The sequence below is a fragment of the Ursus maritimus genome, unplaced genomic scaffold (genome assembly GCF_017311325.1).
Source record: "Ursus maritimus isolate PB19 unplaced genomic scaffold, ASM1731132v1 scaffold_4, whole genome shotgun sequence".
NCBI classification, from domain to species: domain Eukaryota; kingdom Metazoa; phylum Chordata; class Mammalia; order Carnivora; family Ursidae; genus Ursus; species Ursus maritimus.
In genome coordinates this window covers 59925005-59997093 of record NW_024426552.1, presented here as the reverse complement: position 1 = coordinate 59997093, position 72089 = coordinate 59925005, and positions in this window count along the sequence as shown.

Below are 72089 nucleotides of genomic sequence, written 5' to 3'. Positions count from 1 at the left end.
TATCAGCACCAGGAAAAGAAAAACATTTTTTGTTCAAATGGATTTGCTCTTGCACGTCTGCTTTTGGCAAGTGTAATAATAAAGCACATTTGACTTAAGGAATATAAACATATGTATTGGGTCATGGTGGACTGGCTTTTTATCCAAGGCTGAGGGGACAAGTACAGAGGTGTGCTCAGGGTGCAAAAGTAGAGAGAAGGAATTTTAAAAGTACTAATTATTAGAAAAGCAGAAAGTTAGGAAGCATGGGAAATCTGCAGAGGGACAATGGAATCATTTTATCATTTTCGAGAAAGCAAGAAAGGAAGAAATTAACTGGTAAATTGTTATGTCTTGAAAGTGGAGAGAAGCCTCTTAAAGGGACTTTTTTTCAGGTCAGACAGGTCCTAGAAAATAGACTGAATAAATTGATTAAAAGGTTTGAGGGAAACTCTTGACACCAATTTGAAGCTTGAGGTGTACAGGCAAAGCAATCCAATTCATTCCTGCATTCACTGAAACATGTTTATTGAGAATTAAAACCACATAAGATAGTGTGCTAAGCATAACCCCTACTCTCCACAGATCAGAATTTAGTGAAGGCAAGAGAAATACCCTCAACTAGTAATGTTTTAAAATTACTGTGTTAGGACACACACACACACACACACACACACACACACACACACGAGTCAAGAGAATATTGATATTGCAAGGAAGAGATAAAGATGGTTGGGAAAGATCTAATGACAGAGGTAACATTAAACCGGCCTGGTAGGTATACTTTTACAGGGGAAAGGAAAGAGTCTAGTGCAACCTGCTGAGGACCAGGTGTGACCCTTTGGATACGTACAGGATCCACAGTGTTTATACTGCTTCCTTTCTGTCAGTAAACATGAAGTCATTCAAGACATTTTTGATAATCAGCAATGAATTAGGCCTTATGCAGGCTACTCAGGATACCAAGAAGATGCTGTCCCTGCTTTAAAGGGTTATGAGCATAGTTGGAGTAAGATAATAGACCAGTAAACAGATAAATTATGATACTGCCGGATATGACTGATAAATGCAGTCAGAGCATTAGGGAGTAAAACTCTGCCTAGAGGTGACATTTGAACAAGTCTTAAACTGATGATGGGAGAGTTTGGCAAGTGAAGGAAAATATTCTAGGGTGAGAGAACAGTATGTGGAAAGGCCTGGATTGTGCTTTGTAAACCACAGTAGCCTGTAGATCCCACATCCAACTGCCATCGTTGGTTCTCCTTGCATGGGCTTGATTCCAATATTGAAGGTCTCTGAGGAGAAATTGTACCTGTTTGCCCTGTCTTCTGTTGATTCCTTTTCCCCTAAATTAGAAAGTGGTACTCCATGGAGTGAACCTATGGTCAGAATCTTCATTTTTTGCGGAATTATATTCTACTGCACCCCTCATTAAACTATAATTTTACATCATTTAAGACAATAATTTTGAAGTCAACACAAGGCATCCTATGTCATGTACTCCATCTTTTTAGCTCTATATTGAAACTTTTTGCTTCCTTGCTTTGAGCTGTCATCCTGCATCTTATTGCATGGGTGTGTGTGTGAGTGTGTGTGTGTGTGTGTGTGTGTGAAACAGAGAGAGAGAAAGAGAGGGAGAGAGTCTGAATTATGTATTTTTAACCTCAAATAAACATTTGGTTATAGAAAATTTCAAACATATTAAAAAGTAGATAGAATGCTATAAAGAACACTACATTGTTATCAACAAATTTCAATAATTACCAATTCATGAGTAATTTTGTTTCATCTATATTCCCACCCCATCTCTCTTCTAATAATTTTGAAGTAAATCTTCATCATATCATTTCATCTGGAGATAGTTTAGTACATATCTCTAAAAGATAGCCATGTTTTATTTATTTATTTTTATTTTTATTTTTAGGAGGGGGCTGCAGAGGGGGATGGAAAGAGAGAGATAATCTTTAGCAGGCTCCATGCCGAGTGTGGAGTCCGTCACAGTGCTCGATTTCACAATCCTGAGATCATGACCTGAGCCAAAATCAAGAGTTGGACACTTAACCAACTGAGTCACCCAGGTACCCCTAAAAGATAGGAATGTTTTAAAACATAACCACAATACTACTGTCAATCTGTAAATTAGCAATAACTCCTTAATATGAAATATTCATTAGTATTCACATTCCTCTAATTGGTACGTAGGTAGTTAGATAGATAGATAATCACAGTTGGTTTGTCTGAATCAAGTTCCAGGTCATTTCAGCTTCTTTGTGCTTAGTTAATAACATTTCTTCATCTCTTTTAATCATCATCAGGGTCAGTAAATGATAGCTGGTGAACCAAGTACAGCTTACAACCTCCTTTTTTTTTTTTTTTTTAAGATTTTATTTATTTATTTGACAGAGACAGAGACAGCCAGCGAGAGAGGGAACACAAGCAGGGGGAGTGGGAGAGGAAGAAGCAGGCTCATAGCAGAGGAGCCTGATGTGGGACCTGATCCCATAACGCCGGGATCACGCCCTGAGCCGAAGGCAGACGCTTAACTGCTGTGCCACCCAGGCGCCCCACAACCTCCTTTTATATATAAAGGTTTATTGGCACACAACTATGCTCATTAGTTCACATGTTCTCTGCGGCTGATTTCATGATAAGACTTCAATGTTGAGTGGTTGTGACCAAGATTGTATTGCCCACAATGATCAAAGTACTCACGGTCCCCAGACAGGAAATTTGCTGGCTCCTAATCTGTGGTTTCCCCCCACCCAACTCATTTTCGTCTCACTTGAAATGAAAAATTATTGAGGATAAATATCATATATACTTTGAGTACCAAGCCTGGCTGTGGAAGGAATGTGCCCCACCCTTTAATAACAAAATTACATCCTACAAACTACATATTCTTTTGAAGGAATATAGAAGAGAAACAGAAATAAGAAGGAGACAGCTTGGCTCAGGTCTTCACAAAGTGGAAGTGACTTGCAAAGTTTACTCTCCCAGGTCCCCAACATTATTCGTACTAGGCTTTGTCAGTCTACTCAAAGGTGCTCAAGTCTTGGGGACTAACGCCCACGTCTCTAACTCAGCTTTTTATCAGCATAATAATTTATAACAACAGTGATAAGATTTAACATTTAATTTGGAATTCAAGTGTATTTCTAGCACTGCTCTAAATACTTTACATGTATTAATTAATTTAATTTGTTCACACACTGTTATTAACTCCATTTTATAAAAGTGGAAATTAAGGCGTAGAGAAGTTAATGGAAGTGCCAAGCTGACCAAAAATTCATGTCAGCTTGCCACTGTATTTCCTCTTCTGTTAGAAAATCTACATGGGTATTATCATCAGAAGGTTGCTTGCTGAGCATGGATCAAGAGCAAAGCAATTTAGGTAGATTTTCTTAATGGTGAAATACATCAAGATATACTGGTATAATCTGTACTCCATTCCATCAGTAGACATAAACGTGCCAACAAGAGATCCATATTTGCTCATCAAGGAACTCTCTGGCCTGGATAATGCTGAAGATACACTGACATCATTTCTTTGCCTTTTGGCTTCCTTTATGAACCTATGCTAACCATTCTTTTCTTTTCTTCAGGTTGGTTAAATAATGTGATTGAGTTTCACCTTTCATTTTCCAGTCCTGCTCCTGTAAGCTTTTGCCCAAGTCATCTTACTTAAACTTGGGCATTTCCAAATCTGCTTAGCTTCACGTTTTATAAACTCTCTCTGGCACTTCTACAGATGACTAATCTCTTCCAGTCTGTGTTGCTTCTTGCTAATTTCACTCTCAGTGGGTAAACCGATTTCCATATTCTTGGAAGCACTTTACATTACCTCTATCTACTTACTAAACTCTTGAGAGGATCAACTGTCAGAAGGATTTTTAAAGGTAGTTTATTTAATTTCTGAGTCCATAATAGTATACATGAGCACAGTCAGAATTGGCCTTTTACATCTACTCCAGAAAAAAGGGCAAGAGTTATTTTAAAAGTTCATAGATATTCTTAAGTCTGAGTGCCAAACTTCTAAGACAGGACAGATCAAGGATGCAGAAAGACAACTTGGTATGAAGCCTGACATGGAAATTTCTGCCTCCATGCTTGTCAGGTCTCCCTGTCTTCAGCAGGTGCAGCTAAAGTGTAAACTATAGGATCATTCTGGCACCACATGGCCACCCAGACTGTATTAGCAACTTTGTAGTCATTGTCACTTTCCTATTTTACTTCTCTGTGGATATGAAACGGGAATATATGAGAGAAATTTGAAAGGTAGGTTTAGGAACTCAGCTACATGGTAAGGTCAAATGAGTTTAGAATGATAATCAACCAGTGAGAAATTCAATGTAGTGGTTATTACCTAAGAAGCATTTTAGAAAGAATTAAGTTATATGCTGTAATGTGTAGCAAAATGACATCTTCTTCCACCTCAGTTGCTACCCCTGGGTCTAGTATCTTATTGTCTTGTGAAAGTCAAGTCTTGAGTGTCATGGAAAAGGGTCTATATTCCATGGTTAAGTCTATGTGGGACAAAGAGATAAGAAGAGTCAAAGGAAGCAAGACAAACAAGAGACTGAGAGAGCAGGACATGGGGTAGAGGGTTATAATCATGAGAAAAGAAGGTCCATGGATTCACAGGAATGTTGGAGAACATCAGTGGAACTTTCCATACATGATAGGATAGGTTCTGTGCCAATGTTATTTGGATTGAAAATTCAATCCTGGATTATCTGAACACTAAAATATGAAAATTAGGCAGTGGGTTTATAAAAGTTGGAGGGAGGACTGTTCCTTAGCTTATCCAAAAGAATATTCTGGCCCAAAATGGAGTCTTCTGATACCCTCCTGTATGTCCCGTGTTATCCTGTCTTTACATACTGGGATGGACTCATTCTACTTATGGGGCTTCTTTTAATGATGTGAAGAAAATTCTTAACCATTATGTCTTCAGATGCTGAAAGTTCAAGTGGAATTGTTTTCTATTGATTCTTATGGATGTTTACACTGTACAATATTCTGCAAAATGCTGATTGTCTGCATTACTTAACATCTTAGGAATAAATTGTTTTTGCTTACTTCTCCCTAAAGATTTCCAGCAACCTTCATTATTCCTTCTTATCCACATTTCTACCTTGCTACAAAAAAAAAAACAACTTAATTTCTTAATTGGAATGCAAAATAAATACAAATCCTTCCCTCCTCCCCTCTACCCCTTTCCCACAGAGTAGAAATATGGATGCCATGATACTTCCGGTGTTAAATCTTGAAGTGTCATTCTTCCATCAAGAGTGAAAGGTTTATAATTTCACACCAATTCTAAGGTTTTATTTTCATTTTGACTGCTGAGTATTTGGTGCTTTCGAGAACTGCTTTGTATAGGGAAGAAGATGATCACAGCTTTTACTTATTTCTAAAATGTTCTTACCCATTTATTGTATAGCTGTCAGATACTACAATAAGACTTCTATTTTTGCAGTTGCAACAGAAATGACCACTTCCTTTTAGTGAGACTTTAAACCACATCAAGTGGGTGGGATATGTGCCTTATTATGGGTAGGTTTGATAACACAATTACTCTGAAGGCACAACTACATGAGCAAAATGCTTGGATTTTTTGTATACCAGGATGAGGGACCAGGCTATATTGGCAGGACAGGGCAGGAAGCTCCATGGAGGTTTCTATATTGTGCTTTCTTCCAGGGGAGAGCTGGAGAAAAATAAACCGCTGCCTGTTGCCTTAACGACCAGCGTTGCTTGTGACCTTCATTGAATGTCTGCATTTTTTAGCAACATTGCTGAGTAGGAGGAAGGCATGGATTGGAGAAGCATATTCTTGGAGACTATTGTGCACAGCCTAAATAACCATCATAATGCATAAGTGTAAAAAAACACAAAGCCGCCTAATTGTAAGACTTGAGTTGAAAGAGAAATCTGGTGGTATCAACTGGGGCCTTTGGCTCTGGGGTTGTTGAAAAGGTTTTGTGTAGGAAGCACTGATTGGCATGATTATGGGTCCAGGAACCAAGCTGCCAGCTGTGGCTGTGGATGTGAAGTGCTTCTGCCATCTTACCTGGGCTCTCAGAGTGGGGATCAAATAGATGCTGGGGACTGGGAAATGCATTCAGTTTCATAGACCTTGTGGCACAATAGGAAAATACCTAGATCAAAAAATAAAACAGTGGCTGAAACATTGTCTAATTATAGATTCCTAGAGTCCTTCTGCTTCACCTCTCCAAGTCACACAGCACTGAAATGGTTGAGGGACAGGCGAGTTGTCTCTGTATACAAATGGACTTGGTCTGACCCTGGCCAGTGGCATTTAGCAAGACAGTTATCCTTTCATTCTTTACTCTCCCTCTCTTCCATTTGGCAGTGCTTTAGCCTCTGTCTGAATGACATGAAAGAATGTTTTCTAAGTTAAACCAGAGAAACCTGTGACTAGAAGTAATGGAAGTGAACATACTAGGCAGTATTCTCATATGGTTTTCCTCACCCATGCAGGGAACACTTGACATATTTCTTGGGAAATTGTGACAAAATTATTACAAAGATGACCCTACCTATATTACTCCCTCTGAGCTTAGGTGCTTGACTGTTTTAAGGCATCTTTTTAAAGAAACAATTCCAATACGCACAAAACTATTGTCTTCCTGCTTTGAAGGAGAATTCATAAAACATTGTAGCTTGCAGGCAGAAGTATTTCCATTTTTAGGAATAGATAAATAAGCACATGAGTGTATTCAGTTGAAAAGGGAATCTGAAATTGGTAGAAATAGGTGTGCAGTAGGAACAGGACACAGGAACCAAGCTTCGCATGAGGGGGGCAAATAAGTCACAAGCTTCCTTATGATCTGACTGAATCTGCCTTTCCTGTGAGCCCACCATGGGCCTGGAACTATTGGTCAGCTATAGAACTTAGAGGGGACAAACTTTGTTAGGAAACTGATTTTACTATTTCGATTCCTTTCAATAATCACTAACTTTGGTAATCCTTGGATCCTGGTGAAGAAGCTGGGGGTCAGTCATCATTGTTCAATGTGGAATCCTTCTTGTATTCATTTATTTAACAAATAACTGTGGTAGAAAGGAGATTACAAAATGGTTAAAAAGCAGACATGATTCCTATCCTCTTGGAGTTTAGAGTCTAGTCAAAGAGGTAGACATTAAACAAATGAGCACGTAAAATAAGTACATAATTATCAATTATATTAATTGTACAAAAATATACATTTGTATCAATTGCACAATAATATGGTTTTTATAAGATACCACAGGACAAATCCAACCATTCTTTAGAGCAAAAACTGGTTATGTGTAGCATTAACTGCTAGTTGTTTTTCGCTATCTAGTCTTCCCTTCTTTTGCAGTAATAGGGTTTTTCACTGGGTATGTGGCCACCCAGATAAAGAATACATTTCCAAGTCTTCCTTTCAGAAAAAGTATGGCCCAGTGACTTAGTTCTGGCTAACAGAATGTGAGTGGTAATGTTGTATTCAAGTTTTGGGCTGTTTCCATAAAAGCAAGAGACAATGTCCTCCCCTTCCTCTTCCTCCTGACTGAAATGTGTTTATAATGATGAGACATAAAGAACATTTTGGACCGTGGGATGGAAGCCACATTTTGATATTTGCAAACTGGCAAGACCCAACACCATCCAACCACCATACCATACCCAAATCATCTACCCGAACTTTTATGTGAGAAAGAAACAAACACTGTTGTATTTATCAGTGTATAACCTGTATCCATAATATTCCTCCTCTCTTAATGCACTGATACCAGTTTTCATTTGAAAAATATCTTCATTACAAGAAAACAAAGTGGCCATTTGGGGAGGCATTTTTCCTAGTGAAATTGCCTAGGATATTCTTACATTTCTAAATTTATATTTCTCACAAAAATTGCAACACTCTATAATGTGAATAAAACCCATATGATTTCATTTGCACAAAGTTCTAAAACAGGCAAAACAAATCTATGGTGTTAGGGGCCGTAATAAAGGAACTTAACCATTCAAAACAGCTTCATCTCCTAAAGATCTTGGAAAGCAGGGAGTCATATGGCTTTGGGAAAAGAGCTGAGAAATCGAGAGATGGAGGGTTAGATGCTAGAGAGCTGAGCTTAGGCATCACATAATCAGGTTGCTCAGGTTTGTGAGATGGGGAAAGAACTTTAAGTAATGGCACCCAAGGAGAAATCTCAGAAACCTCTACATTATATAAAAATGTTTCATCTCTTTTATTCCATTCTAGAGAGAATTAACTCACTGGTTATACTTAGAATCATTAACTCAATTTACTCTTCATAAAATTACATTCTCAAATAAATTCTAAGAATTTTCAAATTTTCATTTGAAAGGTATTTCTTATGCTCCAAATCAACTGCATAAATGCATAATTGTATTTTTACATTGATTATTTAAAAGGAAATGATATGTGAATAGAATAAGAATTTCTTGATGCATTTAGCAAACCAGTTTGAATGATACTCCAGATGACAAATAATGACACATTAAGTGTCACACATGCTATGTATATCCTTTCCATCTATAGTTCCCCAGAGTTTATTTGACTACTAATATCGTGAGAGAGATGGTGTCCACTAAGGAAAATAACCTGAGAATAGAATCTACCACATTTATCTACCCCATGTATTTATTGTTTAAAATATTTTATAAACTTCCATAAGAAAATAGATTAATGACATAAATTTCATTGCTGAGGTCTGAGCACCTTAGTCACACAGCCATTAGAAAGTCCTGTACCTACATCAGAGGAGACAGTAAACTTGAAGTTCCATTTATCAACTTAAGTGAATTTAATGTACTTTGTCTCATAGCCTTGCCATCTTTAATCAAGGATGGCCAAGTCCTTTTGTCATCTGCTCTCTTCCATACTTTTATTCTTGTTCTGACTATCTAATTCCTCTCTTTCTATTGCTGTCTATTCTGAATTCATTTTTCTATTCCTGTCAACCTTTTCCTCTTTGTAATCTGGAATGTTTAACCAGTGATAACTCAATTTTCAAACATTTTCAACACCTTCCCTTCACCACTTGCTCTAATTAAAGCCTGATTCACTCTCAAGGATATTGCTTACCCAAGAAACTCTATAGAAAGTAGAAAATGATCATTTTGCCAGTGAATTCAGATCATCCTTGATCATTGTTGTTTATTCTCAACCAATATTCTCTGATCTCAAAACAAAACAAAACAAAACAGATCTTCCTTCAGTTCTCATGCCATCTGTCTATTTTCTACCATTCTTGGTCTCTATCTTTCCAGCTCGTTTATTTCTCATTGCTCCACCTAAACCCTGTCACCATCCTGTGTTTTTTTTAAGGTTCCATGTGGCTAGTCAATGCAACATTTTAATTTCCTAATTCTTTGGCTTTTTTAACTCTTACAAGTTTCAACTCAACCTCATTGCAATTCTTCGTTCTCACACTAATAATGGATTCAGATTTGTCAATTCTTAAAATGTTCATTTCTTACATATTAAATTTTCAAAATTCCATTTCCTAACCACAAGTACAACCCTCAACTTTCTTATTTCCCTATTCCAACTATATTACCTTTGATCTCATTTTACCCTCTGGTCCTTTAACTTATCCATTTCCTCTATCGATCTCCTATTTTAGAGATCAAATGAGGAATTAAGAATCCCAGTGTAAGCATATTAAGACTGAGGATTCCTGGTAAAAATCCAAGTATAGATATACATAGACAGTTCAGAGCTCACAGGATAAATCTGGGTTGGAGTTATAATTTGGGAATATTCAGCATAGAGATGACATTTAAAGACATAAGTCTGGATGAGATCAGCAGGGAGAAGTGTTGATAGAAAAAATGGACTGGGAACGAATACTGAAATATTTTATATTTTTAAGTCTGATGGAGGAGAAGCCAGCCAAGATGTCTGAGAATAAAAGAACAATGAGTTAGAAAGACACCAGGGGGTTGTGTACCATCATGGAAGTCTAGAGAAGAGAGCATTTGAGGAGGGAGAATGTAATCTATTATATGGAATGCTGAATTTGATAGAATAAGAATTTATTCTTGGAATATGGAACATGGAAGTTATTAGAAGGAAAAAAAACGTTTGTTGGAATGTGATGTTGGAAACCAGATTAGAGTGCGCAAAAACAAAAAGGGTGCCTGGGTGGCTCAGTCAGTTAAGAGTCCACCTTCAGCTCAGGTCATGATCTCAGGGTCCTGGGATTGAGTCCGCACCAGGCTCCCTGATCAGCAGGGAATCTGCTTCTCCCTCTCCCTCTGTCCCTCCTTTTTTTTTTTTTTAATGATTTTTTATTATATTTTCTAATTCATCCCATTCCCCCACCCCCCTCCCCTCTGAAGTCCTCAGTTTGTTTCTCATAGTCCATAGTCTCTCATGTTTCATTCCCCCTTTTGATTACCCCCCCCTTTCTTTATCCCTTTCTTTCCCTACCGATCATCCTAGTTCTTATGTTCCATAGATGAGAGAAATCATAAGATAGTTGTCTTTCTCTGCTTGACTTATTTCACTTAGCATTATCTCCTCCAGTGCCGTCCATGTTGTAGCAAATGTTGAGAACTCGTTCTTTCTGATAGCTGAGTAATATTCCATTGTATATATGGACCACAACTTCTTAATCCAGTCATCTGTTGAAGGGCATCTCGGCTCCTTCCACGATTTAGCTATTGTGGACATTGCTGCTATGAACATTGGGGTGCATATGGCCCTTCTCTTCACTACGTCTGTATCTTTGGGGTAAATACCCAGTAGTGCAATGGCTGGATCATAGGGTAGCTCAATTTTTAACTTTTTAAGGGACCTCCACACTGTTTTCCAGAGTGGCTGTACCAACTTGCATTCCCACCAACAGTGTAGGAGGGATCCCCTTTCTCCGCATCCTCTCCAACAATTGTTGTTTCTTGCCTTGTCTATTTTTGCCATTCTAACTGGCGTAAGGTGGTATCTCAGTGTGGTTTTGATTTGAATTTCCTTGATGGCTAATGATTTTGAACATTTTTTCATGTGTCTGTTAGCCATTTGTATGTCTTCATTGGAAAAGTGTCTGTTCATATCTTCTGCCCATTTTTTGATTTGTTTATTTGTTTCTCGTGTATTGAGTTTGAGAAGTTCTTTGTAGATCTTGGATTCCAGTCCTTTATCTGTAGTGTCATTTGCAAATATATTCTCCCATTCCGTGGGCTGCCTCTTAGTTTTTCTGACTGTTTCCTTGGCTGTGCAGAAACTTTTAATCTTGATGAAGTCCCATAAATTCATTTTATCCCTCTGTCCCTCCTGATCCCCCTGCTTGTGCTGTCTTTCTCACTCTGTCAAATGAATAGATAAAATCTTAAGAAAAAAAAAAGATGAATAAAAGATGAGGAAGTTAGGGTATGAAGGAGAACAGAAAAATAGTAAGGGAGCCCAGGGAAATGAGTTAGAGGAGCTAGCTTCCTTCCTTCCTTCCTCCCTTCCTTCCTTCCTTCCTTCCTTCCTTCCTTCCTTCCTTCCTTCCTTCCTTCCTTCCTCTTCCCTCTCTCTGCACTCTCTTCCCTCTTTCATTCCCCCCCTTTCTCTCCTCCTTTCCTTTCCTTTCCTTTCCTTTCCTTTCCTTTCCTTTCCCTTCCTTCCTTCTTTTCTTTCTTTCTTTTTTTTTCTTTCTTTCTTTCTTTCTTTCTTTCTTTCTTTCTTTTTTTTCTTTTTTTCTTTCTTTCTTTCTTTCTTTCTTTCTTTCTTTCTTTCTTTCTTTCTTTCCTTCCTTCCTTCCTTCCTTCCTCCCTTCCTCTCTCCCTCCCTCCCTCTCTCCCTCCCTTCTCCTTACAAATGAGAGATACTGAGATTGTTATTCATGTTATTCAAACATGAGTAGGTTTGAATTTCATATGGAAATGATCTAGTGGTAAAGGAAGTGTTTACCAAGCAGTTAAGAAAGAAAAAATGAAGGAGCAAAGTCCTTGAGAAATTATTTGAAGATAGAACTTTGTCTAAAAGTGGAGAGATTTTCCCTTTTCTGGACGAAAGAATGTTTTTTTTAATGAATTAGGAAGGCTAAAGATGCAAGTTGGTTTTTCTAATTTGTTACCTCCAAAAGTTCATTTTATTAATGAAGTATAAGGCAGGTCATCAACTTAGAATGAGGAGGGGAATGGGAATGGGAAGTTTGAGGAAAGTTAAGAGTTATGAAATAACATATTCGGAGAGGGGGGGAAGCATATTTCTTGAAGAAAGTAATAGGATTTTGGCAGCGGTCAGGGTCCAAATGAGTTTATGGTCATGAATTAAAGTGAAGCCAGTCAGCCTGGTTGTATGTTCTTGCTTCTCCCCTCCCCCGCACCATTTAGCCGCTCCTGCACAGGCAAGGCAAAGGAGAGGTTGGTTTCAGCAAGGTAGGGCGTGGTGGGGAGGTAAATCAATGAGATGGAGAGGAAGAGAGAGAAGGGAGTTAAGGTCGATCATAATGAGGACCAATGGAATTCAAGACAGATTACTAGCCCAGACAAACATAAAACTCCTATTCCCAATTTAATTTTTATTTTCTTCTTTAGTCTACCACTGTGTTTTGTTTTGTTTACTGTTTCAGGACTTTCTCATGATGTTCAGACTTATTTCTTCAACACAACAGTCTTCCTAGGAGAAAGATACCACATCCTATTTTGCTTTTGTTCCATCATGAGAATAGGCATACTGTAGGTGCTCAATAAAGTGTACTGAATCAGTGAATAGAGCATGGGGGCCCAACTCATCAAAAGTTTTACATTAAAATTATTATCTCACTGCCAGAAACTTATCACAAGAAATATTTGTTTAGTGTGAGTATTTACAGATACAGTACGGTAATTTTAGTGGGATTTTAATTTAGGTTTCATGTAGTATTCCCAATCCATCTGTTAATTGCACTGATTACATCCTCTGGCTGATTACACTGAAAATTGCTATCCATGCCTCAGGTCAGGCAATGAGAAAGTTGTGGGTTGAGTTGTGAGGGAGGATAAATCGGTGTGAATTGAAGTAACAAGCAACTGAAAATAAAGGCAGGGGATGTTTGGAGAGAGTGTGCTGATTAGTAACCATGCTGAGCATTTCGCCTTCAACAAAATCTAACTCTGTGGGCTGATGGAAAACCTAAATTGCTGACTTACTGCAATAACACATTGTTTCTTGTAGTAAACTTGCCAACTCTCCAAATTTTATTTCATTTTATTCGAGTATAGGGAACACACCCCTAAGTCCATCCATGACGATTGTTTACTTACTGCAATAGCTGGTCACCAATTGTTTAAATTCCCCAAATGAGAGTCATTTAACTCTCTGATCTGACCTCCTTGGATGTCCAGGGAACTTGTCTGTATTTTGCAAAGCAGTGTAGTGTAGTCCAAGACATACGCGAGGTTAAGAGCAAGTCCTAGTTAGGCTTGAGTATTATCTTACTTGAGTATTTTCTTGAGTATTAATCTTATGTTTAGGGAAGGAGGAAATTGGAAGGAAGAGTGAGAAACTAATAGTCTAAGTGAGGATTCTTTTAGGTCTAGTGTGTTCTCCCAAATATAAGAGCCTTGCTTAAGGCCAGTAAATGAAACAGTCGAGAGGAAGAAAGAGAGAGGAATGTTTAAGCTAATCTGTATTTGGCTGATGAAATATGCTGAAAGTCTCTATCAACCTGCATTTATACCTGCTTTGGGCCTTTTTGTATTTGATATTTTGACTTGGATAACAAAATAGAGGGCCTGCTTATTAAATTTTCAAAAGTCTAATTTGTGAGGGATATCTCATATTCTGAATAACAAAATAAAACTTCAAGACTGTCAGCTTAAACAGTGAGCTAAAACTAACAAGCTGAAAATCAGCGGGAATAAATGTGAAGTCCCACACTTGGATTAAAACTTCCATTGCACAAGACAGGTTGGGGGAAATGTAACTTAATATCAGTTTATATAAAAACAGACATCAACTTTTGACGCAATTTATGATAAAGAGTAAAGTGATCTTACACTGAGTTCAGAGATGTATAACATCCAGATTTGGGGAGGTAAAAATTAAAACATACTCTGTACTAACTCAGTTACATCTGGAGTATATTTCAAAGGACCCATTGAAAACTGGATAGTAATCGGATGGTTAAAAAAAAAAATCTGTATACCCCCATATGAACTACCCACACTAAAAGCAGGATATTTCATGGGGGCATAAGAGCCCTCCTTTTATTTCAAGAGGTCTTGAGTAGAAGTGAAATTAAACTTGTCCAAAGACCAAAACCTTCTTCATCCATTAGACTTAACTTTTGGCTCCAGTTTAAGGAAGTTTTTTGGTTTGTTTGTTTTTTGTGTTTCCCCCCGTAATTAAAGTGTATTCGAGAATTAAATTTTTTTGAAACAGGGCTCACCCTGCTGGCATGGAGCCTGGAAGGCAGGCTGGTAGGATGAAGAGGAAGGGGACGCTGGCTTTGGGGGGTGGAGGGCGGGGAAGGGGGTGTGGCCTGAATGTGGGTGATCTTTAACCTCCCTGTGATTCCAGGAGAGGATATTGGATTTAGGAAGTTAAATCTGGATAGTGAAAGTGTGTTCCTTGGTATTAGCCATCCTGGCCGGTGTGATGCACACAGGAGCTGTTTGCTGTTCGATCAGCTGGTCCTTGTCTGATGGACAGGTGTTGTTCCCAGTGAAGCTGGCTCAGCTCTCTTTGTTTTGGTTACTTTGAAGCAGAGGGACTAATCCCCTCTGGAGATATTTGCTTGTTTTTGCTGTCAAAGCAATCACACTTTTCCCTTTGTATCTCTTGGCTTGTTTTTTTGAAGTTTAGCTTCACAGAAAAATAGGCCTCGTGTTTCCTTGGTGATTCACTGGGTCTGGATGGCCCCTCCTCCACCCCTCAGAACAGAGGCTGATGGGTTCTTCATCTGGGTGTGCGTCTTAGCCTCCAGGAAGAACGAACGATCACATTTTGGGGCAAAACTTAAAAATTCCTTGCAAAAATACCTCTCAGATGTCAAGACAGGCCGGAGCCACTTTTTTCCCCCTTTATCCTTCCTTCCTTCCTTCCTTCCTTCCTTCCTTCCTTCCTTCCTTCCTTCCTTCCTTTCTTTCTTTCTTTCTTTCTTTCTTTCTTTCTTCTTTCTACTTTTTTTTTTTTTTGAGGTGTCTTCTATATAAAAAAACGGAGAAAATGTTAAATACCATTTTATATGACAGGAATTAATGCTTTTATCAGAAAAAAATACAGCAACTCCACATTAACCCTATTTGGTAAAAGCATCAATGGTCTACATGTGAGGCTTTTGCCATTACAGTTATAGCGAATTGACCCTTCTGGCTATTTTTATACAGGACTCTTTTCCAAAATAGGATTATTGTCAGGGCGTGGACTTAGAAACATATTTATAAAAATTGAGCTTGAATTAAAAGAAGGAAAATGTTATAAAATCTTAATGTAAATAAAACTACAAATAAATGTGCCTGCTTTTTTCTTTTATTTATTTATTTATTTATTTATTTATTTATTTATTTATTTTAGAGCGAGAGCATGTGCATGAGGGTGGGGCAGAGGGAGAGTGAGAGAATCTTAAGCAGGCTCCATGTCCAGCGCGGAGCCCAACTCCGGGCTGGATCTCACAACCATGAGGTCATGATCTGAGCCAAAATCAGGAGTCTGATGCTTAACTGACTGAGCCACCCAGATGCCCCATGTGCCTGCTTTATTACCTGAATGCATTCTGTTAATACCATATGAAATGAAGAATTTCATTTCAAATATAAATTTTCTCTGAATGCACATGGCTAGTCTATAGCCATTTATTGCTGCTATGTCATACAGCTAGAATGAAAATGCCCTATAGAATCTTGCTATTCTAAATGTAGAACATGGACCAATAGCAGCAGCCTAATCTGTGAACTTATTAGAAATTCAACATCTCAGGCCCTAGTCTGGACTCATTGTATCAAAACCTGCACATTAACAAGTTTCCCAGGTGACTCATACATATGTTAAAGCTTGAGACATACTGCTCTAGAACTTATACGCTCAAAAACTTGCAGTCATCTAACATCTAACAGGCAGAGCCAGCTTTAAAGTGGGTGTCACTGTTTTAACGATAGCATCTCAGAAGGGTTGTCATGCCCAAACCATCCCTTGCTAAACTCTTCTTTGTTTTTAGGATAAATCCTATAGTTTTTAGAGTGAAGGCCAATGTTTCCCCACCCCCAACTTCCTTACACTCCCCTAGAGGGTTTTATATGTTCTAGATCAAGGGCATATGTTTGTGCAAATGTCCACAAATTTCAGGATGAAGAGAAAAATTTCTAAGAGCTCCTGGTTATACAAGGAAGATTCTCCTGAATCTTGGGGGACATCTTTTGTTCTCACTGGATTACTTACTTTGGGATTGATTCTTTTACTTCTTCCCAGTAGATATTATGGTAGAGATACTTTGGGGTTTCCTAATGGGTAAGAAATGTGTCCTTCTTTCCAGCAATAACTTAGAAAAAGCTAATAGGAAATCATTGTGTGGACCAGGGAAAGGAAGCCTGACACAGAGAATATAGTTCAGACTCTTGTCTTTGCAGAAGTGTCTTCACTACTTGTACACAATCCAGACCAGTTCATCAATGGGAATTTGGACCCAAAGCTCTAGTTAGGAACAATAATGTTCATACCTGGATTATTCTCTAAGTAGATCTCCATCAGAAATCTCACATATGGTAGGTGGCTGAAAGGATTCACAACCTGGAACCAATCAACAAAACACAAACGGCATCTCTTAACACATTTGAACTGCATCTCTTTAAAACACTTGATTCACTTTATGCAACTAATATTCTTGGAAGGCGTGGGCTATCATATTAAGTGGATCTCAGTAGTTTGCATTAATGAATGATCTGAGGGCTACAGCTGACGGAATGGGGGAGTCAAGTCATGATGGAGCCCATCACCCAAGGGAAGAGAGTAACCAAACAGGAATCATTTTCACACCGAGTCATCAATAGCATTAAAAGATTACTTACACAGTTTTCCTCAGGTAATACTTCATAACCAAGCTATTCCAGCAAAGAACAGCAAGAGAACAGGTAGGATGAGGACTGTTGCTGTCAACATAACTCTAGATACTTTTTCTAGATCGTGAGTGAGCATAGTCTACATTGTACTGGAAATCTGGAATATCTCCCGATTATCAACTCAGGGTTATGCATGTTTTGCATGTGAATTTCCTGTTTGCCTCAACACCTATGAAGAAGGAAACTTCAGCTTTTTCTTATTTAAGATTAATTAGCAATGGCGTAAGTTCAGTCTGTTAATTTAATAAGATGATGCATGTGGAAGCACTTGGTAAACTGAACAAGACAGCACAGATATTATATGTGTACATGCAAACAGATGGCCATTGTCTCACTGCAGGTCAACCCTGATTGCAACCTGAAAGCATGAGATGCAGCTCGTTCTCTTTAGACTTCACTTTGTTATTTATCAGAATCTGCAACTGATGAGCAAGCACCCCCTCTTAGGAAATCTCTCCCATTTCTTCAGTTCTGTTCTTTTGCTCTGCTTATTCTGTAGACCATCCTAAAAAGTTCCCTCTCCTCTCTTGGTGTTTACATTTCTTCAAACACTTGTAGACAGTTATCATACGGCACCTCAGTTGTTGCTTTGCCAAGCTATACAGATTTTGTCCTTTCATCTTTCCTCATAAGTCAGTGCCTCCATCTCTTTAATCATTTTTCTTGCTGTTCTCTGAATCCCATCCAATTTGCTGATATCTTTTGGGCACGGAGGTGCCAAGAACGGAGTGTATGGTGTGATTAAGGAGCCGTGTCCATCACTTCTCAGCCAGATGGGACGGTTGTTACTTCAGAGGACATGTTGAATGTATATCAGGGCTTGAGATAAAGGGAAAGGAAACAGTAAATCCTGAAAAAGTAATTCTACAATACGTTGTACCTAGGGAAAATAAAATAAGCATTTAATTAAAAGATGTGTTTCTCGTTTTGTGACTAGCAGATGCTGTTTGGGTGAGAAAGGCAGAAAATGGCATCATTTAATAAGTTAAGGAAATACTGTATCATAATGTCATAAATTAGACCTTTTCTCACATTTAGGGGAAAGAATGGTAAACTATGAACAATATTATCTTGAGAAATGCCTTTCGTTATTTTACTCGATATGAAAGCAGAAGGGAAATTTGAATCAAGTCATTTAAAATATTTAATACACTTGTACCATGCTAATGCAGATAATACCCGATTAATAAAATGTGCCCCACAAAAGAGATGAATTCTGTAAATTTATATAGAGTTTCCATTAAAGGTTTTAGGTATGTTTTAAGATTTAGGTTTAGTTTTACTTGCAGGATGAATGAGAAATGAAAGTACGAATATTTGTTCTCTGGAAGGCCCATAGTTAATACTCAACAGCCAGTATTTTCTAGTGTATTAGACTGAAGCCGAATATAGATATTTCAGCCAGATGCTTTATTGAAGCTGAGTTTCACTGCAGCCCTAATTTATCTTTAGCGTTTTGCTTTATGCTTATGTTTAAAGTTTTTACTGTACTCATTGAACTGTGCTTGATCATTAATAATGGCAGCTATCTTTAATGAGATGCATGTCACCCTATAGCAGGTGGTATGGTCTAATAGTCTGAGCATTGAATTATGAGTTAGAAAGAAAATACTTCTTATATAGGACAATATTGTGGAATGAGAAAAACACAAGTGTCTTAAAAATGGAATAACATTTGAAATGGCAGCATGAAAAAAACAAGCAAGTTTTCCTGAATGATAATTATGCCCCCTTAGTTCCTGAAAAGAGACATCGTAATTCACATATTGCTGTTATGAAATCCAGTAGATGCTTGGTCAATAAAGTGCTGACATTTTTAGTTGAGATAGTCCATCTGTTACTTTGTGCTGTAAGGAAGAGGGAGAGAGAGATGGTTATTTCATAGCACATGCATTGTCTAGCACGAGAGCTGCCAGAGAAAGTAACTTTGCATGTCCTTACTTCTTAGAACTCTGAGAGTATTTCTGAGGTTGTGTTGTCCTACATACTACCCACATTTCACCAATGGTGATTCTTAGATAAGGCCTTGTTAAAATGATTATTCTTAATTATTAATTCATATCTTCCCTTTGATACCTTTATCCTAAAATATGGGTTTGAGAGATGGGAAATAAAATCAAGATTTATGGGCAAATTAAAAAAGCTCCATTATTGGATTCAAAGGAATCAAGGTCTGGGTTCAGTTCACCCAGCAATGGGAACATAGGAAATGCCTTTGAGTCTTTAAATGGAATAATTATCCATGTTCTCTTTAAATATCAGGGTAGATGGGGACACGGGAATACCAAGGGGAGTATAACATGAGGTGATAGTAAGGAAACCGCTATACAGAAAAGCACAATTATGTACTATTGTTTTTCATTGTGTGGTAAAGATAATCATATCTCCCTGCATTTCTTTCATCTTCAAGGTTCATTCCTAAAATATGTTGCTTTAGAAAAAGGATTCAACTCTGCAAGCATGTCAGTGTTGCTGGTAAGATTCAGAGGCGATAATGGGAAAATTGCTTGTATTGAGTGAAAAGGAGTACTTATATTTAGAATCTTCTTTCATAATAGATATAATATTTGGAATTTTTAAAACTTAGTAGATAAATAAGGGACAGAAAATTAATCTAACCCCGGCTGGGGTTCTGTTATCTCGTGTGGCTATAACCCAACTGTATGGTTACCATCACTTTTCTGATCACTTTTTTTTTTCCTGGTCTACTTCTTAATGTATCTGAGATAGGAGGAATTTGTGCCATCTCCTCTCCTGCTTCTTCATCTCAGCTGTCGCTTCTGCTTAGTATTTTCTCTCTTCCATTTTGCTGTGCCGTGGCTCATTGCACCCTTGTTGCTGGTGGGTCAGAGAGGCCCTGGGTGGCAGACACTTTTGTGTAAAGCTGAGACCCATTCTCCCACAGAGAGGGAGGAGAACGCAGGGTAGGTCTTTTTTTGTTCTCTCGTCAGTTACTCTCCCCGACAATAGTACTTGAAAAAATTACATGTGCATATGTATCATACCACTAAAACATTGGGAAACTATTTTAAAATTAAAAACGTGTAGAAAATTTTAACTTGTATACTAGAGCATTCATTGTTTAAGAGAAATGTGCTCAAGAAGTTAGCGTTGGCTTGGGGATATATCTGTGTTTACAGTCTGCTTTATAACATTACTGTCTCAGTCCTTGATCTTTCTACTTTTAAGAGGGGCTTTTCTTGTTTAAACGGTTGGCACACATCTCCACCACATTTCAGGGCACTTCATCCTCTATCCACAGGAGCTAATCTTAGCCATCTTCCTACTCCTAGCAGGATATTTCTCTGTCTTTAATGTGGAATCTATTTCTAGAGAAACAGCCCAGAATAGACTTGAGTAGCTTTTGTCTAACAGAACAGTCTACGGTGCCATGGGAACTCCATTTTGTTTCCCATGAGATCATAGATTATTTCATCAGTATGCCCCCTGCCCTGCCGCTCCTTTTTTAGTGTCTAGAAGTTACTTGCGAACTCAGATATACACAAACATATGCACATAGAAGCATACTCTGCTTGCTCAAGAAGGAAACATTGATTCTCCGAAACAAATCTTTCTAAATGCGAGTACTCAAACTAGTATTCCCCTATCCAAATTCATTCCACAACTATATATTTTATTGGCCTATATGGTTTTTGTTTACTTTTAGAATTGGAGCTAGCATTAAAAACTGGCACATTTCATAGAAGGTTCAAGACATTTGGCTTTGGTCTAAAAAAACATAATAAGATTTAGATACACTAGACCAATAAGTGTACATAACAAAATTTGGCTAAACTCAGGAAGCACTGCCTCCTTTAGACAGGAACTGTGGTCTTTATTCAACCGCAGTCTCTGTTAAGTTCCTGTTACCACTCCCAACATGGAGGCCATGCTAGCTTCATCACTTCGTTGTTTTTGTTGTTGTTTTTCCTGATCCACTTCACTTAATTGACATTTGTTCCCTCTCCATTATAGGCTATGGTCAAAACCCATAATTTTGAGTCATGGAATATCAATAAAATGTTCCAATTTTTGGCTAAACCTGTTCAGTGGCAGTAACTACAATTCAAATTTGTCCTGTTTCCATCTATAACAAACCTACATCTATAGGAAACTTACATTTTTCCACCTTAAAGTGGAAATAGTGAGTGAAACTAAAAAATCTACCTGATCAAAATAATAATTTTAAAAATAAAGAAGGGGTAAAGATGTAGAAAAATTTATCTAGGAGCACCTGGGTGGCTTGGTTAATCAGCAGGGAGTCTACTTCTCCCACTTCCTTTGCCTTTCCCCCTGCTTGTGCTCTCTCTCTTGCTCTCTCTCTCTCCTCTCAAATAAATAAATAAAATCTTTTAAAAAGTTATCTAATGAACAGGGGATCACCATTGAAAACAATCTTAACTGTTCATGTGACTAGGCAAGGACAAGCCTATCCCATTTTTTCCGTAATTCATAACGTCCTTGAGTAGGCTCTACAGACAAATGTGTAACAATTATAAAAATGCATGAGATTCCTTGCAGAGAGAGAGAAAGCAAAGTAAAATTCACATTTTCTCAATTCTTAAAATGTGAGCTACCTGGTTGTGGTTGAGGGAAAAGAAATCACAGAATATTAGCTCTGGAATGAATGGCCCTTCTTCCACACCTCAGAAACTACAGATAAAGAAAGTGAGAATCAGAAATGTTGAATGACTGGCCCATGGTCACACTACTCACCTTTTGCAAGGTCTGCAATAAAAGATCTTTGGCCAAGACATGGTGCTGCCCTTGATCATTAGAGATTGTTTTAGCACATGCAGTCGGCTCAGGTCTTTTATGATCTTTTATACCCGCAGGCTGCAAGATGTACTTTGTTTTAAATTTTCAGGAAGACTTAAGTTGGAGGAAGGGCAAGGAAGATGGTCACACCATGGACTAGAGACTATCAAATTAATGTAGTTTTGATTAGCATGGAATGCTTCACCTCTGAACCTGTTAAGCCGTAAGACTAATGAACTGAGTATAAGCCATTGCTCTTTTACCAATGCAACATGATAGACAGAATGGAGACCTGGTAATAGCTCAGATTTAAATTCAAGTTCTACCTAGTGTTTAGCTTTAAAACCATGTCCAGGAAATTTAATCTTTCTATAATTTTAGCCACTTTAACAGTACCATGAAGAGAATGCTACCCAGCTTGGTGGACTGCTCATTTATTCATTGAACAAGTAGGTATTAAACCCCTACTATGGATCAGGCATTCTTCTTAGTGCTAGTAGTGAACCAGAAAGCAAATGCTCTGCCTTACCTTACCTTCCGGAGGGCAGGATAGGTGTATGAATTAAATAAATATCAACAATGGTTCCTGGCACAAAGGGCATGCTCAATAATATACATTTTTCATTCTCTATCCTATATTCTCCAAAAACAATGCCTAAAATCAGGAGAATCTTTGCTGCTGAGCTTCAGTATAGATTGGGAAAGAAAAGCATATAAATTGCCAGGGACAGGACTCTGTGAAAGCCAGCCAGAATCTAAAAGAGTTATTTTCCTACATGCCAGAACAAGGTAGGTATTATAACACAGTAAGGGTTAAGTGCACAAGTACCTCCAACTACCTACTTCCCCATGACAACATGTGCAGTCTCTTCCTTATAAAATACAGAAGCACGCCCGATATTATTTGTATTGCAGAATTTTTCGGTTGTTCTTAGAGAAATATCACAGATATTTTGCTTTGTCATTGTTTCTTTGCATAACCATTATAAAGTCAAGAAAGCATCTCACACCTCTAAGATTGGGGGTGGGTGTTTAATCAGGAAAAAAAATCTTATACCTTCTTTTGATCATCATCTGTGAAAAAGAGAATAGAGTTTAAACAGAATTAGGATGTTGGGAAGAGATCTTGAAGGCGTCCAGGAAGACTAATGAGAGAATCATTTATATTTTTACCCCAAAGAAAATGATCTGTTGATAATTGGGGAAAGAAATGAGAATCAGTTCTTTGGTAGGGCTCTTACATATGTTATTTCATTTAATTCTCACAACATGCAATCCAGTAACATAAAATATAAATGATAATACAGCTGGCAAAAAACCACCCATAATTTTAGTATAATTTTTGGTTATACATGTTTTGCCCCTGTTTGAATAGGAAACCCATATTTCTCCACTGTATCATAAATGTTATTCCCTATAGACCATTAGCCATTGTTATATAGGTCTGAAAGTGTTTGCCTGAGCTCTGTTTAATTTTACTCCAAAGTATACTTTCTTTCGTGTTATGTAGAGCTGTTTGATATGGTGAGTAATGTTGAGAATATTGGGTGGATATTATCAGACATCTACTTCAGGCATGCTGCTAACTGCTACAGGGAGTGGCTTGAGCAAGCCCCTTGATCTCACTGCGTTGTGGCTTCCCCACCTATGAAATAAGAGGAGATTAGAATAGATTACCTATAACAGCCTTGCAGCTCAACAAAGTCAGATTCTCAAGGAGTGTGTGTATGTGTTTTTAAATTAGTTTTACTTGAAGACATCTGACTGCCCCACTCTTTCAGAATACTGGAAATATTCTGAATTATCACGAAAGCAGGGTTCCAATCTTTCCTCAGAGATATTTATTATTAATTCTAAAATTCTGCCCATACATACCTGTGTTGGCACGAGCTCCAGGTAAAATGATGGACTAGGAAACAGGTGCCTACAGTTACGCATCTCTTGTTTCAGAACCCTAGATCCTCAATTATGAGAATGCTGTCTATTCCCCAGTATCTTCGTTGTTCTCACCTCCACTTTATCTCTAGCCTTAACTTCTCTTACCTATCTGATGGCTAACCCAGGCTAAATTATTTCTGAAAAATGTGCCATTGCACTTTACATTCCTATATTGTTAGAGTAGAAATCAAGGACTAAATTTCAATTGCAATTTCAAGCTGTAGCCAAAGGGAGGGTTGTGGCAGGGATGGGGAAGAGATTTCAGTGTATTTGAGTTTTCTGAGTGGCCTCTATCAGATGGCAGCAACAAACATTGACGGATTTAATTAATGTAAAGCCCCAAGAGAATGCCTGACACATAGTAGGAATTCAACAAATAGTAGATGATTTTTTCTTGCTCTGCAAGTCAGCTTCACGTGTTACATAATCTACCCAGATTCCTGGTAGGTTTGTCCTCTTTTAAAATCCCCTTGATGTCTTTGAAACCTGGGACAGTGTTTTAGAGTTTAATGTATCAATTCTACAAATGAACCACTTTCCTCTTGCACTTCCTTTTATCTTCCTCTGACTCTTGCTAATCTTTTATTTTATTCTTCATTCCCGTGTTTTCTCTCATTTCTCCTTTTGAATTTGTACCTTTTACATCTCCAGAATTGCTGTCCCCTAATATTCTTATTATCCGGCCCACCTTGCTTGTGGCCATGGGGCAAAGTATATTCTCTTGCTCGAGGGAAAGTCTGGTAATGTGCAAAAGCACCACACCTGAGGCTAGGGAAGACTTTAATACATTTTCTAATCTCTTCTTCTCCTGTGCCCCTCCTCTGTCTTCCCTTGTATTAAAGTACTGAGAGTCAGGCTTCCCCCCCACCCCCATCCCCGTTTTCTTTTCCCCTGCCTTGTTTTATTTTGTTTTGCTTTCTGTCAGCTTGTGGAAGACAGAGAACCAGGGATGTATGATAAGCGAGCCTGATAATATGCGAGCAGGAAAACAGCCGAGGGGCGGGCAAGCACCCAGGAGCCTGCTGCTGCATCCACGTGACATCCACTGAAAGGAAATGTATTCGCTTCTGTAAAAGTGCCATCAGCTGCCCGGGGTTTGATTGCCCTCCTCCCCAGGTCTTTGGCTTTCTCATGCCCACTGTTTATTCTCCCTCTCTGCTTTTCTTCCACTTCTCTTTTCCTAGATAATTGTCCTCCCTCTGGATAGGTGGCAGTTGTAACGATGGTGGTGACAGTACTTCGCTTGTTCACAAACTCCATCTATCTTGATTCCTGCGTGAGAGCTAGGCTTGCTTTTCCTGTGAGGGTTCCCATTTGACAGATGCTGACCGTGAAGCAGACAGTGGCAAACCCCTTCTGCCTGCACTGCCCTTGTCAAAGTGATGAAGACTGAGGCCCTTTGGAATGCATATCACACTCTCTTTCACAAATGTGGACTCCTCTGTGAGCCACAGCAGTGTTTATCCAGGAGTAAAGGTCAGATATGTGGACCATCACTCTAAATCTGGGTAAGCTGACAGCCATTGTGTTGTACTACTCTTGCCTTCTGGGTAAGATGATATTTATTTAATTCCTTTACTTTTTTTTGTAAATTTCTTCCTTTTTTTTTTTTTTCCTGGCAGAAGTGGTATAAGGGGAAGGTAGAGAGCTGGCTTGGATGTTTTCCTTCTAGTAGGAGGAGTATCTCTTAAGAGAGGTGTTAAAGTGCATCTTCTCTTCCTTACCTTTACCCTAATCCCTACTTTTTCCCCGTCCTCCTAGTTGGCAAGAGAGTCTCTCTTTTGTGGATAAGATTTACAGGAAATGTTTCTTCCTCAGCTGAAGGAATATTTAGACAGCAGCAGAGACAGACTTGAATCCCCCACCAGCAGCAGACCTTCTGGTCTGATCCAGTCTTTCTCATAGGAGAACTGAAGCATGAAGGATGTTTCTCAGAAGTTTTAAAATTACCTTTAATCATCACAGTACTCTCCTTGGAGGCTGGTCTTGGGGTTTTTTGGTTTGTTTGTTTCGGTTTTTTAGTTTTGTTTTTTTTTTCTCTTCACTGGCTTAATTGTTGCAGAATTCTGTCATTTTCTCTTCTTTTTCTCTTTTTCGAGGGTAGGTAGGAAGTCTACGCTAGGTTATCAGGCACGTGGCAAAAGATGCAATGCCTGCTTCATAGTCTAATTGGGAAACAGTGTTAAAGGAAGGGATGGTTTCACGACATTGGGTTTATTCTTTGTCCAAAAACCAGGCCAGTAGATGAGGTAGCACACATAATAAAGGATGAGAAAAGGAACGAGTGAAATGATATGACAGAGAAACAAAGCTCTTTCTCATAAAAGGGAACACGAAGGAAAAATTGGAGGCAGGTGTGCAGTGCAGGTATCATGGTGGTGGCTTGAGCTTTCTCAAACACCGGAATAGCGCTCCTCCTGGTTCTTCGAGCACGTTCCTGGGATAAGCAGCATATCCCCGGAGCTTGTTAGAAAGCCCCTCCACAGATCTTTTGAATCAGAATCTGCATTTGACAAAAAAGCCGGGTAACTTTTGGGCATGGCTAAAAGCAATTGGTACTTATTCTTCCTGGTTCTGCCTTTTTGTGCCTGGCCTTTTTGCTTGTACCTGCCGCTTTATTTCGGCATGTCCTTACTGAGGATTTTCATCTGACTTCTTAGCTGCTGGATCAAACAGTCTGTTTGAAATAAATTGCATAATACCAAGAGGGAATCAGTATTTAGCTGGCAGAACACAATTCTGATGTCAGGCTAAGTATCTCTGGGGGTGCTGGTTGTGTATGCTGCTGGGTGCTGTGGTTAATATATACTTTCATTCTTGAAAGGCAGAAAATAGATCAATGTTTCTTCATTTCCTTGGATTTAAGAGTAACACACGCCAGGATTAATAGGTCTCAAATTTTTTTTCAAAACATTAAAATTTGTTCTATGTTGTCAGAACAATAAATCATTTACTCTCTGAGTTCTTCATGCTCAAGGAATAGTGAAACAATTACCAACTCTGGTCCTAAGATTAATTCTTCAAAACAATATTTGCTGATACATTCTTCTCCAGGAAGTACGACCATTTTATTTGCCAGTTACCGTGGGTTAATAATGAACTCCTGCAACTTGACCTATTGTTTGTTATTGCTTTATGCCAGGAAAACACAATGAAAGCATCCAGAAAATTCTCACCAGCTGTTTCCCCAAGTGCCATGACACCATGTTTGTTCTGCATATTACCATATAATTAAGACTCTAACCTGCTTTGGCCCCAGAGTGCGTTGCTGTGGTGTTGAGGTCTTTCTAGCATATTATACTCAGCATTCAGTCCTCGGGGCTATTTGTTGAAGGTCTTACTCCCATTTGATATTAGAATAAGAAAAATTTAGGATGCTTTTCCCTCCATAATTGAATACAGAGCCAAAATAAACTGGGGTTTTAACTTGTGAATTGGGATACTATATGATTCAAATCAAAATAAAAATCCATTTGGCTAAGTAGGTTCAACGCTGGGAGAATTAAAATTTCTTTCATTCCGTCATGTCTACCACTGTGACTGGGTTAGCTGTGGTGTTTGTAGTTCAGTATTTTAAACTCTCAGTCATTAATTGTACAGCAGAGGATTTGATCAACCTAGCAGAAATTTGATTTGATTTTTAATAGAATAAAAAAAATACCTATTTCTCTATGTCAGGGGAACTCCATGAACACAGTAGGTACTCAAAAACATTTGTTTTATTTCCTGGATTAACAATAAAGATACTGAAATTCCACCCTTTTCAGTAGTTATGCCCAAAATCAAAGTAACAGAATACAAGGGAAATCGTTTCTTTTCCTTAATATTAAAGATAATGCACCACGCTAGAAGAAAAATTCTAACATCAATAGTCCATTAATCCATTTCTAAGAGCTATGCCTTTGCCTGGAGGTACGTTGATTGACCTTCAGGGTAATTTTAAACCCCAAACACCACATCTGAATTGGATTCAAAACATAGATCTTTCTTGCTGAGCACAATATTCCTTTCAATTCAATAAGAATTTATCATGTGCCCAGCATTATGGTAGGCAAGTGAAATGCTTAAGATAGAAAATATGGTCCCTCCTCTCAAGACAACATGTTATTTCATAAAGGAATTAGAGAGAATCTGAAAGAATACATAAAACTGAGACTTGTCAATAGAGATTAAGTCGTTGTCTGTTTCCAGTGAGCTGGCTCTCCTTCTACATGTCCTCTTTTGCAAAGCAGTACTCAAGCTATCCAAGCCTCAAATTCAGATTTCACCTGATCTCCACCTTTTCTCTTCTTGCTTTTTTCCACCAGTCATCAAGTCCAGCTGAATCTACCTTCTTACTATTTCTTGATTCAACATCATTCTCCCCATCTCTTAATGCTGCTACTTTAGATTGGTCTGTATCACCTTCGGCTTGGATCATTACAGTAGCCCTTTAACTTTTTAACTGGATTCTCTGACTCGGGCTTACTACCCCAGCAGCTTCCTAAAACATAGATCTGAAGTTGATGCTGCTGTTATTAATATTACCTATCACTCACAAGGTAAAGTTCAGACCTTATGTTCTGGAGTTAGACCTTCAGTTTTGTCTCTATCAACATGGATACTAACACCCTACATTCCCACCAAAACACATGTAGCTCTTCCAGCATCTGGAGTTTTTCTCATCCTACGCCCCTGCCTGTAGTGATCTTTTTTCTCATCCTTTTTTCCACTTGACAACTAACAAAACACCTTTCAAATTTCCATTTGAGAAAGTATCCGCTGGTCATTTTCCTAAGCAAAACTGACCTTCCTCTCTTTTAGACCCCACCCATAGGCTGGGCACGGTTCTATCCTTATCCCTACTATGTCTTCCCATTCAGTTTTAAGACAAGGATCCAGATGTTTGTCTTGCCAACTCCTGGAAGAAGGAGAAGAATATAACAGGTGTCAATACAAGGCAAGTGAGAGGATGAATGACAAATGAGTGCCAAGAGAATGAATGCTCAAAATATGATATTCCTGGGGAAGAGTATCTGAGAGGAGGTTCACCTAGTATATTAGTTTCCAATTGCTGCTGTAACAAATTACCACAAACTTTGTGGCCTGAAACAACATGAATATATTACTGTATGTTTCTGGAGGTCAGAAGTCTTAAGTGGTTCAACAGGGCTGCATCTCTCACGGAGGCTCCAGAGGAGAATCTTTCCTTGCCTTTTCCAGCTTCCAGAGGGTATGTGGTTTCACTGGCCTTCGGCACCACATCACGCGGATCTCTACTTACGCTGTTAGATCTCCTTCTCTAAATGGTATGCCACCCTCTTCCACCTTTAGTGGAATTTGTGATTACATTGGGCCCACCAGTGTCATTCATGATAATCTCCCCATCCCAAGGTCTTTAATTAATCACACCTACAGAATTGCCATGTGAAGTAACACATTCAGATTCCAGGGATTATGATGTGGATATTTGGGCGGGGGGGTGGCATTCTGCCTACTATACCCAGGACTAAGCCATTTCTTAGAAATTGCGAATAATTTCTAGGCCCATTGCACTGAAAGGAAGATGGGAAGTAACCCTGCAGGTAGGAGATGGCTGGTGTAAAAGAAATTATAAATAAAACAAAAAACAAAGACCATCTGGGGTTCACAGGTAAATTTATGGGCTGATACACATGCCAACATATGCCTCATATCCAGTGAGCATGGATATGCTCATCATGCAATCATTCCTGATGCATCTCCAAGTCAAGGCCATTCACTATACTCCCTGGACTCCATTTTGTCCTTGCACTTTTTCCAAAATGTTTTCTGACGATGAACCTTAGCTTGATTTCACGTGTTATGATGTCCAATGGAGGTGATTTTCCCCAGTTGTCTCCACCTAAAAAGGGTTCAGGCTGGCAAAATTTTCTATTTCTGCAAGCTCACTTCAGTCTTCTCAACACAGCTAGGGACATTCAGCTCTGTCCTATTCAAAAGTACCTTCAGAAATCGGTTGGAACACTTGAGGGGAGAATGTGAATCTTTTTAGTTTGAGGTGGTTATGATTTTCCAAAGAGTTACTTGCTTTGTTATTCCTTTGAAAAGCCTCAGGAAAACTGTCAAATTGAATCCAAGCATGCTCATGGCCTGAAATTCAATTTGTTCATTGATATATGTCTCCCTTTAAGATTCTCCATCTCTCTTCTGAGGTCACAAGTTGTGTGGCCTAACTTTACAGTATTGAAAGCGCCTTTGATGCTGTTGCACACCGTCATCTTTGGCTGATAGATAATTGTGAGTCAGTCAGACAATTGTTTAATTTCTCTGCTTCTATTCCCTGTCCGATGGCCCTCCCTGTCCCTATTCATTAGCCCCCTCTATACCATGACTCTGAATTCTCTAAATGTGTGTTTGTGCACTCGTGTGTGTGTGCGTGTGTGTGTGTGTTGGTATGCTGAGAGCCAAATGTCTTTTCTTTTTCCATTTAATAAGTGGATTCAGAATATAATAAGACTATGTTCTGAAATATCAACACTAATCCTCTTGCCCTGATGGAAATGGTGTTAGGAATCTTGAAAGTCCTTTATCAGACTAAACTCTATTTCTCTATAACTGGGAATCTCCTTATATCATAAATACTTGTCATGCACATGTCTTCAGCTGACAAGACAATGCTTATCAATCATAAAATTTCCAAGTTATGTAGATGTCTCCTATTCTGTTTGTACTGTCACGTGGATAGTGCACAAGAGGTTGGAAGCATAGATGTGAGAAACCTGACTGGGTCACTCCCCTTATATGCTTGAAAAAACAAAGACATGTTTCTCACTGTTTTTAAGTAAGAGATTGTTACTCATGCAAAAACAGTTAATAGTACTTAGGCACTCATTTTATTGTGGGACATTGGGTGAGCGGAAAAGTGGCATGAGGTAACTTTCTTGCAAACTCAAGTTCTGAAGTGTTGACTGAATTTGATTTTTGTAGAATGGCTAACAACCCGAGGGCATTATTCAGAGCTGCCAGTTATATATCAAGACGCTCTCTGAATTTGGCTAAGCTTATTAGGGATAGCATTATCATTTATAAGAAAATTCCGTGAGGTTTTTTTAAGTACATGGAGTCCTCGAGCAATATGAAAAACACACACAGTGAACTAAGAGATAGGCAGTGCTTGGTCTCTGGAGAATGACAGGTTGTCTTGACCCAGGCTGGATTTGAAGCTGAGGTTCGAGATATTGCAGAGCTGAGTTTTAGATCACTAAGTAATCCCCTCTGGCTCATCTTTCTGCTTAGTCTGTGTCAATTTTTTTTAAAGTACCTGAATTACATTTTTATGTTGCTCTATAAATAAAGTGATTGTGACATTTTTAATACATTTAGAGTTCCTGTAAGTCATTGCTCCTTTCACTTAATTGAAAGGTGGTTTGGATCTTTGAATTTGGTAATACAGTATCAAATGGTGTTCAAATCCAACTCAGAAATAAACAAGCTCCTTCAAATTTAAGTACAAATTAGGACTGCTCAAGTCATAATTCAAAAGCATCTTTATTCAAGGAACTTACATCATTATATAAACTATCAGAGAAATCCACAACCAAATATAATGAACTGTTAGCTCTTTGAAAGTAGTCAGCCCATTTTATTTTTCTTTGTTATCCAGGAGCCCAATTGATTGTCTGGCATGCATTTAATTATGCATTCAACAAACATTAATTTATGCCCATCATATGCCAGGACTATTCCAGGGCTTGGAGATAAATAAATACCATAGTTCCCTTTTTATGATGAGCTATGTAGAAAAAGCTGTGGGACAATGTAGGATAGTCCTTTGACTAGCTTGGGGAATGACAAAAGATTTCCTAGAAGAGATAATTCCTGAGCTGAGCCTTGCAAGAGAGGAGAAGGTTGCCAAGCCAAGGACTGGGCATTAGTGGGAGGCCATTCTGAGAAGTGGGAAAGCTTCATAGGAATGGAGTTTTCAGTGTGTGGAATAGGAATGGCAAGAGATAGTTGTTAAGAGGTAGCAACAGGACTGCCCTGAAGAGCCTGGGATAAGATACTGGTAGTTTGGGTCCTAACCTGAAACTCACAGGTAGGTGCTAGAGAGTTTAAAGAAGTAACAACATGTGATGTGATTTGGGTTTTAGGAAGATGACTGTGACAACGTTATGGAAAACAGATTGCTGTTGGAAGATAGTGTAAAACTGGAAGCAGGGAGATTAATAAGAGATGTTTCAGAATTCAGAAGGTGGCTGTCTAATCTAGAGAAGGAAAGGTAGGAATGTGGGGGGCAAAGGAAAGGGAAAAGTCAAGGATAACTTTTTAATTTAATTTAATTCTATTTTATTTTATTTTTTTTTATTTTTGCCTGAGCATTTGAGTGGATGGCAATGGTATTAGCCAAGAGAGGGGACAGTAGAAACGCAGTAGTGCTTAGAGAAGGAAAAGAGGTAAGAGAAGAGGAATGCTGTGGAGGTTAGGATGATGTCACTACAATAACATGATAAATAAAATACTGATGCACAGCATAATGCCTGTTTGTGCACAGCAGTGCATTGCCATTTTCTTTTAGCAGCCCATACCTTTCATCTCCTTCTAAATGAAATATGCTTTAACTATACCGTATTAACATGATGAACTCCTGTGCCTTTTTTGGTTATGTCCCTCTTAGCACACTTTTTTTTTCTCTTCTTTGTAATGTCCACATTTTTACTTTCCTTTCTGACATGCCACTTACCTCTCACGTCTTAGTATCCCTGTCTGTGTTACAAGGCTAAATATTAGCATTAGAGATTCACCTGCGGTCTCCTTCCACCTCAGTATCTTATTCTATAAGTCTTGGGTGTATCTTATCCATACAGACCTTTTTTTTGCAAATAATTTGATATGCCTTGGTCAGTATCAAGTTGACTATAGGAAGGGTCCAACAGCGGTGGGAGCATCTAAGCCTGAACAAGTTGCCCAAAGCTAGTAAATCCCCCCCCCAATTCTGCTTATATATTTCCTTTATAAAGTTTAAGAGAAGGAACTTCAAGGAGCCTTGGGACAGAAAGAACAGTGAATAGTAAGACTCCTCAACCTATTTCTGGATCTTATGAACCATGTAAGCACCTTGATTTGTGCTAAAAATCATGGTTTTCTGATAATTATGCAACAAATGTCTTGATCATTACACAGTGGAATCAATCCTATGACAGATCTACCCAAATATTTTAATATCCTCGTTATAAAAAAAATGAGTAATACAGGTACAGTGAGGAAAAATGAATTGTCTGGAAAGAAAAGAAGGGAGCTACAAGTTTGAAAAGAGAAGGTAAGCTTCCAAAACACAACTTTTGCTCCTCACTCAAAACTGTCTGCTGTAAGTAACAGCGTCAACAGATTTGTGCTTTTTAAGTGCACAGATGAAATCAAAGATGAGATATGGTATCTGAGTCCCTTCTGCACATATCCACTTGGCTGTCTCCCTTACCTCCATGCAGGCTTTACTTAGGTAGTATCTTCTTAGTGAGGTTTTCATGGCCCTTTATTTAAAACAAATACACTAACCCATTCAACCTCCTCATTTCCTTTCCTTGCCACAGTTGGCTCCATATCACATCTGTTTAACAAACAACATATTTAACTTTTTAATGTTGTCATATGCCCATGTCCCCCTGCCCAAATAGGATGTTAAGTGATTTGAGGCATGAATATGCATCTCTTCTGTTCACTGCTGTATCTGCAGCCCCTAGAACAGCACCTGACATTTAGTAGGCACTCAGTAATATTTGCTGAATGAGTAGTCAATTGTTTTAGAGTTATTTGTATCTCTTAACATTTTTTTTCTGAGAAATTTGTGATCATTTTTTTTTTTACATTTAAAAAAAGGAACTAAAATTCATATATAACCAGGGGGCCACGGTGGCTCAGTCGGTTAAGTGTCGGACTGTTGATTTCCACTAAGATTGCGAGATCTTGGGGAAGTGAGATCAAGCTCCCTGTTGGGCTCTCTGCTCAGCGAGGAGTCTGCTGGAGATTCTCTCTCTCCCTCTGCCCCTCCCCCCACTCATGCTTGCTTGTTATTTATTTATTTGAGTGAGTGAGAGCGAAAGCGAGAGAGAATGAGTAGAGGGGAGGAGAAGACTTCCCACCCAGCACAGAACCGGATGCAGGGTTCAATCCCAGGACCCAGAGATCATGACCTGAGCTGAAGGCAGATGCTTAACCCACTGAGCCACCCAGGTGCCCCTCTCATAAATAAATCTTTAAAAAAATAAAATAAAATTCATATATAACCATAAAATTGGGAATAGAAGGGTGATTGTATTAAGAAAGATGAGAAATACCTTAAGTAATTGATCATAGAGGATTTCCATCAATTTTTTTTTTTTTAAGAGGGAGAAATCTGTTTCAAATAGGTTAACTTTAACTCGTGATTCTTGGCATTAGAAAATGGATTTTTAAAGGATTTTCAACAAAATTCTTTAGATTTCTTGTGAAGTGTGTTCTGCAAATATGCATATAATGGCTTAGTTCAGTGGAGAGGGAATGTGGATCTTGTGAATATTTTGCTTCTGTTTTTGGAAGCTCTTTATTCTCATTTAAATCATTTGGATAATAGTCTCACAGTTGTTCCCCACTGTCAGTTAGATTTAGAGTTTTGGAGGAAGCCCAGAAAGAAATGAATGAGTAGGCAGAGTGCTAATTGATTACACATATAAGCAGAATATTGTCAATTTATTAATTTCTGGTTCATGCCAGTTTTTCAAGGAGTGGGGAGGAAAGGCATTCTGTGACCCAGATGGACTGGTAAAGTAGGCAGAAGAGGCCCTATGCCTTCTACTGAGTCTTGCTTAACCTGAGCATTCACACAGACTTGATCATTAACTGTAAAACCATAAGGCTGAATCAGAGAAGGAGAGAAAATAAAGAGAGGAGGAGATTTAGTCTTTAGATACCTCTTAGACGTGTTTTCGATTTTGATATGTTCGTGTGTTCATTCATTTATTCAATGAGCATTTTTGGATTGCTTTCTCTGTATCAGACACTGTGCTCTACCTAGGTAGTAGAGGAATTCATTCATTATTGGAAACATTTGTTTTGAGCCCCTTTTAGTACCAGGCCCTGTTCCAAGCACTAATGATAGAGAAGTGAATACATCAAAGTCTCTGCTTCTGCTGAGCTCACGTAATATGAACAGAGAATGACAATAAGCAAGAAAACTAAAATAAAAACACAAATATCATCAGATACTGGCAAGTGCTATGGCAGAAAGTAAAACCAGGAAAATGGAATAGAGTGAGGGTATGGAGATGAATCTGGGAGGAAACAAATGGTGATATTATTTTTAGACATGGTTTTGTACTTGAGAAAGACAGCTCTATTGATAAATGTGAGGGCCAGCTTAGATAATGGTGAGATGGGGTCTGGTGATTAGTTATCATTGTAATTGTACCAGACTGAAGTGGCAGTAGCTGGGATGGGGGTGACTGTGAGATACAGAACAGTCTATATCAATATATAGGTCTATATATGTATATGGATATATATGTACATGTATTTACTTACATATCATATGCATGTACGTATATAGATCAGGATAGAAGATAGATGATCGATAGATAGATAAAAGATAGATCTAGAGAGAAGTATATGGAGAGGGAGTATACTTTTAAAAGTAAACTAGTTAGGCCTCAGTCATTCTTTAAATCTTTATTGAGCAGCTGCTTGATTTGGCCCATACACTAGACACTCAGACATGCTGTACGTGTGTGTAGATACACGAGATTTTATGTAGGAAGGTCTGTTGTGTAGGAAACAACGTGGACTCTATCTGCCACAGAGAATACTTAGCAAATTCATGAATTGTGCCTATCATGTTTTTTGTGTCTTCTTAAAAAAGATAATTACTTTTTAGAGTGTGTTAGTAAAGGAAAATGTATTTTCATTTTAGAGTCATGTTTGTATTACATAAGCAAGTTTTCTTTTCCTGGGAGGACACAAAGCCTGGTCAGCCCTACTTTTACTCATAAAGCCATCAGACTTTCAGTAAAGAAATTGCCTTGAGGATGAGAAGTGTTAGCTTATATATAATTCAAAAATTACTGATTGTTTCCCATCCAGACTACCCTGTCAACAATTTACCCACTAAATCCATACACACACACACACACACACACACACACACACACAATAATTTTTTAAAGGGTTCTTCAGTACTGATGAGTTTCACTTCAAAATACTTTCTCTTCCCATTAGATTGGATTACTGAGCCGAAGAGTAGAGAGTTTGTCCCTTTCTGACCAGGACATTGATGAGCCTCATAAATTAAAATTTATGTCTTCCCTTGTTACTGATGTGCCACCTGGCTCTTTTGAATTATCACAGCTACCAAATGAATTTTATAGTCCATTGGGGGCTGTCCATGCTTGTTAAGGTGATATTTCCATCTCTGGCGTAGCATGGAATCTCATCTCCTCCTTGGTGAATAATCACAGTGCCCCATCAGCTATCTTTTGCTTTTTGCAGTGGTCCCTAAGTTTCGTATCCTCTACTTCTTAGAAGGCCAGTCAAAAGATGGAATTACAATCAAACCCTAACAGCGCTGTTGATTATCTCTATTATGTATCATCTTCAGACAACGTGAACCTCCGGTTTAATGACATATTCCCTAGATGAGTTCTATTTCCATTTGGCTTTTCCCTATTTCTGTGTGTTTTTTTTTTTTTACTACTTTCTTTTATTTTCCATTTCTCTTTCTTCCCTTATTCTATTAAAGTCGCTTAGATTCACTCTGCTGGGAGATTTATTTATATCATCACATTTAATTCTTTCAAGATAGGTATTTCTATTCCTAGATTATAGATGCAAGAAGGTTGCTCAAGGTCATGCAGGTAATAGGAGAAAAGGCCAGAATTCGGCTTGTCTTCTAGGATTTCAAAGGCCATGCTTTTCTGTATCTGATACTGCTTCTTAGGAAAGCCCTCATTCCCCTCGTTCTTCTAACCCTCCCTATAGCATCTCAGCATCTCACAGCAACCTCTCCTGGGAGAAGAGAACATACCATAATATTCACTTCAGTATCTCTCCAGCAATTTTCTTCTAAGTCATGAAAGCAATATGAGACGATAAAGAACATACAATTTTAACTTAGGAACTTTGGTTTTGAGTATAAAGTTCTGAGTATGTTTTGAGTGTAGTTCTAACTAGGTGAAACAAATTCCTCTCAAGTAAAATGACCTAATACCCATAGAGTTTTGGAGTTGTGAATGGACTGAAATGAGGCTATTTAGAGATGTCCATGGCAGTCTGACTGACTCACCCAAAGGCATAAAATGCCTGAAGATCAATGGTTTGAAATCTCCTGGAAGTTTCTGCAAATCAAATCCTGGGAAATACCAGGGACCCTGTCTTTCCAAGCTGTGTTTATACAAACCACTCAATATGTTGTTCTAAGGTAGGCTTTCCCCCTACAGTATACCAAAGTCAAGCTTTATTGTTTACAACCCAGGGAATCTGACTAATACAATACCCAACTTACAATTCCCCATGAGTCTGATTCCTATGGTATCTCAGCGAGACAAGATTCAAGGTAGCTACCACTCTGAAGCCAAAATGGCTAAACTGAGATCATCAGCAAGGTGTTGCTTATGAAACTATTTGGTGGTCTCATCTAGTTGGATTCCAGAGATATCATATTCTGTCCTTCTCTTGTGGCCTGACATTCCTAGATTGGTCATAAAGCTCAGTAGAGGGAACCCCAGGGCCAGCAGTAAATCAGACCAGGAGTAGATTCTGAGAGACAGCTCTACACGATCAGCTCCCCTGAGCTTTCCTAGCTCTGTGGGATGCCCACACTCAAGGAACTGAGAATGACAGTATGTTTTAAGGTTGGTTGCTAACTGAAAGCCACTTTGATCCTCAGCAGTGCTGCCTTTGTTGAAAAGGAGAGATAGGGGTACGTGTTCTAACTACTAGGTATCAGGTAAGTGTGGGTAGGCAGAGGTAAAGCGAACTTCATTGTAATGCAACAGGTACTGCAGATTTGTGACTAAAGCCTGTAAGTCTCTGCCCTTAAAGAGCTTCAAGCTCTAACAACTGAGTAAAACAGGGAAGAAAGAGGTAAATATTCTCCAAGAAATTTACCTTTTCTCACTAGCACAATTTGCCTCATGAGGAATTTTTAAAAATACTTCCTATAAATATTATTTTCTTAAGGTAAGCCTCAAATTTTGGATTGGTTTGGGTTTGTTTTGTTTGGAAAAAAATGAAGGGAGGGCTGTGTGTGTATTTGTGTGTGTGTGTCTGTGTTTGATGGCTTAGGTTCTGGTTTGTGATTAAAATAAAATTGAAATTCTGAATTTGGTTGGGAGATGACTGGTTTCCCAGCAATCAGTGTCAATATTAAACTGTTTTCTGAATGGATCTCTTTTTTATTATTTTATGCAGCATAAGCAGTATACTTGAGGCTGTACCATATGTGAAGAAATGAATATTCCCTTCATTTTCAGAGATATTTGGTCTATCAAGGGTGCAGTGATTTTGGGATAATACATAAAGTCAAGATCCAGATGGCTTGCCAATATTAAAGATCTATTTTAGGCATATAATTTTCAGGTCTTAACTCATGGCCCCTTAGCCAAATCCAAACGCAAGTTAATTATTGTCTTTTTCTCTAAATTCCCTCAAATAATTTGACTTGGATACAGAACTCTTCCCTGTTGCTGGGTGGTAGTTCTGTTACTGCTGTTAGACATTTGCTAGGGCCTATCTGAAGCATGAGTTAATGGATCCTAACCACTACTCACTTGCCTCATCAGTTATGTGAGACTTGGATAATTCATCCTTTGAAAAAAATAAATGAAAGTTGTTTATGTCACTTAATTAAAAGATGGCAAAAAAATCTAGCATTTCATAGTTTGCTTGAAGAAAAAAAAATACAGATATAAGGAGGAAGTTAAATGGAGAAAGGGTAAAGTGAGTATTCCATTCAGGTCCATAGACTACATGGCTCTCATTTATGGCTGCACATTAGAGTTGCCTTCAATACTTTTATTTTTTTTTTATTTTTATTTTTTTTTTATTTTTATTTTTTTTAAGATTTTATTTATTTATTTGACAGAGAGACAGCCAGCGAGAGAGGGAACACAAGCAGGGGGAGTGGGAGAGGAAGAAGCAGGCTCATAGCAGAAGAGCCTGATGTGGGGCTCGATCCCATAACGCCGGGATCACACCCTGAGCCGAAGGCAGACGCCCAACCGCTGTGCCACCCAGGCACCCCAACCTTCAATACTTTTAAAAAGACCAATACCCTGGTCACCATCTAGACCATTTAAATGAGAATCTCTGCAGGTGGAGCCTTAGCATTGATATTTAAAATAGCTTCTTAGGTGACTCTAGTCCATAATCAGAACTGAGTACATTCACAGAATTCCTATCTCAAGCGACTCAATGATTCGTGTCACATCTGCCCCCCATTCTACATCATTAGCTGTAGAGAAGATAATGCCTAAATTACACATGCAAACTGTGCAAATAAGCTTAACCTAAAAATTCATCACCATGCAATAATGTTAAGTTTCCTCCAAAACATTCTTACCTTCTTTTCATATGTAAAATAATCAAGACTCTTAGGTTGTTTCTATGCTGCATTTCCTTTCTTCTGTAAGAACTAATATAATTCCCAGCTATTTTAAATCTTGTCATAACAGTTAATCCTACTTTTAGTTCTTTTGGATGACTGCACAGCCACCTGGAAAGAAAACAACATATTAATTTATGAGACAAATCAGAGTTCAGAATGTCTCTTGAGTCAGGAGCTTCTGGGGACTTTGAAAGAGATCAAATGCATGTGAATTTGTCCAGTGAAATTAGGATTAGGGACACAGTGAATCAGTTCTGCCATGTCCTAGTGGCAGCAATGTCTGCATAATCTCACCAAGCAGGCTCTTCCTCATTTGATCCTTATTATAACTCTCTGAAGTAGGACAGAATGGGGTTTATTGTACCCATTTTATTGATAAGGAAACTGAACCTTAAAGGTGGTTAGTGGCTTTTCGAGTAGAATTCTACTGCACTGTTACCTGCAACACAATGCTGCTGTAAATGGGATGCTTGCTTTCTTTATATTTATACTGGCATTTGCTTATATGTAAAAAAGCTATTGGTTTTTATACGTTAACTCTGCACAGACTCCTGTCAAATTTCTCTTATTGGTTTAATGCTTTCTCAGTTTTTTTCCTCTGGTTTTATAGATATATAAATATGAATAATGACAGTGTTGGTTCTGCTTTACTTCTTCATCTTGCCTATTTATAGCGATCTCTAATTACAGACCCGTGTTAAATATTTGTGATACTACATATTCTTTTCTTGGTACTAACTTTAATAGGAATGCAATGAAGTGTTTTACATCTAAGCATGATACTGGCTTTTATTTTGAGAGAAAGAGATTGCATGTGTGTGTTTATTATGTAGGAGCTTGTAAGATATATGTATGTATAAATGCAATATTAGCAAGAATCCAACTCTTATAACTCAACAACTAAAACACAAACTACCCAATTAAAAAAATGGGTGAAGGACTTGAATAGACATTTCTCCAAAGATATACAAATGGCTAATAAGCAAATGAAAAGATTCTCAACGTTATTAGGAAAATGCATGAGGGGAATAGAAATCAAAACCACAATGAGCTACTGCTTCATACCTACTGGAATGACTATATATTTTTTTTAATGGAAAATAAGAAGTTTTGATGAGGATATGGAGAAATTGGAGCCCTCATATATTGCTGGTGGAAATGTAAGATGGTAGAGCCACAATGGAAAACACTTTAGTGGTTTCTCAAAAATTAAATATAAAATTACCACAGTCCCCAGCAATCCCATTCTTAGGTATATTCCTCAACCCGAGGACCTTGTTAAGCACTATATTGCCCCACTCCTGCAAATTCAGATATGGAAGCCCTAATTCCTGGCATAACTACATTGTAGCTACATTGGGAGATAGGGACTTTAAAGAGGTAATTCAAGTTAACAGAGGTCATAAGGGTGTGGCCCTAATTCAAAATGACTGGTGTCCTTATAAGAAAAAAAAGAGATTCCAAGATTGTATGCTCACAGAGAAAAGGCCATGTGAGGACACAGTGAGAGGGCAGCTCTCTGCAAATCAAGGAGAAACACGTGAGGAATAACCAGCCCTGCTGCAACCTTGATTTGGGTCTTCCAGCTTTCAGAACTATAAAGAAAAAAAAAAAATATGTTATTCATGTCACCCAATCTATGGTATTTTTGTTATGGCAGTCTTAGCACACTAATACAGATATTTCAATAAAGACTTGTACATGCTAGTTACAGCAGCAGTACTCACAATAGCCAAAATGTAGAAACAATATAAATGTCCCACAACCGATAAATGGATTAAAAAAAAATGTATCTCCATACAATGGAATATTATTCAGCCACAAAAAAGAACGAAGTACTACATACTACATACTGTAACAAGGACAAACCTTGAAAACACTACACTAAGTGAAAGAAGTCAGACAGAAAGGATCACATACTACGTGATTCCATTTATATACAAAACCTACAATAGGCAAACCCGTAGAAATAGCAGATAAACAAAAACAAAAAGATTATCTATTTTATTCAGATTTATTTGCCTAATGTGAAAAGTGTGTGTTTTTTAAACATCTGTTTAACATTTTTCAACATATTTTTATACATGATCTCTTTTTTAAAAAAGGGTTTACTTATGTATTTGAGAGAGAAAGCATGAGCAGGGGGAAGGGGCAGAGAGGGAGGGAGTGTCAGACTCCCTGCTGAGCACGGAGCCTGAGTCGGGGCTCAATCCCAGGACCCTGAGATCATGCCCTGAGTTGAAGGCAGATGCTTCACCAACTGAGCCACCCAGGCACCCCAATATTTGATCTCCTAGTACAGTGAACAGTATTAATAGATTTACCCATTGGGAAAACCCTTGCAGTCCTTCTATGGACACCAGTTCATGTTCTGCTGCATGCTGCTGGTAATATTTTATTTCGTATTTTGCCTCTGTAACCATAAAATATATCTATGATTTCTCTCTTTTATGGGACTGGTTTGACACATCTTAATATCAAGGTTTTGCTAGCTTTGTAAACAGAACTTGAAAGTGTCCCCCTCATTTATGCTCAAAAGCAATGAAATAATATCAGAAAGATTTTTCCCTAAGTGGAAAAGACTGGAAGTGTTTTTTGTTTTGGTTTTGGTTTTGGTAGAAGTGGGGGTGGTTCATGAGAAAAAGAGGGCAATTTTTTAAACAACTTTTCCAGTTTTTTTTAAAGATTTATTTATTTATTTTAGAGGGAGAGAGAGAGCACACGAGCAGGGGGAGGAGCAGAAGGAGAGGGAGAAAGAGAATCTCAAGCAGACTCCCCACTGAGTGCAGAGCCCCATGGGGCTCAGTCTCAAAGCCCTGAGATCATGACCTGAGCCAAAATTAAGAGTCTGATGCTCAACTGACTGAGCCACCCAAGAGCCCCCATTTTTTTTTCCTTAATAGTACACATCTGGCTAGGTTCTCCAGCTCTTCTAGGGCCTTAGAAAACAAAAACAAAAACTTAAGGAACCACTCAATGAATTTTCACTGAACGTAACTTCTTTGTAACCAGAATACAGATATTGAACAGAATTTTACCAGCATCCAAAAGCCCTTTGGTACCCACTCCACTTGATACCCCACTCCCAGGGGTATCCTCTTTTCTTACTTCTGTCATCATACATTAGTTCTGCCTACTTTCGTTCTTCATATAAATGGAATTATACACTGAATATCTTTTGCCTGAATTCTTTCCCTTGACATTGTCTGAATTCTTTCTCTTGACATTACAGTTGTGAGATTAATTCATATTATTACATTGTTTATTAATTCTTATTGCTATATCATATTCCATTATGTGAAATGTGAACATACCACAATATACTTTTCATTCTTATGTTGATAAACATTTTGGGTAGTTTTCAGTTAGATGCTTTATGAATATTTCTATTCTTCACATTGTAGCATATGTCTTTCTTTAAGTTATGAGTGAATATCTATAGAATATATACCTAGAAATAGAATTGCTGAGTGGTGGAAAATATGTACTCAGGTGTAGTGGATACAGCAAAACAGTCTTCCAAATGGCTGTACAAATTTATATTTCTGTCAGCAGTGTATGGGGCTTCTAATTGCTCCAATTCCCTACTGACCCTTGGTAATTTCTATATTTTTAATTTTAGTCATTCCGTTATGTGGATATTGCTGTGTATTGTGGTTTTAATTTGCATTTTTGTAAAAACTAATGAAATTGAGCACCTTTGATGTATTTATTGGCCATTTGGATAGCCTTTTCTGTCAAATTTTATTAATTCATTTGGTCAAATCTTCTATTGGATTATCTTTTTCTTATTGATTTTTTTGAGTTATTTATGTATTATAATTATGACCTCTAAGCCCTTTGTTATAAATATATTACAAATATCTTCTCCTGGTCTCTGGGTTACTATTTTATCCTCTTTTTGATGGCACTATACATACTTTTTCCTTTATGTTACCACTTTATTCTGGCTCAATTTTACTTAGCACCCAAGTTTTGCAAATATCAGTATACATTTAAGGAAAAAGTCTCTTATGACGCTTCTGTGCATTTTTCTGTGAATAGTTCCCCATTCTTATTTTTAATTTTGAGTTTTTATGGTTTTTTTCTCTTATTTTGTTGGCTAGGTTCACTAGTATTGTATTAGCCCCTCCTTTTTTTTCTTCTCAAAAAAGCACATTTGGATATATTTACTGGTTTTGTAGTTTTTAATTTGTTAATTTTTATTTGGCTTTTATCTTCATTAATACATTACTTTCGTTTCTGTTAATTGTCTTTTGTTGCTCTAATTTCTTGAGTTGAATAATTAATCCGTGTATTTCTGTTCTTTCTTTTTAAGAGATATAAGAATTTAATTATATAAATGTTCTTTCAAGCACAGCTTTCTTTATATCCCTTGGATAGGATACATAATATTTTCATCATTATTATTTTATAAACTAAATGTTTAAAATAGTGACCAGAATAATTTAGGAAAGCAGAATCTTCAGGTCTGGTAAGTTGTCAGAGAATATTTTTCTCTTCAAATTCACCAACTTCTCTACCGCTGTGACATGTCTTCGTTCTGTTAGGTCCTGCCGTCCTGATCAACAAGAGTTGTGCCGGCTCGCAATCAGCTTGGCAAGTGTGTAGCCTTCTGTGGTGATGTCGCATTTACCCACCTGTTTTTACCTGCTCTTCTCCATCTTTTCTCTGTCCACATTCCATCCTGAAGCCCATCCTACCTGTCTCCTAAAGAGGTGGCATATACCAACCCCCTTAGTGCTGTCTGCCCTCTTTTTTCTCTCTTCGTCCCCAGGGAAAGAGGCCCCAGGATGCTCATGTGGCCCATGTGCGAGGGATTCCAGTGAGAGATTGATTTTGATTTATGCATTAATGAACATTCCTCATAAGTTTTGATCCAAAATTGTTGGTATCTACCAGTTACACAGAAGATGGGGTTTCCTTCCCCACTTTTCATTTGCCTGCCAGCTTTCTGTGGGCTCCGTGGGGAGCAGAGAATGTTCCCTATCCTGCCATCTTCACCCAGACTTCTGCAAGTGTTAGTTTTACAGATAAATTTTATAAATACTGTTTTTGTCAGAAAACACAGCATAATTATTTTAAGCGAGTGATTTAAAAAGATGTCTTCTGTCTTTTTCTATAATTATTTAATGAGATGATCTCTCTCTCTTTCTTTCGGATTGTACCTCTTTGTAAAGCAAGGTGAAAACAATAAATGTATGTGTTCTTGTGAATACTTTTAATGAGGTGACAAAATAAATTTTGATTATACAGATGCTCCCTGACAGCATCCAATTCTAAGCAAACCCCATTTATTTAAATATTCCCCAAATCATCTAACACAAGCCTGGTTCCCATAACAAGTTCTTTCTGACACCTTCTTACTAAGACACTCCATAGCTCCTCATGGCCTTCTTCTTTTGTTGCAATGAATTAGAAATCTTTTTTTTTTTTCTAGTATAAGTGTTTCTGATGAGTTTTACAGTGGGATGTTGACTAGTAATATATTTCTCTTTAATTCATAAATATCTTCAGGACTATTGAGTACATATTATTTGATATAAAATAAATTAACAGCTAATATTGTTATATATTATGCATAGTTAACAATAAAAACTAATTATAATAATATGTGAAGTTTATTTTTTTTTTTGGTAAGATTTTATTTAAATTCCGATTAGTTAACATGCAGTGTAATATTAGTGCAGGTGTACAATACAGTGATTCAGCACTTTCTTACAACACCTGGTGCTCATCACAACAAGTGCACTCTTTAATCCCTATCACCTATTTAACCCATCCCCCTAACCACCACCTCTCTGGTAACTATCAGTTTGTTCTCTATAGTTAAGAGTCTGTTTCTTGATTTCCCTTGCTCTCCCTCTTTCTTTCTCCCTCCCCCCAACTCACTCTCTCCCTCTCTCTCTTTTCCTCCTTTCTTCCCTCCCCCTTTTCCGCCTTTGCTTGTTTTTTTTTAAATTTTTATTGTTATGTTAGTCACCATACAGTATATCCTTAGTTTTTGATGTAGTGTTCCATGATTCATTGTTTGTGTATAACACCCAGTGCACCATGCAATATGTGCCCTCCTTAATACCCATCACCAGCCTATCCCAATCTCCCACCCCCCTCCCCTCTGAAGCCCTCAGTTTGTTTCCCAGAGTCCATAGTCTCTCGTGGTTCATTCCCCCTTCTGTTTACCCCCCCTTCATTCTTCCCTTCCTTCTCCTACCGATCTCCCTGCTATTTCTTATGTTCCATAAATGAGTGAAACCATATGATAATTGTCTTTCTCTGCTTATTTCACTTAGCATAATCTCCTCCAGTCCCATCCATGTTTCTGCAAATGTTGGGTAATCTTTCTGATGGCTTGGTAATATTCCATTGTATATATGGACCACATCTTCTTAATCCATTCGTCTGTTGAAGGGCATCTCGGCTCCTTCCACAATTTAGCTATTGTGGACAATGCTGCTATGAACATTTGGGTGTATATGGCCCTTCTCTTCACTATGTCTGTATCTTTGGGGTAAATAGTAGTGCAATTGCTGGATCACAGGATAGCTCAATTTTTAACTTTTTAAGGGACCTCCACACTGTTTTCCAAAGTGGCTGTACTGACTTGCATTCCCACCAACAGTGTAAGAGGGATCCCCTTTCTCCACATCCTCTCCAACATTTGTTGTTTCCTGCCTTGTCAATTTTTGCCATTCTAACTGGCGTAAGGTGGTATCTCAATGTGGTTTTGATTTGAATTTTCCTGATGGCTAATGATTTTGAACATTTTTTCATATGTCTGTTAGCCATTTGTACGTCTTCATTAGAAAAGTGTCTGTTCATATCTTCTGCCCCTTTTTTGATTTGATTATCTGTTTCTCGTGTATTGAGTTTGAAAAAGTTCTTTGTAGATCTTGGATACCAGTCTTTTATCTGTAGTGTCATCTGCAAATATCTTCTCCTATTTCGTGGGCTGCCTCTTAGTTTTTTGACTGTTTCCTTGGCTGTGCAGAAGCTTTTTATCTTGATGAAGTCCCACAAGTTCATTTTTGCTTTTGTTTCTCTTGCCTTTGGAGATGTGTCATGAAAAAAGTTGCTGTGGCCGATGTCAAAGAGGTTACACCATATGTTCTCCTCCATGATTTTGATGGATTCCTGTCTCACATCAAGGTCTTTCATCCATTTGGAGTTTATCTTTCTGTATGGTGTGAGAAAGTGGTCAAGTTTTACTCTTTTGCATATAGTTGTCCAATTTTCCCAGCACCATTTATTGAAGAGACTGTCTTTTTTCCACTGGATGTTTTTTCCTGCTTTGTCAAAGATTAGTTGCCCATAGAGCCGAGGGTCCATTTCTGGGGTCTCTATTCTGTTCCGTTGGTCTATGTGTCTGTTTTTGTGCCAGTACCATGCTGTCGTTGTGATCACAGCTTTGTAGTATACCTTGAAATCAGGCAGTGTGATGCCCCCAGCTTTGTTTTTCCTTTTCAACAATTCCTTGGTGGTTCGGGTCCTTTTCTGGTTCCACACAAATTTAAGGGCTGTTTGTTCCAGTTCTTTGAAAAATGGCATTTTATTTTGATTGGGATGGCATTGAAAGTGTAGATTGCTCTGGATAGCATAGACATTTTAACTATGTTTATTCTTCCATTCCATGAGCATGGAATGTTTTTCCATCTTTTTGTGTCTTCTAAGAGTGACCTGTAGTTTCTAGAGTATAGATCCTTTACCTCTCTGGTTAAGTTAATTCCAAGGTAACGTATGATTTTTGGTGCTATTATAAATGGAATCGATTCCCTAATTTCTCTTTCTTCAGTCTCATTATTCGTGTATTATAGAAATGCAACTGATTTCTGAGCATTGATTTTGTATCCCGGCACATTACTGAATTGCTCTATAACTTCTAATAGTTTGGGAGTGGATCTTTTGGGTTTTCCATATAGAGTATCATGTCATCTGCAAAGAGAGACAGTTTGACTTCTTCTTTGCTGATTTGAATACCTTTTATTCGTTTTTGTTGTCTGATTGCTGTTGCAAGGACTTCTAGTACTATGTTGAATAATAATGGCAAGAGTGGGCATCCTTGTCATCTGCCTGATCTTAAGGGAAAGGCTTTCAGCTTTTCCCCATTGAGAATGATATTCACCGTAGGCTTTTCATAGATGGTTTTTATGAAATTGAGGAATGTACCCTCTATTCCTACACTCTGAAGGGTTTTAATCAGGAAAGCATGCTGTATTTTGTCAAATGCTTTTTCTGCATCCTTTGAGAGGATCATATGGTTCTTGACTCTTCTTGTTGATGTGATCTATCACACTGATTGATTTGCGAATGTTGAACCACCCTTGTATCCCAGGGATGAATCCCACTTGGTCGTGATGGATAATCCTTTTAAAGTACTGTTGGATCCTATTGGCTAAAATCTTGTTGAGAATTTTGGCATCCATATTCATCAGGAATATCGGTCTATAATTCTCCTTTTTGATGGAGTCTTTGCCTGGTTTGGGGATCAAGGTAATGCTGGCCTCATAGGATGAGTTTGGTAGTTTTCCTTCTGTTTCTATTTTTTGAAACAGCTTCAGAAGAATAGGTATTATTTCTTCTTTGAATGTTTGGTAGAATTCCCTGGGGAATCCGTCAGGCCCTGGACTCTTGTTTTGGGGGATGTTTTTGATCACTGCTTCAATCTCTTCATAATTAATCATTCTGTTTAAATAATCAATTTCTTCCTGTTTCAGTCTTGGTAGTTTATAGGTTTCCAGGAAGGCATCCATTTCTTCCAGGTTGTTTAATTTATTGGCATATAGTTATTGATAATAGTTTCTAATGATCCTTTCTATTTCTTTGGTGTTAGTTGTGATCTCTCCCCTTTCATTCATAATTTTATTAATTTGGGTCCTTTCTCTATTCTTTTGAATAAGTCTGGCCAGTGGCTTAACAATCTTATTTATTCTTTCAAAGAACCAGCTTCTAGTATTGTTGATCTGCTCTACTGTGCTCCTGGTTTCTAATTTATTGATATCTGCTCTAATCTTTATCAGCTGCCTTCTCGTGCATGGGTTAGGCCTGTTCTTCTGTTTGAGCTCCAGCTTCTTGAGGTGAGAATATAAAAACTGCATTTTAGAAATTTCTATTCTTTTGAGTTAGGCTTGGATGGCTATGTATTTTCCCCTTAGGACTGCCTTTGCAGTGTCCCATAGGTTTTGGACCGATATGTTTTCATTCTCGTTGGTCTCCAAAAATTGCTTAATCTCCCTTTTAATTCCCTGGTTTACCCAATCATTCTTTAGCAGGGTGGTTCTTAGTTTCCAAGTGTTTGAGTTTCTTCAAAATTTTTCCTTCTGATTGAGTTCCAGTTTCAAAGCATTGTGGTCTGAGAATATGCAGGGAATAATCTCAGTCTTTTGGTATCGGTTGAGACCTGTTTTGTGACCCAGTATATGGTCTATTCTGGAGAAAGTTCCATGTGCACTCAAAAAGAATGAATATTCTGTTGTTCTGGGGTGTAGTATTCTATATATATCTATGAAGTCCATCTGGTCCAGTATATCATTCAAAGCTCTTGTTTCTTTGTTGATTTTCTGCTTAGGTGATCTGTCTATTTCTGAGAGTGGAGTGTTGAAGTCCCCTACTATTAATGTATTATTATCTATATGTCTCTTTATTCTGGTTAAGAGTTGGCTTGTGTATCTAGCTGCTCCCCTGTTGGGGGCATAGATATTTATAATTGTCATATCCACTTGTTGGATACATCTTTTAAGAATAATATAGTGTCCTTCTGTATCTCTAACTACAATCTTTGGTTTAAAATCTAATCTGTCTGATATGAGAATTGCTACCCCAAGAATGACAGCCTTGCTGGATAAAGGATCCTTGGCTGCATGTTCTTCTCACTTAGTGCTCTGAATATGCCTTGCCAGCTTTTCCTGGCTTGCCAGGTCTCTGTAGATAGGTCTGACGTTATTACGATGTTCCTCTCTCTGTAGGTGAGGATTCTCTTCCCCCTGGCCACTTTCAAGAGTGTATCCTTGGATCTAATATTTGCAAATTGTACTATTATGTGACATGGAGTTGGTCTGTTCTCATTGATCTTGGGAGGTGTCCTCTCTGCCTCTTGGACATGAATGCTTGTTTCCTTTGCCAGAATAGGGAAGTTCTCAGCTACAATTTGTTCAAATATCTCTTCTAGACCTCTCTCTTTCTCCACCCTCTTGGGGATGCTGATGATTCTGACATTGGAACGTTTCATTGAGTCAGTAGTCTCCCATAATCTACATTCTTGAGATTGGATTTTTTTGAGCCAAGTTTCCGTTTTTTCCTTCTTTTCTATCATTCCATCTTCCAATTCACTAATTCGTTCTTCTGCCTCATTTACCCTGGCCGTCAGAGCATCCAGTTTAGACTGCATTTGATTCATAGCATTTTTAATTTCTGCCAGATTTGCTCTCTTTTCCACCCTTAGAGATTCTATATTCTCATTAATATTTTCATTAATATTTTTTTCAAGCCTACACATCATCTTGACCATTGTTACTCTGAACTCCATTTCTGACAATTTGGTTATATCCATATCCACCAGTTCTGTGGCAGAGGCCACAGACTCTGTATCTTTTCTTTGTTGGGGTGGATTTCTCCTCCTCGTCATTCTGATGAGGAGAGGTTGCGGAGATGTACAGAGCCCAAATTATTGACCAGGACCCAAGCAATGTGCACTTGTTTTATAGGGACCTTAGGGATGTGGGCTACTTGATTTTTCAGCCTGCCTTCTGGGGGAGGGGCCTTTCGCACCCATACTCAGGCAACCCTGTTTGGGTAGAGTCTCCCTGTCCCCTGCGAGGGGGGATGGGGATGGGCACAATGCAAACCGGTATTTCCGGGCTTTTGTTCTCTGGCAGCTTTCCCTGGCAGTTTTCTGTGACTCTTCTGAGAGTCAGAGCAGTAGTGGCTGTATCCTAGCCTCTGTCTCAGAACAGATAGATCGCAGTCCGCTCTCCACTGAGCTGTCCTGCCACTTTAACTCTGTTTCTGTTGTTGCTGCTAAAAACCCCGCAGCATCGGGTTGTGCACCAAATAGCTGCTCTCCCAGTCCTTGCTTCCAGAGCCGGCTTGTCTCTGACCTTTGTGCTTCTACCACCACCAGCCGCCCCCAGTTCCCGCGCATGCTCCCGCGCTCCCTGTTGCAGTGTGGTTCGCGCACACTGGCAGCGCAGGTTTTCAGTCTGGTCGCGTGCTCCTGCTCCCGAGCTCCGGGTTTCAGACTGGTTCCAGTGAGCGCTCCAGAGCTCTGGTTTTCAGTCTGGTCACGTGAGTGCTCCCGAGCTCCCGGTTTCAGTCTGCTTTCTTGCGGGTGCCGGTCCGCGAGTCAGCCCGCTCCCCAGTGCAGGTAGCTACTACTTCCCCATGCCTGAGCGCGACGGCTCCCTTCCCCTTCCGTTTATCTTCCGATATCTGTGCGCAGATTTACGGCTCCCCTCTTCGTACCTCAATATTCAGTGCCAGAGATGTTCAGTTGTAGAGATCCAGATGTATCTTCCTGTGTCTCGGGCTGATTTTGTGGGTGTTCAGGATGGTCTGGTAGATATCCAGCTTGATTCAGGGGACCAGCTGAAAAAATGTCCCCCACTCCTCCGCCATCTTTTTTCTCTCCAATATGTGAAGTTTATAGAACACTTTTGCGTATGTGTTTTAATCCTCAACTACTCTTTAAGATAACATTGTCTTTCATTTATAGGTGCAAAGATTGAAGCTCAGAAATATTAATTAGAAGTTATATCATTAAATTGTTAATCTATGGATTTTATGCCCTAATATTGATACTACTAAAATAGTTACTAATCATTCTAAGAAACCCATGAGGAAACTGAGGTTCAGAAAGCCCAAATGTATTTCCAGTGGTTGCATACTTAGCAAGGGGCAAAGCCAGGGCTCATCCCTAAACTGCATTGTTCCTCACCCCCCAGCTTTATTGAGATACAATTGACATATAACATTGTGTAAGTTTAAGGTGTACAAGTACAACCTGTGGATTTGACACATAAGTATTTTGCAAAATGATTAGCACCATAGCTTTATTTAACACCTGCATCACATCACGTAATTACTATTTCTTATGGCGAGAGCATTTAGGTTTTACTCTCTTAGTAACTTTCAAGTGTTAATACAGTATTATCAACTGTAATCACTATGTTGGACATTAGATCCCCAGAACTTACTCATCTTCTAAAAGAAAGTTTGTACTCTTTGACCAGTATCTCCCTCTCCCCCACCCCCAGCACCTGGTAGCCACCATTCTAGTCTCTGTTTCTGAGTTCAGCTTTTTTTAGATTCTACATATAATTGATATTACACAGTATTTATCTTCCTCTGTCTGACTTATGTATTTAGCCTAATGCCTTCAAGTTCCATCCGTGTTGTTGCAATGGCAGGATGTTTTTCTTCTCATGGTTGAATATATACATATCTATATCACATCTTCTCCGTTTATCCAGTGATGAACACTTAGGTTGTTCCCATGACTTGACTATCATGATAAATGCTACAATGAATATGGGAGTTCAGATATTTCTACAAGATCCTGTTTTCATTTCCTTTGGATATATATATACAGAAATGAGATTGCTAGATCATATGGTAGTTCCATTTTTGATTTTTTGAGGAAGAACCATTCTGTTTTACATAGTGGCTGAACCAATTTACATTCCCACCAACAGCGTGCAGGATTTTCTTCTTCACATGCCCACAAACATCTTGTCTTTGGTCATGGCCATTCTAGGAGACATGAGGTGATATCTCACTGTTGTTTTGATTTGTATTTCCCTAATAATTAGTGATGTTGAGCACCTTTCATGTACCTGTTGAATATTTGTATGTCTTCTTTGGATAAACATCATCATTATCAGTGGCACACTAATAGATGCTGAGAGGAGAAGAGTGTTTCAAGCAAAAACAAAGACTGCATGGTGTTTTTGAGGATATAGGATACATTTATTCCTGCTTGAGTGTGTTGTTAGTGAAAGAGAAACTAGGGATAGGGCTGGAGAAATGAGCAGAGCAGTAGTGTGTGTGTATATTGTGGAGGAAGGGGCAATATTCGACTACATTTGAAATAAAGTGAAAAGCTATTAAAGACTCACAAAGAAGGGTGCCATGTGAAATTGTGTATTTTTGAAATACTGCTCTGACTGTGAAGTAGAAAATGCATTTGAGGAGAGTAACACCAGTGATAAAGAGACCAATTAGGAAAGTATATTAGTGCTCTGAGAGAAATACGATATTGCCTTGAATGACAGTGGTGACAGTGACAATGGAGAGAAATAGAAAGATTTGAGAGATTTATGAGCTAGATTCCATGGGATTCAGTTATTGATTGGATTGAGGGGGTGGTAGAGTGAATGGAGTCAAGAATAACAACTAAATAGCAGACTTAAACAACTGGGATATGATAAGTAGAAGTAAATTTGTTGGGGGATAGATTTTTAGCTTTGACATGCTGATTTTCAGAAGTGTCTGTGTATAAGCACTTAATTATGTTGTTGGATATTCATGTGTAGAGCTCAGGAGACATCTGGTGTGTGTGTGTGTGTGTGTGTGTGTGTGTGTGTGTGTGAGTCATCTGTATATATTTGGCAATTGATGCCATGGGATTAGAAAGAACTATCCTGTGAAGTTTCTAAGAGTGAGAAAAACAGAAGAACTAGAACCACACTTTTAGAAATACCAGTATTTATATGTTAAGTACAGGAAGCAGAGCATACACAGAAGATTGGCAAAAAAGCATCCAAAAAGGGTGATGCCATGAAAATCAGCAAGTAGGAGTAGTTCAAGCTAAGACATGGAGCCAGATAAGAATGCAGGGCGGCGTTGGATTTGGTAGAGACTCAAGGATGTTGAAAATCTTCTTTCCTGTTCTTTTAATCTTTCCATTGAGACAAAGGGCATCTACAGTGTCTTCTTGGATCTCCCTTTCTTTTTATACTTTTTCATGTTTTTCTTGGTCATTGATTTTGTTCCCAATTCTGCCAGTGGGTACTGGCTCCGTCCAACAAAGCATACCCCATGGTTTTTTTGGTCATGACGTTGTCCTGGAAGGGGATATCAGGTGTTTATCATGCATCTTCAGTAGATATTTCTGAAAGATATAATCCTCAAAGCAGTGCCTCTATGGCCAAAAACATCTTTCTCTTGATGATATTGGTCAACTCACATAGTGTTGCTTTCATGAGTTATGAGGAAAAATGTCTGGTTTTTACTCTTACCAAAAACACCTGTTCCTCAAGGAGTGACGAGGAGGTACACAAGGAAATAAAGAGAAAAGAAAATTCTATATTGTCACTCTGAACATATATGGAGAGACTGTAGAGCAAATGGACCTTGTGGTTAGATGTGGTTATTTATAGGACTGGATCTGGTTACTCAAAGGGTAAGAGAGCTCACAGATGTTATCATACTCCCATCTAATTCCATTACATTTTCAGGCACCTGCTTGAAATTGCACTTTTAAATAAATATTGCCTGTTATATATTAAGTTAAAGGAAATATATTTTTGTTATTGTTTTGGTAGTAGTGGTAGTAGGAGTACTAGTAGTAGTAGTAATAGTGGTAGCAGTAGTAGTAGTGAAAGTAGTAGTTGTCACATTGGACGTTTCTCTTCCCAAAAGGTAGATTGAAGCCAGTTCTACATAATTTTCTAACTTCTAGTTTAATTCTACAGACATTCAAGTTTAACATTTTACCCAAAAATGATGATCTTTAATAAAATAGTGGGAATGTTGATATTATTCTCTCTCCTAATCTAAGTTCCACCCCACTTATTTTTTATTTACTTATTTATTTATTTATTTTGCTTCCTCTCACTTTGTGATCGTTAGCCATTCTGATAGTTTGTATACATGAAGAAGGAGGAGGGGTGGATGGTATTGCTACATTTTCCTTTTCTGGGTCCTGATTGTTTCTCATTTTATTTTTTCACTTACCATGTTTTTCCTCCTCCTACTCCATCTCACAAAAGAGAGAAGGAGAGTGAGAGAGCAAGAGTTTTTTAATATGTTAAAGAAAAGAAAAACCTTTGAAATGATACCGTCTCTGTCACTTCACTCTCACTTTTTAAGTTATAAACTAAAATAAAATTTGGCATATTGATAAAAGCTTCCAAGGCTACTGCCTGCTGCATCCTGGTGATTAGGTATGAGAAGGTTGCCTTTCTCAGTTCAGATAAAAAATATGCAAATGATGATATTTAAACCAAAATGACAGTGTAGTAGTGGAGGGAGGAGCACATTTTTTCCCCTTTCTTCCTCACTCTTTCTCTTTTCTATGGCTATCTAGGGAACAGTTTATAACTTCTTGGATGAAGAGTTGACAATTAAGGAAAAGTTCATACACAACTGCACAACAGTTCTCCACCTTGGAAAGAAAACATTACTGACCTTGACTCAGCTATTCTAAAATGTTTCTTTTTCACTCAAATGATTCCTTAGGCCTATGACTTTTCTGCATGGGCAGGAATCTAACATGTTTTTAGCACTTGTTATGGGCCACCCTTTATGTTGGGTATTTAAATATAATTTTCTTTCAACCCATACTATAATCCTCTAAAATAGGCATCCTTATCCTCATTTTCACACATGAAGAAACTAAAACATATGGATATGACATATCCAACATTAACACATTCAAGATTACTCACTGGTAAGTGAGAGATGAAGGATTGGATCTGTTTGGCTTTAAGTTATGTACTATTGTCTTTTTTTAAAAAAAGATCAATTGATTGATTGATTGATTGATTGATTAATGAAAGAAAGTACAAGCAGGGGGAGGGACAGAGAGAGGGGGAGAAAATCTCAAGCAGACTCCCTGGTGAGCATGGAGCCTGGTGTGGGGCTCAATCCCTGAATGCTGAGATCCTGACCTGATCTGAAAGTAAGAGTTGGAAGCTCAACTGACTGAGACACTCAGGCGCCTCTATACTTTTTTCATTATACAAGAAAATAGATATACTCAGGGTGAAACTAAGGAATGGTCAATGTCTTTGTGCATTAACTTGTGTCTGAGCAAAGCTGAAGACTAAACACAGATGTCATATCTATTTTAATGACTCCCAATCATCAACATGGATGATCTCCAGAAAAGATGCATACATCTCATACAGAGCCTGGAGGGGATGTAGAGATAACTTCTAACCTGGAGGGGATGTAGAGATAACTTCTAACTGGCATATGTAGAGACTCTGTGGCCACTCTCTAGAATCTGAATCTGAGCTTTGAATTTCCATCCTATACTCTGACATATTTATAGTCACAGTCAATTTAATAAACTGATTCAGTCTTAAGTTTTAATACGTATACAGGCCAGAGATTGGGGTTTTCTAGAGTAAACAAGAATCTAGGAACTGTGACTTCACAAATATTGTGAATGTTTTGAAACTTAATGGGTGAAGAAGAAGAGTGTGAATGTAGTTTACTACACCTTGGCTAGATATGATGTGTGAATTTGTCTGCATGTATCTAGAAGTGTAGTTCTTTGCACAAAAAAGGCTGAAAGAAGAACTGGAAAATTGGAATGGGTAAATTTTCCAAACAATAGCTATACTTGTTGAGTGAAAGGCTCTCAGACTGCTCAAATTCTAAATTTCTATTTTTAGGATGCATTTAGTCTTAAAGTGACACTAACTGATATTGTAGGGATAATTCAGCCCTTAGGATACAAGCAATTTCCCTGTGAAATGCTGAGGTCACATGCAATCCCTGCTGGATCCAGAGCAGGCAGGAAAACTCATTTTCTCACTGAAAAAAGCTAATACTAACTGACCAAGGATTAAATTTTCTCATATTCCTGATATCACTTAAATATTATATATTTAATTAAAACTTCAGAGGAAGAGGGGGAAAGAAAGAACAAGGTATAGCCAAAAGATCTGGCGCCTGCTCCTTTGGGCAAATGGCTGAATGACTATAGCAGTGATACTTCTGATGATGTTTAAAGGGCCACATGTCCTGTTCATATCTCATGGCCTCATTATTCAACAGCTTCTAACAAAACTGTCTTTTTTATAATTTCTTTTTTCACAAAAATTCAGTCCTTCAAATGGAGGGAGGTAGCAGTCTATCTCTGTAGTTTAAAAGAAAATAGTTGAGTAGAATTGGACATCTGTGTCTTTCATTTTATTATGTGGAAGAGACAAAACAAGGAGGAGACAGGAGGTATGGTTAGCTGGCACTTTGCCTGTTGTGAAGACCATGGGAACCCCAGCAGCTTCCTGTAGAGACAATGCATCTCTTTATTCTTTTATCAAAGAGAATTCATCATGTTGAAAGTCTAAACTCCTTTATGAAAGAGAGAGACCTGATGGTGCTTTTTTGTCTCTCATCACTCATTACTGTTTGATGTATGAGCCTTTTGAGAAGTAGGTAGCATGAGACCAGGAACCTAATACCATGACCACCCATTTCCCTTCCTCCACCCACATGCAATGGGCAGAATGAGAATGAAATCTTGTGAATTTGGAATATGATTCAGCAGGTTTTATGTGAGAGAGAAAATGAAAGTGGTCATCAGGTATCAAGTATAGTTTCATGTTACAGACTTTAGATTTTCTATGAGATATAAATGAGATTCTTTTTTAGACAAACTTGACCCAGAATCTACTCAACATGTTTCTAATGCTTGTGCTTACACAAGTAATCATTTTGAGGACTCAAAGAACAATAAGATTGTAAGGGTGCCATGGTACTCTTTTTCCTTACAATTCACTTAAGGTCAAAAAAACCACCAAATTCATCAGTAGTCATGTCTTTAACCCAAATTTGTGAGTCTTATGTCAATCAACATAAGTGCCCCTTCAACATATGTGCCAAAAGTTGCATGAAGAAATGGTTCCCAGTTCCTTTGGGCATTGGTTATTTCTCATCTCGCACAAGCAAATAGTATTTATTCTGACATCAACTGGTACACTGCAATTCAATTCTGGCACTAAAGACTCAGAGATAGTGTGAAACTCCACAGGTTTAAGGATATGGTTTTCACCAGGACTTGCCCTTACTTCAGATGCCAGATGCATGTTGGGAGTCTCTAGGCCACTGGTACTTCCAACTGAGTGCCTTCAAATATAGGGGCTCTTATGACCCCCTTAGATTCAATAATTTACCTTAATACCACATTGAACTCAGAAAAGTGCTGTACTTAGAATTTTGTTGTAAAGGATAAAAATTAGGACCCGCCCAATGAAGAGATACATATAGGGTGAAGTTTGGGAGGGTTCAAAACTCAGAGCTTCCTGCCTTCTCTTCATGAAATTAGGGTGGGTCACCCTCCTAGTGCATTAGTGCATCACTAACCAGGAAGCTCCATCAAGCTCCATCAGTCCAAAGGCTGTCTTGGAGTTTTAATTACACAGGCATAACTGATTAAATCATTGGCCACATGTTCAACTCAGTTTCTAGCTTCTTTCCCCTCTCCATAGTTCAGGTGGGCTCAAAGTCCCAACTCCGATCAAGGGGTTGGTCTGTCTGAAGACCAGACACCAGGCTGTAACCATCTGGGGGCCCACCATAAGTCCCATTAGTGTAGTCTCATTTGTGAGCCAAGGGGTTCATGAATAACAAACACTCTACTATGGCAATTCCAAGGGTTTCATTTCAGAAAGTCTGGGCTGGCAGCCTGGGACAAAGACCAGACATTTTTTTTTTTTTTAATTATACAACAGTGTTAGATCTTGATAGATCTTAAATATTATGCAATTATAAGAGTGTTTGTTGACCCTTGATTACAAAACCTGTGTGGCAGAAACAGAATGAGCTCTAGAACTGGGTTCTGTGGCTTCCTGCCATGTCCTCTGCTCCCCATGTCTCTCATTTCATTAGCTTATAGTAAAATGCCCTCCTAGAACTGTCTCTATCACATGCATACTGAAATGGCTGATTTGAAATTAAGCACAAAGTAATTCAACATGTGGTAGGGTTTTTCTCTCTTCCTCTCTCCCTTCCTATGCTACAGCCAGAAGCCCCTTTTATCCATCAAAATGGAGAGATGGTTTCTTAGACTAAACATTTTGAGGGGAAAAAAGCTGTGAAGCATATGTAATACATATTTTTTGGAAAAGGTAGCCCAGCTTCCTAGAAAGGGTAGCCAACGTTTCTGACAAGTTGAGTTTTTGAAAGACCCTTGACAGTTTCTGCCATTTTCCATTTTGTGATGTTCTTATTCAAACCAGTAATCCCTACATAAAATCCTACATATGATTTGATTTTTCAAGAGGATGTAGAGAAAATGGCTTGTCCTTGATGATACACTGTTTAGATTCATTTTATCTTACTCCATTCTTTGAGGGAGAAAGACCAATACTTTCCATTTTCTGAGAATCCATCAATCTTGTCCAAATACCTAGGTGGAAATGGTACATAACTTGTTCTTTATGAATTTCTCTCTCTTGTCCTAAATGAGAAAAAAAAAAAATCTTGTTCTCTCTCTACTGATCTAACCACAGAAGACACTTATGAACCAGCCTTGATGTTTGCTTTCACACACACAGGTGGCCATATTTATACATTAGCAGGATTATGAGGTTCCTACTGATCATTTGCACTTGAAGAAAATTGTGGTTTTATCCAAGATCTATTTCTCTTTTGGCTTGACTTCAATTGTTTGTACTTGCCTGCTCTGATTGAAATGCTAAGCTTTCTTTTTATTTCTCTTCGTCACCCATTCATCCTTCCTTCTCCTTCTACTTTCCATCATTCCAAATATTTCAAGTATAATGAGAGACTGTAGCTTTCAATATTGTTAAAACATCAAAATCTTCACTCTTATTCTACATAAAACTGCTACTTACTTTTCTTTTATTGAAATATAATCATTATACAATATTGCATTAGTTTTAGGTATACATCATAGTGATTGGACCTTTGTATGCAATGCAAAATGGTCACTTCAGTAACTCTAGTAACGATCCATCACCAATATTATTTTTTAAGATTTTATTTATTTATTTGACAGAGATAGAGACAGCCAGTGAGAGAGGGAACACAAGCAGGGGGAGTGGGAGAGGAAGAAGCAGGCTCATAGCGGAGGAGCCCTATGTGGGGCTCGATCCCATAATGCTGGGATCACGCCCTGAGCCGAAGGCAGACGCTTAACCACTGTGCCACCCAGGTGCCCCCATCACCAATATTATTGACTCTGTTCCCCATGCTGTATGTTACATCTAATGATTTATTTGTTTTATGATTGGAAGTTTGTGCTTCTTGATTCCCTTTGCCCATTTTGCGTTGCCCCCCCTGCTGTGCAACTACCAATCTTTTTTCTGTATCTATGAGTCTGGGTTTTGTTTTGCATTGTTTTTTAGATTCCACCTCTAAGTGAAATCATGCAGTACTTATCAATTTACAGTCCCACAAATAGTGCACAAGTGTTCCTTTTTCTCCACATCTTCACCAATACTTGTTATTTCTTGTCTTTCTGATAACAGCCATTCTGACAAGTGTAAGGTGGTATCCCACTGTGGTTTTGATTCGCATTTCCCTGATGATTGGTAATGTTCAACATCTTTTCATGTACCTGTTGGCTATCTATTTGTCTTATTTAGAAAGAATGTCTATTCAGATCCTCTGCCTATTTTTTAATCAATTTTTTATTATTAAGTTAATTGAGTTTTTTATATATTTTGGATATTATATCTTATCGGATATTATTTTCAAATATCTTCTTTCACTGGGTAGGTTGCTTTTTCATTTTGTTGATGGTGTCTTTCACTGTGCAAAACTTTTTAGTCTGATATAGTCTCCTTTGTTTATTTTTGCCTTTGCTGCCCTTATCTTTGGAGTCAGATCCAAAAAAAACACAAACAAACAAATGAACAAAAACACAAACAGAAACAAAACATACTGCTGAAACTGATGTCAAGGAGCTTACTGTTTATGTTCCTCCAGGAGTTTTATGATTTCAGGTGTTACATTCAAGTCTTTAATCTATTTTCAGTTAATGTTTTGTATATGATGTAAGATAGCGGTCTAGTTTCATTCTTTTGCATGTAACTGTCCAGTTTTCCTAACACCCTTATTGAAGAGACTGTCTTTCCCCTTTGTATATTCTTGCCTCCTTTGTCATTGATTAATTGACCATATATGCATGGTTTTATTTCTGAACTCTTTCTTCTGTTCTACCTGTCTGTTTTTATGCCAATACCATACTGTTTTGATTACTATAGCTTTGTAGTATAGTTTAAAATTCAAGAAGGTGATACCTCCAACATTTTTATTCATTCTCAAGATGCTTTGGGTCTTTGGGGCCTTTTGTGTTTCCGTATAAATTTTAGAATTATTCATTCTAGTTGTTTGAAAAATGACATTGGAATTTTGATAAGAATTTACATTGAATCTGTAGATTGCTTTGGGTAGTATGAACATTTTAATATTAATGGTTCCAATCCATAAACACAGCATATCTTTCCATTTGTTAGTGTCCTCTTCAATTTCTTTCATTGATGTTTTATAGTTTTCAGTGTAGAGGTCTTTTATTTCCTTGGTTAAATTTATTCCTACATATTTTATTGTTTTTGATGCAATTGTAAATGGGATTGTTGTCTTGGTGTCACTTTTTGATAGTTCATTATTAGTATAGAAACACAACAGATTTTTTTGTTTATTAATTTTGTATCATGCAACTTTACTGAATTCATTTGTTCTAACAGTTTTTGGGTGGGGCCTTTAGGTTTTATTTATATATATTATTATGCCACCTGCAAATAGGGAGAGTTTTACCTCATCCTTCCCAATTTGTATGCCTTTTATTTTTCTTGCCTAATTGCTATGGCTAGGGCTAAAATACTGTGCTGAATAAAAATAAAAAGAGTGTACATCCTTGTCTTGTTCCTGATCTTAGAGGAAAAGCTTTTAGCTTTTCACCATTGAGCATAATATGACTGTGGATTTGTCATGGATAGTCTTTATTATATTTAGGTGCATTCCCTCTATATTCACTTTGTTGAGAGTTTTTATCCTAAATTGATGTTGAATTTTGTCGAAGGCATTTTCTGCATGTATTGAGATGATCATTTGATTTCTACCTTTAATATTGTAATGTGGTGTATCATGTTGTTTGATTTGCAGATGTTGAACCATCCTTGCTATCCCTGTGGATAAATACCACTTGATCATGGTTGGTGTATAATCCCTTTAATATATTGTTGAATTTGGTTTACTACTAGTTTGTTGAGGACTTTTGCACCTGTGTTCATCAGGGATACTCACCCATAATTTTCTTTCTTTCTTTCTTTCTTTTTTCTTTTCTTTTCTTTTCTTTTTTTTTTTGGTGTCTTGTCTTGTTTGGTTATCAGGGTAGTGCTGGACTCACAAAATTAATGTCGAGGTGTTCCCTTTTTTCAGTTTTTTAGAAGAGATAAAAATAAGAGATATTGATATTAAACGTTTTTTTGAATGTTTGGTAGAATTCACCAGTAAAGCTGTCTGGTCCTGGACTTTTATTTACTGGGAGGATTTTATTTCTGGTTCAATCTTCTTACTTGTAATTGGTCTTCAGATTTTTTATTTCTTCTTGATTCTCATGGGAGACTAAAATACTTCAGTATTTTATTTTCTTCTTTCTAGGTTGTCCAATCTGTTGTCCAATTTATTGGTGTATATTCATAGTAGTTTCATTAAAAAGTTGTATTTCTGTGGTACCAGTTGCAACTTTTCTTTAATTTCTGGTTTTATTTATTTGACCCCCTCTCTTTTTTTGTTATTGTCATACCTAGCTAAAGTCTTGGCAATTTTGTTTATCTTTTGTTTATCTTTTCAAAGAACCAACACTCACTTTCATTGCTCTTTTCTATTGTTTTTGTTGTTTGTCTCTATTTCACTTATTTCCACTCTGATCTTTACTATTTCCTTCCTTCTACCAATGTTGGGCCTCATTTTTTCCTTTTCTGGTTCCTTGAGTTGTAATGTTAGATTATTTATTTGAGATTTTTCTTGTTTCTTGAGGCAGGCCTGTATTGCTAGGAACTTCTTTCAGGAACAGTTTTTGCTGCATCTCATAAATTTTGGTATGCCACATTTCTGCTTTCATTTATCCCTAGGTATTTTTTTTTAATTTAGCCTTTGATTTCTTTGATGACCCGGTGATTGTTCAGTAACATGTTGTTTAATCTTCACATATTTGTGGCTTTTTTCTAGTTTTCTTTAGTTGATTTTTAGTTTCATACCATTGTAGTCAGAACAGATGCTTGAAAAGATTTCTTTTTTAATTTATTCAGACTTTTTGTGGCCTAACATAGGATTTATCCTGGGGAATGCCCCATTTGCACCAGAGAAGAATGTGTATTCTGTTGCTTTTTGTTTGTTTGTTTGTTTGTTTGTTTTGGGGGGGTGGGAGCGTGTGTACACACAAGCGGGGGAGGGGCAGATGGAGACGGAGAGAGAGAGAATCTTAAGCAGGCTCCACACTTAGTGCTGAGCCTGATTTGGGGCTCAATCTCATGACCCTGAGATTATGATCTGAGCCCAAATCATGGGGTTTCCCTGGTACATAATAAGTTGCTTTTCTCTTTCTGCTTTTAAGATTCTCTTTTTATCTTTAACTTTTGACGTTGTAATTATTATGTGTCTGGGTTTGGATCTCTTTGTGTTCATCAAATTTGGAACTCTCTAGGATTCCTGGACTCGGATGTCTGTTTCCTTCTCTGGGTTGCAGGAGTTTTCAGCCATTATTTCTTCAAATAAGTTAGTTAGCTTCTCCTGTGTGTCTCTCTTCTCCTTCTAGGACAATTTGAATGTTGTCCTATTGGTCTCTTAAGTTATCTTCACTTTTTCAAAATTCTTTGTTTCATTTTTGCTGTTCTATCTGGGTGAGTTCTATGCTTTGTCTTCCAGCTCCTTGATCTGTTCTTCTGTTTCATCCAGTGTGTTGTTGCACCCCTGTAATGCATTTTTCAGTTCAGTTATTGTATTCTTCAGCTCTTTGACTTCTGTTTGGTACTTTATATGTCCCCATTGTTGCACTTGCCAAGACCTATCAGTGTTCTGAGGGAAGGAATCTCATTTAACACATCATTTCAAGCTGATTGGAAGTCAGACCCTCAGGCATCAGCTTTTAAAATATGCAAATATATACAGTCCTGTGGGACTACAATCAAACCCTGCTGGCCTCCAGTTTGGGGAATCTGTAGTAACCCTTGGGCAACAATTACAGACATTGAGGCTGCAGATGAATGTATGTGCTCCTTTTCAGGAGGCCTTCTTGAGCTATAGTGAAGACAAGGAGGTGTCCAAGGATGCCATATCCCTGATTACATTCCCTAAGAGTGCCTCCATGGCCTCTAGATGTGTGGAAAACCTGAAGGCTGTCCCTCAGGCTGAAGCTCTATGATAGGTAAATGGGCCTTTTTCACAGGAAGACTAGGGGTACATCTGTGTGCTGTCTGTTCAGTATCATGGGGAAGTTGGCCTGCCAAGAACTATCTTTGTTTTTTTTTTGGTTTTTTTTTTTGTTTTTTTTTTTTTAAGATTTTATTTGTTTATTTATTCAACAGAGATAGAGACAGCCAGCGAGAGAGGGAACACAAGCAGGGGGAGTGGGAGAGGAAGAAGCAGGCTCCTAGCGGAGGAGCCTGATGTGGGGCTCGATCCCGTAATGCCGGGATCACGCCCTGAGCCGAAGGCAGACGCCCAACCGCTGTGCCACCCAGGCGCCCCTATCTTTCTGTTTTTTATAGTCCCTTGGAGCTCAGTAACACCAGGCACTTTGGCCACCATAGCCAATCAAATAAGCGGCATCCCCAAGTGGTTTTCACACACTCACTGTCAAGCAGGGTCACTGTAGAGTGTAGGGGACAAGGCACATTCTTTGGCTTGTGAAAGGAAGCCAGAAAATGTCTTGTCTGGGTGTACCCATGATCTTCAGTGATGCTACAGGAGAGTACCCTGTGTGTGCATGCCCAGAAGACCCAGGTTGGGGCAGGAAGATGCTGTGACCACTTGTACTTGCTAGCCCCAGGCAGGGTGCTGGGGAGTTTGAAACTGCCCTTGCTGACTTTAGCAAGGGAGTGAAAAATGCCATGACCATTCACTCTCCCCTGCCCCTGGCTGGGGCAGGGGAGCACGACAACTCCATACATTCTTTGCTCTCAGCAAGGCAGTAAGAGGGTGCCATGCTGAAGCCTGCCTGTCTGTGCTAACAGGGTAGGTGGAGAACACACAAATGGCATCTGCCAGCATCACATCTCCAGACAGCACCACCTGTCCCCTGCCCCTCCAGCAGATGCCCTTAAACTAGCAAGTGAATCTCTTTCACATACATTCCAGATGCTTTTCTTTTCTTTTTTTTTTCCAGATGCTTTTCTTTTTCTTTTTTTTTTTTTTTTTTTTTTTTAAGATTTTATTTATTTATTCGACAGAGATAGAGACAGCCAGCAAAGGAGGGAACACAAGCAGGGGGAGTGGGAGAGGAAGAAGCAGGCTCATAGCAGAGGAGCCTGATGTGGGGCTCGATCCCATAATGCCGGGATCACGCCCTGAGCCGAAGGCAGACGCCCAACCGCTGTGCCACCCAGGCGCCCCCCAGATGCTTTTCTAATTGGTGCTTTTGTACTGTATCCCAGAGCAAGTGAGACATCATGCAATCCCTTTGAAAAGAGAATCTCAGTTTTATATAGCACTTTGGCCATCAGTTCTCTTGGTTTTCTAAGCCAGGAAGCTTATCTCTCTGATGTAGACCCCAAGGGTTGGGGTGCCTGATGTGGGGTACTCATCCCTTGCTTCTCCAGGAGAACATCCGGAATGGTGAGACCCTCCCTACTGTGTGTCACTGTACGAGGGATGGGTATTTTGGTGAGACTGTGTCTCCACCTCTCCTACCCCTCTTGATGTGATCCTTTTATCCTGTGTAATGGAAAACCTGTTCATCTAGTTTTCAGATCTATTTCAGAAGGAAATGATCCATATGTAGCTGTAGATTCACTGTGTCCATGGAGGTTCAGAATTCTTCCTGCAGTACCATCTTGGACCCCTCTTCCTGCTACTTAATTTTTTTTTTCCCCAAAACATCACCAGTCATGAAACTGCTTCTCAAAAATCTTTTATGTTATCCTTCATTAACTTTAAAATGAAGTACAGATTTAGCCTGGCATTCAAGGTCTTTCATAACAAGATTTCTCTCTAATCTTATACTATCATATATATAATCTGCCTCTAAACAGGCCTACAAAGTGTTGTCTTGTTACCTGTCAGTGTTTTGCCAATCGCTTTTATTTCCACTGTCTAAAGTAACATCTCCTCAAGTGATAAAATTTCATCATCTTTGAAGATCCAGCACAAATATCTCTGCCAGAAAATCATTTATTCTGTCCATCTGAACTTCTTTTCTTCTTTTCACGGACAATAGACTTTTATTGATGACCCACTTTATGGTAGGAAGAACATTAGTTATTAGAAATACAATTGTGAATAATTTAGCAGTAAGATTTTTTTTTCCTTCAGTATTTTTAAGCACAAGGAGAGGCAAAAGAGAGGCATAGCAGTGTGCAAAGAATGTTATGATGGAAGATCCACGAGGTTCCATGGAGATACATAAAAAGGGAACTTGGCCCAGTCTTGAGCCCTGAAAGGAGGATTCTACGAACTAGTGACATCTATGCCAAGGCTGGAATCAGAATTTATCACATGTAGGGATGATTAAGGATGAGGGAAGAAGGTTCCATGCAGATGGAAAACATGTGTTAAGGCCCAAACATTTAAAAACAAAAAAACAACAAAAACACAGAATATTTGAGGAATGGAGAAACTTTCCAAATAATCTGAGCATAAAACAAATTTAAACAGTGATAAAAGCTGACACTGGGAGGAAGTAGAGGTTTATAACCGTTGTTATCAAACTACAATAAGAAAGTTTATCCAGTGAGAAAGTGGTGTACAGGACAAGAAAGGAGAGAGCTGTAGTTCGAAAAAATTTAGATCTAAGTATCTTCGGTATACTGATGGTCACTAACTCAACAGCGAAATATGATATGACTCAAAATTCGTATGCAGGAGTGTGAACCTAAAACATGAAGTTGAAGAATACCAATATTTAAGGAATGGTCAAGGAGTCTAAGCAGAAATGGCCAGAATAGCAGGAGGAGAAACAGAGTGTGTAATGACACATCAGGAAGAGATAAGGCTAATCAGTAGAGCTAAATGCTCCTAAGGACTTGTGTACGATAAAGAATGAGAAGTGCCTGTTAAATTTATTGAAAAAGGAATCAATGGGAGCTCTGGAAAAAGCATCTTCAGTGGAACTATGGGGGCAGAGCAAGACTGCCCTGGATTGAGATGTGAGTGGGAGTAAGTAACACCGCAACTGAGAGCTGTTATAGGCAGACTGGCTATGAAGAAGTGAAAAGAAGGACATTGGCAACTAAAGGTAAATATGGGTTGAAAAAAAAGATATTTTAACTTATGAAAGAGATAATATGTTTACATACTACAGAGAAAGGTCCAGTAGAAAGTCAAAATTCAAAATACAGAAGAGAGGGAAAATTCTTATAAGTCTCAGAAAGGAAGGGAAAGCAAGCAAAGCATTAGCCTTAAACAGGAAGCTAATTGATTATTTGTAACAACAGCAAAGGCAGAAAGTTAGGTGTGAATCCCCAGTAATATGCCAGTTTGGAGGGCAAGGAGTAGGGAAAGTCTCTTTCTGATGACTTATATTCTCTCCAGATTTCTATTATATTTCACTTATGGCCCCTTCTAGTACTTGATACCTGTCCCATAAGGTTTGGGTTTACTCGTTCTACATCAGCTAGATTATAAATCAGTGCTGTCCAAAACATATATAATGCAAGCCACTAATGCGAGCATATATGTAATTTTATATTTTCTTGTAGCCAGATTAAGAAATGCTAGAAAAAGAAATTATTGTTGTTCTTATTGAAAAAAATGCAAATGTATTTGTTAAAGCAGTTTTGGATTCACAGAAAAATGAGCAGAATGTACAAAGATTTCCCATATATCCCTGGCCCCCAAACATGCATAGCCTCCCCATCATCCACATCCCCTATTGGAATGGTACCTTTGTTAGAATTAATGAACCTACACTGATATATCAGTATCACCCAAAGTCTATTGTATTTACATTAGTGTTTAAGGAGGTAATTAATTTTAATATGTTTTATTTAACTCAGTGTATACAAATTATTCAACACATAATCTACATAAAAATTAATGATATATTTCACATTCTGGTTTTTTTTTTTTGTACCACATATTTGAAACCTGATGTGTATTTAACATTATATTAAATCTCAATATAGACCAGCCAGCTTCAGTAGGCAGATGTGGCTAATAACTACTGTATAGGAGAGTACAGATAAAGATGGCAAGTACCATGAGAGCATTTACTGTTACTTTCCTCTACTTTTAATCTCTTTTGTTCCCTCAATGCTTGTTGAATTGAAATTCCATAAAATGAGAACATCAAAGTAATCATAGGACATTCAAGAATTTCTTAAAGAATACTTAATTGATCCAGTAAATAAAAATCAGCAGTGCCTACATAGTGTTTGTCAGCTTTGCTGCCAGAAAAGTCTTTTTTTTTCCCTCTTAAAGACATTTGGAAAACTGAGTTTATCTTCATGAAGGGAAATGATGCTATGTGCATTTGCGCAGTATAGATGGGATTAGGAAGCTTTGTGACTAAATCAGGCTCGGTTGCTCTACCCCAGGCTTTCCAACTTCTGCCTTTCCAGAAGAGATTCTGATTCAGTAAGTATACATTAATACAGAACTCATCTGATTTGATGGTAGAGCAGTTTTTCATCTTTTCAGTAAACTACCATCTCCCTCACAGGTGGACGGTTTGGATTAGTGGAGGATGCGGGGATTGCAGGAAAATTGCTACTGGCTAACCACACTCAGGAAGCAAATAAGCATTGAAGGTTCCTCTTCTCCAGATAGTCCTTGTGCAGATGGAAGACTGCTTTTCTTAGAGATAGAGCCTCTGGTACTGCCAGTGTGCTGCATGAATGAATGAGTGATAGAATCGTAAAATGTTGGAGTTAGAAGTGACCTTAAAGATCATCTTACTGACACTTCTACATCCTTGTCTCCCAAGTTCTTATTTTATAAGTGAGGAAGTAGACATACTACTGAATTTCTTCTGATTCCAAAAGCAGAATTGAGGATTGCACTGAGACTTTCCCTAGAAACACATTTTGCTTAAAAGTGTGGTCAGAGCAGACTGAATGCATGCTATACCCTACAGAATAATTCCAGGACATGTGGCTTATGTATTTGCAACTGACAAAAAAAATCACTCTGACAGATTCTCTTCCTCTAAATAGTTAAGCTTTGTGTATTCTTGAAGCATCAAATGTGTCCCTTTAAATGGATTCTCCCATTTATTTTGAATTTCCTAAAATAAAAAAAGAGCCCCGCTATGTATGGACTTCTTTGTCAGTTCCTGCCACTGTATTCCCAGCTGTGGCTACTGAAGAGCTCCCAACAGATTGCTCAGCTTTGCCTAATTCCTGAATCATTAAGATTCAGGCATGGTGGTATATTAGAAACTAATTCTCTACCAGCAGGAATAAGAAAATTAGTCTGTAGCCCTATGCCAGGTGTCCCTTTTCTCCCAAGGACTGCATCAGCACCAAGCTGAGCTTTCTTTCTCTAATCACTGCCCCTCCCCTTCCCTGTGTATTTCCATTCCATTCTCCTGAGCTGCCTGCCCTTCTGGGCCTCTTGCAACAAACCCCAAGTCCAAGCCCAGTTGTGTAGGCCTCTAGACCCCTTCTCACTCTTGCAGATCTCTTCCGTCAGGCTCTGGGTCCTATTCACAGCATCATCTGTCACTGCTGTGGTCCTGCTTAAACCCTGGTGGCACTCCCTGACAGCGGGGCACACTCAGTACCCTCACCTGCTGGGTATCAAGCCAATCCCTCCTTGGCCTGCCTTATTTCTGTTTCTTTAAATCAGACCTTTTGGAAAACCCACCCTAAACCTAGAGGATTCACTGTGTTATTTTGGAGCTGGCAATTTGGCCTTCAGACTCTCTTGCCTTGGAGTTATCACATCTACCCTAGGATCACTCCTCAGAGGCTAGATTTCCTTGTTTCCAGATAGCTTCCTTCTCCCAGCTGCTCTGCTACAAGGTACAGCAGGGCTCAGGCTGAAGTTATGCAGAGTATCAAATCCTGGCCAATCGTAGAAACAAAAGAATAAATACTTGTTTATGTTCTAGTATTTCATTTCAGTGGGGAGTCTTCCTGCAGGATTGTTATACTTTTAGTGTCTTTGATGGCTGCCTTACCAAGAAAAATCAATCATCTATCTAATTTTAAACATCTAGTTTAAAAGGTACTATCAAAACTTTGGCTTTGGTATAGGGTCCCATGAAGATGAGAAAAGAGATTCTAATACTGTGAGTTCTGTTTATGTAGAAAATTACAGATACTTGGGTTGGTTGAGTAAGAATGGAAACACACATGTGGTACTACTCTTGACTTTTTTTCTTCTGCTTTCACCTTTTTTTTTTCCTTTTTCTTTTGAGATGGTAAGAAGAAACCCACCGTACAAAGTCGGGATAGATTTTTTAGGCATGGAAATCTCAATTATCAGGACTGTGCACACTGAAACACACCCTGACTCCATATATTAGCCTGCAGAGACTTTGTCATATATTAGGGCTGCAGCAAAGAATGTGTTTATATAGCCATGTGGAAAATTGTCAGACAATATATCACTTGAAAGCTGTCATATAAAGTAAAACATTAAGAAGAATATTTATGGGGTTTTTGTGCTGTCCTAGCATTACAACTCCAGTAAATCATCCTGTAGCATGTGCCCCTCTTCCCTTTCTGCCTTTGTAAAAGTTGTGCAGTCAAATAGTCGGTTGGAACTTGGAAAGTCACAAGCCTCATAGAAACGTGAATTGGAGAGTGGTGATTAAAATGCCATCCTGTGGGATGTTAACTCCCTAGCCTGTGAGCACCAAACTGCACATTTCCCCTGTGTACACTTTGCACGCTCCTTGCATGAAATTAAAACTAGTTTGTTATGGGGAGATGGCTGCATAATACTAAAAAAAAAAAAAACATTCCAATTCCCAAATAGCCCTAGAAAACTGCAAATTAAAAAGATATCAAGTGGTACCAGTCATTTGGACAACGTACTGACACTGAACAGTTAGAGACATTACTCTAGTAGTTTGGGTTTAAGAAATGCTGTTAAGTAAGTAAAGAAAGAGTTTATCTTAGAGCAGCTGTGAAGCACTCTTGCCCTTTTGGGCGTTTTCTAGGTCGGTGTTGATTCCTGTGTCAGGCTCCATGCTGCCCTCGCTGAGTGGTAGGAATTTCTAAGCAAAAGTCAGCAGCTTTCATTCTGACAGACACCACCTTTTCAGGAGAAATAAAATAGCGAATAGTATTTCTGGGTGCAATTTCTGACATTCCATCCATGTGAGCAACGTTGTTGACTTGGCATTCAAAAGTAGCTTTTTTATGTTTTATGTTTTACCTGAGATGTATTGTGAGGTTGCTGGGGGGGGGGGGTACTCATTCAGCCAGAGATGCTAATGTATTCACAACTTAGAAGGAAGAGAGAAAGAACCAGAGTTGGGTTTTGAGCACCATTAATATTCAATCCAGAGCTTTCACAATAGGGACCCCTGGCCGACATGACAGGCAGGTGTGTGGGGCAGCCACAAATTCCGGAGGGGAGGGTGCTACTCAGGTCCCCATCTTCATCTGCATTTTGTCTCTGTACAGTAAGCCTTGCAAAAGAGAAACCGATAAGTACTTCTACGCTTTTATTTTCTCTCTCTTCCATGTGTACTTGTTCATTTGTACAGGGATGGGAACTGATGTCCTTCTCTCATTTGAAAATCTCATATCTTTTCATCAAGCCTGCTGGTACAGCAAGTACAAAATGCAAAATGTTACCATAGGACTAAAAGAAAGAAATGAGCACTAGGTGTAAAAGCTAGCTAAATATGACACAAATTTTCATATCTTATATTTTACTCTATTGTTTAAGAAGCCATACATAAATAAATAGAATTTTTCTGGAATGTCATGAATGAACACTGTGAAATTCACACTACCGGCTTGCAATGAAGACCAGTATGACTAATCCATAATTCAGTAGTGAGCATGATCCATGTTTCTATGATCCTACATGAAAATTGTGCATATATTTGTAATTGCTGGTTAATATGCTTACTTCCTTTAATTCCTTTAATTCTTATTTCCTTTAATTCCACCAAGGTATTGAAACACATTCCTTAGGTTTCCAGATCTTCCCTACCTAAAGGTTGTTCCTTAAAAAACTAAAAAAAAAAAAAAGATCATGTGTTTCAAGCCAACTTCCTTAGATTAACTTCTGAATTTAGGGAAGTGAGTAATATTGATAACAATTGTCAACATTTACCTTGAAAACCAAATCAGTGCAACACAATTTGCATATGTAATATAAAACTGTTCATAAAATCAGACTTTACATGCTTTTAGTAATTTGTGTATTACTCACAAATGGCATAGAAATGGAGAGAGTGCATATGTTACCTAGGAATAGAGCTGAAGATAAAAGATCATTTATTTAGGGCCTTCCAACCCACAGGTCAAATTTGTGATCTTAGAGGAGTTTTATTTTCATTTTTGTTTACTGAGTTTGTGCTTGTAAAATAAATATCTGGTAACAAGTATTGTTATTCCCATATTATTATAGAAAATTGTGTCAAGAAGCTGGCTATATCTTTGTGTCATCTCATCATCCTCTGAGTCTCCTACTAGCCTGTGAGATTTTTTTTTTTTTTAAGATTCTATTTATTTATTTGACAGAGAC